This window comes from Ambystoma mexicanum, chromosome 6p (assembly GCF_040938575.1).
Source record: "Ambystoma mexicanum isolate Mex_15411 chromosome 6p, UKY_AmexF1_1, whole genome shotgun sequence".
NCBI classification, from domain to species: Eukaryota; Metazoa; Chordata; class Amphibia; order Caudata; family Ambystomatidae; genus Ambystoma; species Ambystoma mexicanum.
Window position 1 is genome coordinate 306,255,053 of NC_090935.1, and position 72,089 is coordinate 306,327,141.

Consider the following 72,089-nt stretch of genomic DNA (forward strand, 5'->3'; position numbering starts at 1 on the left):
GGGGGGGCTATCCCTTCAAATGTCAGGAGAGGCGCTAAGTTCATGGGCGGAGGGGGAGGGGCAAACCTATTTGTGTGGGGGCATCTAACTTCATTACGGATTCTAATGAGACTATTCTAGTGCAGTTATCTCTCTCCTTTAAGTCTGAAAGCACCCACTTATGGACTGTTTTGAGAATGAGTGGTCTCCTGTCCTCTGTCTACCCTTCCAATCACTCCCCTGGCATGCATGTACTAAACCCACATCACGATTTCAATTGCCTAACAAATTACTAACAATGAAATGCTTTATGTTAGTAATTGCCTGGCCTTTGTTAACGGTGAAACCCGGGCACCGTTTAACATCTGTGTCCTGTTCTGTCCGGCAACGGCTCTGTAATTCAGCCAGGTCGAGTCAACATAGCCCAAAATGTCAAGGGTGGGGGAGAGGGCTGAAGCCCAGTTAGATCACTGGTGTTGCATCACTGCTTGTGTTTAATGCCATGAATACATATTGGCAATCTTCACTACTCCTAGCCCTATTCTTCCTTGTCCCAGTACTTGTGTATGAAACACTTTGCCTCATACACAAGTACTGTGACATGAAGGTAATGCCTAGCTTAGTTACCTGTAAACTTCATTACTCTTAGTCCCCCTCTTCCACATCCCAGTACTTACCTCATACATAAGCACTGGGACAAGGAAGAGGGATGCGGAGGTAATTCTGGACAGAGCAGTTGAATTTGGGGTTAGGGCAGGGGTGGGAGGGAGAGGGAATGTGTGGGGGGGGTGGAGTGGGATGGGGATTGTGTGATGAATCATAATGGTCATCTATGTCCAGGCTAAGCAGGCATGATATGTGGTATTAGCGGCTAGCGAGGCATTTTGGTGCAGCCAGTCTAGCCATTTCTTATTTGGCTTGACTATTATTTAACTGGGCATCTCTGATAAAGCAGTCCTGCTACGTGTAATTACCTGGCTAGACTGGCATTTGGATGCTGGCAGTCTAGCCGTTTCTTTCTGTGGCATTGTATATTTTTCTAGGTATTTGTGATAAAAAATACCATGATAAGTGTTATTGATTCGACTGGCATTTTGGTGGAACCAGTCTAGTGCGGCCTGTCATGCTTTACCGTAATATGCTATTAGTGTTTGCACTGGTCTATATTGTGCAGGCAGTTGGACATGTTTTCATTGTGGCATGGCATTTTTAATAACAAAACATTACATTAATTAAAGCATTAATGTTCCTGTGCACTGTTGGTGTATGTATTGGATTTTTGGATTGGTGTTACTCTACAAAACAAATGCAAACCGTTTGGCTTTTTAGCACATTTTTCTCAGAAAGTGTTCTGTATAATGCATTAAAACACACATATATATATTTCTCCTAGTGCAGTGTGTGGCCTACCCGTGCAGGAGCATGTTCATGCGTTTTGTGCAAGCATGGTAATCTAGACTGGGCCAGAGTGTGGCGTGACCCGTGATTTGTTGCTGAGCTAGGAGCAGGGGGATATCAGCATGGCTTGCAGGGGGGCCCCCACATTTTTTGTTTTGCCACTGGGTTTAGTGCTCAATTAATTTGTCAAGCAAAGGACCACGTATTCCTATTTTGAAGCCCTTTGCTATTTGTATTGCTGACCCTTCTTTAATGTTTTTGTCATTCCACTGATTTATATCTGATATGACGGATTGCAGTCTCATGTCTGCCTCTCCATTCTGAAATTGAAGGGAATAAAATGGCAGACGAGGAGGCAAAAGCACAAGTGGAAAGATAATTGACATTAACATACCCCTAAGAGAAAGTGAGATAATGACCCACCATTGCGTGGTGGGACTGGGGGTGGGGGTCCAGCAGGGCCCTGACTCAGCCTCACCTTTTGGTGACTGCCATGGCTCAGCCCTGGCTGATCCCTGCCCACTTAAAATACTGCATATAGGACACAAACAAAGATGGCTGTATTTAAATATGTAGTCACAAGTTGGCACATAGTCATATTTGACGCAAAGTGTTCCAAGAAACATCAAACAAGAAGAAGAAAGAAAAAAAGTCTTCACTCTCGCGTATGAGGCTTGGGCAGCCCTTCATGAGCAGAGCACAACCTTTCATTTTCCGAAGAGCATTCCTTCCACAGCTTTTAAATGGATTGGTAGAGGCAGAGGCGAAATCACCTTGCGTGCCTATTAGTGGGGGGCAGAGGAAGCACCAGTAGGTGGTCCTCATCAGGAAGCCATTCTTACACTGGGGTGCAGCCCATCCCAAGGCCAATGCTACCATCCCACATTTCTTAAAGGGATACACTATCTCCTACATGAATCGCTAACATGGAATTTTCTGGGGGAATGATTTGTGCATCGTTTGTCCTAGAGCAAGGTCAGTGGCTTGGTGGACTAATGCATCAATTAGAGGTATCTGTGTCTGAGCTCATGACCACGGGTTCAAATCCTGGCATGACAACTCAGTCCGTTATCCTACAGAAGTCAATCAAATGCATACCATTGAGTTTGTGAACAATAACAAGGTGTTATCAGGCCAGGTGAATTTGTACTCTATAAATAAACATGTTATGTAGAGGGAAATAAATATTTACATGTGACCAGATTCTTAAATTAAATGCTCTATTGTGTGTAAACATCTCGTCTTAAGTCCAGCATGATCACTGTGATTAAAGTAGTTGGGGTCAGTGGCGGCTGGTGAAGTTTTTAATTGGATGGTATAAATATTTGGCACACATATGCAAGAGCAACAGAGCATAGTGTGGGAGCCCAAACCACCCAAAGGCAAGTATGAGGGGGGAGGGCTTCTCCCTGAGAGCATTTTTGGAATAATGGGTTAAAATGGTGCATTATAAAGCACACGTTCTGTAAAAAGTTGGGTAATGTAAGTGATTTCAATCCGGCATACACCCAAATCACGCCCAGTGTGTAGTGCGCAACCCTTATTTATTTTTATGTATAAGTTCAATATTCTGAACGATATACCACTCGTATCACACCCTTCTCCTGAAATCTTGAAAGCCCCCACACCCACCCTCGGTCACACGGAACCAGGAATCAGGCTAGTTTGCAAAGGTAAATATTATTTATGTATTTAAAATTTAATCACAATAGATTTTAATAGGTAAACAACAATCACCAATGGGGTGACAGAAGACTGAATGATATCTTTAATACACTATGAATCAAGTAATGAGCACAAAAACAAATGCAGCACAGAAAAGAATATGTTTGAACTGGTCTAGCACAGATGGCATTATGGTTAGGAGTTCCCCCTGCATCACCCCTTAATCCCCCCCAATAGGCAATTTGAAGAGATGGGAGGAGAGAGCAGGTATTCAGGAATAGCACAAATAAAACAGAATATCAGTCCCACCTTCCCCCTTCAAACACAAGAGAAAAATAGAATTGACTTTTCAGCTGTCAGTATGGCTTTGAAATTTTCTGTGTAATTGACTGAGCAAAAACACCAAATGTGGTCAAAAATACTTAAATTATTATAAATTGGTATGGGAGCCACTTTGAACAGTTGCAAACAATCACAAGCAATGATTTAGTCAGAAGAAAACTTTTGAAATCTCAAATCACACGTGTAAAATGTCTCAGAATGTAAAATTGTGGCAAACTTTTCCTTACGCGATATTCGCTATGACAGGAGAATCACACTGTTTTGCAATGCGGTTTTGGGTTCTATGGATGTTAGGTACAAGTAGGAGTTGAAATTTCATTTCTATCACAAAAACTGAGGGCGTTATAGAGGTTTTAGTAAAGGTCATTTTTATAAAATAGGCACGAGAATGGAAAACAGAAATGCACTTTGAAAATGACAGATGGGTTGATTACAATAGATTATAACTATGAAAAGCAAATGCCACAGATGGATCTTACAGTCACGTGATCAGCGTAACCTGCCTGTTGTGGATACTCTACTTCTTCAGATGAGAAAAGAGTCAGCGCAAAGATAGTTGTAGCAACACTATGGTTCTGAATTAAAATTGGGATGGGTTTGAGATAGGGATAAGACAATGCAAATATACTAGGGTCACAGTTCTTCCTATAAATACTCACAGGGTAAGTTATTAAATTGGACCGTCATTTCTGGTCATGGATTGGATCTGGTCTAGGAAGAACAGCACATCAGGCACGGGATCGGTTCAGCTAGGCAGGTCAACGGATTTGCACAGGATCAGCCCTCCTAGTCTGTGGATATTTCAATCAGCTGGATAGCAAGTTCCTTAGGCAAGCCTAGTAGTAGCACGCCAGAGAATTTCAGGATACTATTTCAAAAGGCTGCTTCACTGGGTTGCAAGAATAAGTTAGAATATTTAGGCCTTGCAGAAAGTCAATAGTTCTCTACTGCTTGCAAGAGTCTTGGCATCTGGATCTGGAAGGATGTTAAAGCTGGATGTAGATTGCTGGATCAGAGTGCTTTGCCGGAATCGGGAAAGTGAGTGGATCTGTGAGTCCCTTTGTGTTGTCAGCTATCTCTATTTATCCTTTAAAATTACATCACAAAATGGGTGTATGGGCTGGCTTAGCTAAGCTTGCCTCTTTGAGCTAGGATTGGATCAAAACTTCATCTCCACCTTGCATTTGCGTGATTGGATCAAGGCCGGATGATGTCACATTTTATGGTTTGCTTTACAGTTTTTAGAAACCTCCTTTTAGCTACTGGTCTCAAAATCAGATTTTATACTAAATACATATTTCTACATTGGTCACTTTTACACAAATCACGCACAAAGATGCCATATTTTATGTAGCATCTGTTCATCAAAATCTCGCAGCTGTGGGGTCTTGTTTCAACTTTCTACAGAATTTTGTCCTTTTTGCTATGAACACAATTTCCAAACTTTATGCAAATTTCCACAAATGTGTGTGTGTAACATAGGAATGTGTGTGTACATTTTCACAATTCTAGGATTAATACATTTCACATAAAACCACATATATTGCCATTCCTGTCCAAACATGTTACACGGTTCTGCGGCCTCTTAAACTGTGCAGCCAAAAACAGATATGTCCTTGGTATATTTTTCACCATTTTTAATCACAAGTTATGAGTATTTCAAAATTGTTCTTTGTTCATGCTTAACAGCAATTGGTACGCCTCTTTTTCTCTAACTGGAGTCTAGTTTCATCAGTAACTCATCTGAGAGCTGTCATTCAGGTATCCCTACTGCACCCAGATTCTGACAGGGGCTGTCAGTTGACAGACAATCCATTTTTCTGAAAAATGTTTTGCTCTTCACATTAGGACTTTGTATGTTTGCAATGCTTCATAAGATTACATGAATTTTAGCACCGAGCAAGATTTTGTATGTTGAGAAGTGTTGTGTTATAAACATTTTGGAGTTTTTAGCATAAAGCAATGCCATTTATAGGCACCTTTTGAAGTTTCATTTGTAAAGCACTGCTTCTCTTTCTGCACCCCGTTTGCTGGTCATTGAGCCCACTGGCACATTTGCTGCAGGGTGTACTCTATTCCACCACACATGCACCATGGGTAGCAGGTTCTGCATCCCTCCTTTTTGTGTGCTGAAGCACACGGTTTTTGTAGGTTTTTGGCACGCACCAGAGCTTTTCCGCCCTTGTTGCAGTTCCTTGCACCCTACTATCAGGGTGATGCCGCATAGCATAGTGGAGTGGGTCAAAACATCCCACAGTAAAAAGTTGAACAGTTTGCTATTGGTGTTGCAGGGTAACTTATGACAAAATCCAATAGGTGCAAGTCACCAACAGTGCGCAGAAGCATTTCCCAATGCATTCTCATAATGCCTTTCCCCCAGTATAAAAAATATGTTCACGCTAGCTGTGCCCCTATATTTACATGCTGGCTGCACCTATATATGCTAGCATTGCCATATAAGACCATACTCATGTTTGCTTTGCGCATAATGCCAGTAATGATACTCTCTGGCCGCACTAAGAAGAGAGCCCACATTCAAGCCCGTGTATCTGCGGCATCCAACAACTCAGCCAAACTCTTTAAAATCTGCAAGGAGCTTGCCAACCCTGCTGCTGTCTATACCCCTCCTCTTGCCTCCCAGGCTCTCTGCGATGCCCTTGCCTCGCACTTTATCTCTAAAACCCAGAACATCCCGTCCACCCTCTCCTCCCCTGCCCCTCGTATTCCCTCTCAGTCTGTGCTTGCTGCCCCCCTTTTAACCACCCCCCTCCCATCCTTCTCTTGCTTTCCTATTTCCTCCCTGACAAGGTTGCTAGACAAGTCCGATCTATGAAAGCCTCATCAAAACAGGTTCATCCCTGTTCCCCAAAACCATCAAGGACCACATTGACACTCTCGCTCCAACCCTTGCTGATTTTTGCAACCACTCCTTTGCCTCAGGATCCTTCCCCTCCCCTCTGAAGCACTCCCTTGTGCATCCTCTTCTCAAGAAACCCACAGCTGATCCTTCCTGTCCGGCTAACTATCACCCAATTTCCATTACCCCCTTTCTGGGCAAACTCCTGGAAAAGCTGGCCATCTCTCAGCTTAACCTTCATTCAGATTCTGTTGGTTGTCTCCATGACCACCAGTCTGGCTTCAGAGCAGCCAGAAGCACTGCAATTGCTCTCCTGAATATCTGTGAAGGTCCGCTCTCCAATCTGGTCGCTAACATTCCCTCTGTCCTCATCCTTCTTGATCTCTCTTCTGCCTTCGACACGGTCAACCACAGCATCCTGCTCAACTGTCTCCGTGATAACCTGGGTATCACTGATCAGCCTCTGGCCTGGCTGACCTCTTTCCTCTCTGATTGACCCTCCCAGATCCAACTAGGGTCCTTCCTATCATCTTTCTTCCTCTCTACCTGTGGGGTTATCCATGGGTCTAACCTCTCACCCTGGCTCTTCAACCAATACCTGGCAACTCTCGCTCACTGCATTGCCATTTTCTGCTCAAATTTCCAGTGTTACGCTGATGAGACTCAACTGATTTTCAAGCTGCCCTCGGCCACCTCCTCTCAATCTCTCATCTCTGACTGCCTAACTGCCATTCAAGATTGGTGTGCCGCCAATGATCTTTGTCTGAATGCCAGCAAGATGGAGATACTCCTCATCGGCACACCATCTCCATCCTTTTCCCTCACTCTCTGGTCGGCCTCCCTTGGCCCTCCTCCTACCCCTACCTGCGAGGCTAAGGACCTTGGGGTCATCTTTGACTCCACACTTTCCTTCTCTGCCCATATCTCTGAGGTCTCTAAAAAGTCAAACCTCCTACTGCACCTCCTCAGAGGTACTCTGCCTTTCCTCTCCTTCCCTCAGAAGCTCACTGTCTCCCAAGCTCTGGTTCTCTCTAGGTTGGACTATTGTAACAGCCTCTTTCTAAATCTACCTGCCTCTACTCTCCACCCTCTACAACTTATCCAGAACAGGACTGCAAGACTTGTCCTTAGCCTCAAGCCCTTGGATCGTATCTCTCCAGCTCTGAAATCTCTCCATTGGCTCCCAGGAGATGCAAGGATTAAATTCAAAACCCTCTGCATTGTCCAGAAGGTTTTCTGCGGCCTGGGTCCAAAATACGTTTAGCTATCCCTCTGCAAATACCTCTCTTCTCAAGCTCTTCACTCCTCTACCTCTAACTCCCTCCAGGTCAATAGTTTGTCAAAGAAACGAGCTGGGGGTAGATCTCTATCTTCGGCTGGGGCCTCCCTCTGGAACAGCCTCCCTGCCACTCTAAAACTTGAGGAGAACCATCTCGGGTTCCGGAAGCACCTCAAGACTTTCCTCTTTGCTTCTGCCTTCGCTCCCTTTCTCCCATGCTGATCTGCTCTCTCTTGACACTGTGCACCTGGCCACCCTCTGTCCCCTGGGCCCAGGTACCTGCTCACCCTGCCACCTTCCTGCACTGCCCCCTGGCCACCCCTTGCACTGGGATCTGTATCTGTACCCATACAGCCCCTCCACCCATTTTTCTTCTTTTTATGCACTTATCAGACTTACCCAGTCTGCTGCCTTAAACACAGCACTTGCCACTTGCTGGCTGCACTACCACTGTTTATTGCCTCAATTTCCTATATATTTTTATTTATCATTATTTATCGGCGCTCCTCTGCTCTGCACTCTCCCCCTTCCATGCACTTTTTCACTTTTCCCTTTCCCATGCACTTGCTCTTTCTCAATGTCACTGGGCCTAGTAAGATCGTTGTTGTGTTGTGCTGTGTTCTCCCCTGTTCCCCTCCCTTGCCTAGTTGCACTCTGAAACACTTGTGTACGAGTGTGATACGAATAAAAGATCATATCATATCATATAAGAAAACATGTCCAAGCTAGCTATGCCAACATATGCAAGTATCCGGCACCTAAGAACATACACCTGTTGGCTTCTCAATTAAACATGCCATGCCACAATAGGAAATCATGTCCAAACTGGTTGCTCCAATTAAGGCCAGTGTAGACATGTAATAACACTCATTATGCTTGCCCAGTAAAAAATAAATCCCCCTGCCGCCCAAATCAGTGTCCGGCTGGCATAAAACACTGCACCAACCCACGCACATTCAGTTGCTTATTCATTCACTCATTCAAACACACATTCAAAGCACAGAGTGCTTCCTGGTTCCTGCAGATGCACGCAGGAGCTGAAGCACGACTGGAGATCCACATTATCAGTGCTCCAATCCATTTCTATGTGCAGGGAGATGCATGAGTGCCCCTTCGCACATTGATGTGCAGTTCCCCAGCCTGCATCCACAAAGGGCCATGCAACGCTGGGGAAGCAAAACACCCCCAGCCTTGCATGGTCCATTGGACATGCATGCTGGTGAAGATAAACTGTCGCAAGGAAACCATGTTTCCCTTTGACAGTTGAAGCTGCAGCTCCTCCGCAATGGACAAGGGTATGGGCGGGATATGGAATTTACATTGGGACATACAGCTTGTGGGTTTTGTTTTCCTCTGTACATACCCATTGCTGGCCCATGACCATGTTAATCCTTATGGGCATTCTCATCCACCACCTGTGAATCCCTGCCCAAATCACACACTCCTGGGATCTTTTGGGGCTAGCTCTATCCCGTAGTAACATCAATCTTTGCGTTACGTAACGTCTGCTACTGTTATTTCTAAGTAATCTTCTAATAGTTAATTATTTAATAGCAGATAGATGTAAATGAGCTCCTGGTGTAATCTAAAATGCTTTACACAAGTGTGTCTTTGGCAATTTGATTTATAAGGAAGTTGTTCCTTCATTAGTTCCTTGCACTGAAGGGCTCATAGGGAAAACCAGCAGTTTTGACTAGTACATGGGTAATAGATGGGCGTTTGACAGGTTCTGACATCATATGCCTTGTTACTTGCAACATTTGCCAGCTTTTGTTGTCTTATGGCCAGGTAGTACCCACACTTCCTAGCAAGTCTCTATCACATGCCTGCACAAATGCCAATATTGTTGCCATTTGGCCAATGCTTGTGCCTATATAATATTGCCTGGTGTGGGTTTCTGTTGAACAGAATTAAGAGGTAGTTGTTTTTTTCCAAAATCATAAAGTAATTAATGCAACAACATAACCGCACTCATACCTATTAGCTAATACTTCACTGAGTCTCAGTTATGTGCCCAAATATGTGCCAGGAGTTAGTGATGTACTTTCTGATATAGGTTGGCCGTACCATCAGTGCTGTGGCTCCACACTGTAGATATGGGCAATTCTGGAGCTATATCTAAAGCATCTCAGTGGTGGGGGAGCGTGGGTCTTTTCCGACGGACAACGTGCGTATCGGACCGGAAGTTCACCTTCACTTCAGGGCCAGATTCGCAATGCATTGTGGATATGCAAATTAGCTCAAATGTCATACCTTTGCTCCAGGAAAAGGTCTTTGTCTGTAGAGCAGTGCTATTTTGGCATCTATGTGATTATGCGACGACCAAAATGTCGATTTGTTTATTTTGTAAATGCATTTCACCACATATATTTGCAGGGACGACCCCCACAGCCTGCCCCATGCCCCCCACATTTATCATTACTCTTACCTACAACTCACACATGAAATGCAGCCCTCGGTAGTTGGCATTTTTGTCCTCTGAATTTTTACATCCTTTATTTTGGCACGATACCCTATTGTATACATATATACGTCCCCCTCTTTTCTCGTTCTCTCCCTTTCTCTCTTCATAGGCCTGGACACTGCCCATAACAGGCCAAGGAGGTTCGGGAGTGTGGCAACCAGAGCCATGCGCTTCTGAGTCATGGCAGGTCCTCGTCTCTACATATCCATGTAAAGTGGGTTAGTATATCTCACCTCTGCCATTTTGGTGGCCTCTCTTCACTTTCTTCTGCAAGAAAAGTGAAAGGATTTAACAGGGAAAGGCAGAAGAGAATCCTATAGAGTCGATGCCATCTAGCCGGAAGTACCTGAATCCGGAGTGCCAGTGTGATTTTACCTGGGTAGTATCCTGGCAAAGGACCGTGGGCGTGGTGGCGAAGCTCTCCAGTTCTTGATTGGCAAACGGGATGTATATTCTTTACGTGGGTAGTTGCCTGGCAAAGGACCATGGGCGCGGTGGCAAGGCTCTCCAGTTCTGGATTGGCAAAAGGGATGTATATCCTTTACGTCGGTAGTGGCCTGGCAAAAGAGCATGGGCGCGGTGGCCCGGCTCTCCAGTTCTGGATTGGCATAGGGGATGTGTATCCTGACTTGAAACATTTCTGATGGGTATGTTCCTTTCAAAGATGCAGCTGTCGAAAATAATAGCAGTTTAAGAATCCATTTGGTCCCGCACCTTTTAGAACCATTTCTCGTATGTCCCGTTTGTAGAGGGTGCCTTGAGTAGAGTAACATGTCTAAATACAAAAGAGGTAGTGGCCTTTGCTTAATGGATGGAGTGGACTCCAGTGGGGGAGGCAGATTTTGGGTGCCAGGTGTGTGGGGAGCGGTATGTCTTTCCATCAAAAAAGTTTCCAGCGAATCTTTTTCGATCGAAACTTATCCATCGAAAAAATATGCATCGAATGCATATATGTGTGGGGTAAACGGTTAATTTTCGTTGGGGTGGGTTTTGAACTGTAAAATGTAAAAAACAGAGGGCTTGGTGGGACTCCCTCCCCACAAAAAAATATTTTAAAAATGAATTCGATGAAAAAAATGTCGATGGATAATTTTCGATGCAAAAACTTTGATTGGGAAGTTTTCAATGGAAAGACCATAAACCGCGGGGGCATGTAGCTCCTGAATGAGCACCAACATTGTAAACAATTCAGGGGGTGCCCTCATGGGGTGGTGGATGTTTCCAGTGAAGGGCCCTACATCTTTCCTCATATTAGTGCAAGCAGGGGAGCCCAGACTAATTAAGTGGAGACAATTGTTTTAAATAATGTGCTGACATGATGCATTTTGCAGCACAATTCATGAGTAAAAGTAAAAAGCCATACATCTCCTGGGCTTTGTCTGTGCCCATGGACGTCTGCCACTCAAGGATCCATGTTGCCTTTATTGCCATCTCAACTGAATAAAGTAGCAGTGCCATCATGAACCCTTGACATTGCTACATGCCCCAGTGACCTACCTCGTCCATCATCTGTGAATGAGGAACGGGCACCAACCCTGGTACTTCCAAGATAGACATCATGCAACTCTCTTAGGGAAGGTACAATTCCCCGTCATTTCAAACCGGTCTGGGTGCACCCTTGGCTAATACGTCATTGCTAGATTCAACCCTAGGCAAATTACACATATCCCTTCCTCTCAAACAGACAAGGCAGCCTCCAAGCAACTCCAAGCCTTTCCCGAAGGTCACTAGGGTTTCCAAGGCAGTCAATCCAGCTTCAGTCCTCTGAGAGGCACCGAGACAGACCTGCATGGGCACTGTCGCAGATAAGGGATGAGGGTTAGGCCGGCCTTTTGATCTTGCTCGACCTGTCAGCAGCATTCAACACCATTGACCACTGCATCCTGGAGTAATGGGGGCGTAGTCTGATGCTGGGAACTTGATGAAATAGTTTCTGAGGAGCAGAGAGTAGAGATTTATTCTGGCAGGGCTTATATCCTCTGCCTTCCTGGTGGTTTGCGGCACACCACAGCAATCTTCTCTGTCTCTGCTTTTGTGCATGACCCACCTCTCCAGGAGGCTGTACAGCTTCTGAGCTATGCAGGTGACACCCAGTAATCTTCAGACTTAACTGGACCCTGCTTCCCACCATGCAAATGTGATGGACCTGTTTTCCAGTCATTGAAGCATGGATGAATAACAACTGGCTCACCTGGAATCAGACCAATACTAAGTTCTTATTTCCCACCGACAGTCCAGCATTAAAGCCAAACTGTCATTTGACTCCTTCCTCATATTGAACAATGCCGTTGCTATCCTAGATGAAGCTAAAACCCTTTGGGCTACCATAGGGGATGGCCGGTCCAAGCTCCTGCATATCAGTACCCCTATCGGTAGCACTGACTACTACCTGGTGCTACTGCAATGCTTTGTTCTTGGGTGCCTCGCATAAGATCTAGAAACATTTACAGGTGACCGCTGCAGCCAGTCTCCAACCCCCCCAGATAGTCCTCTGCAGACTTGACTGGCTCCAGATAAATGACAGAGGTCGCTTTAAGGTGCTCACTCTAACTCACAATGCTGTCTATGGAAAGCCCTCCAATGTCTGGTGGACAAATCCAACTGCTCTGTTCCACAAGCGATGGAAGAGCTATGCTGTATCCGTGCCAGAGCCATGGGGGAGATCCTACCAGGTACAGACAGCCAGGCCCTGAACTCTCTTATAGACATGCATGGCTTCTGCATTGTTGTGGCAGCTGCTTGTGAACATCTTCTTTCATCCTCATGGCTGTCGATGCCTGCGTGGACGATAGTGCTATAATATAATTGAGAATACATTGAAATATATATGCACAGTGGACTCTGGTAGCAGGACATTGACTGGAGCACATCAAGTAGAGTTACCTTGACTCATTTCTGGACTGAGTACAGGGGCTGCTACAGACCAGAGTGGCATCCAAGCAATCCCAGATCAACCCAGTTTGCCCATTTCATGGCTGCTAGTGCACCCTATATGCCAGCCAAACCCCATCTCAGCTGTTGCTCTTACTCTCTTGGGGTGGATGGAAAATCCAGCATTTGAGCTCCTAATCTGAAGGAGGAGATGTTTCCTAGTAAAGATGTTTCTGGCTTTGGAATCTGGTGACCTGGGCTTTAATTACGGTTCTGCACTTCACCAAGAGTTGTGCAATTCCTGATACATCATAGCTGTGTCCTAATGTTAATACCTGTACAAACTGGGAGTGACTAAAACAGCAACAGGTTGAACACAATAATACAAAATCTTGCAATCTCCCTTGCTCTTGGAGGTGCCCAGAAATGATTACCTGTCAAGGAGTCTGCAACCTTTGGTTTGCCGGATTTGTTTTGGACTACAAATCCCTTTCGACCTTGCCAGAATATTCAATGGTAAGGGATCTTGGGAGTCCTAGTCTGAAACATTTGGAGAGGCACAGGTAGCCGACCATTGTATGATGAGTCTCTTCAATCGTTACTTACAAAATTATGAAAATGATAAAAAGGATACCAAAATGCTTTTTTTCTTAAGCTCATAACTTTGCATCCCAAATTTCCTTACATGTCACCCTTTCATGCAATTCATTTAAATGTCTGTTTTAAGCTGCTTTCAGGTGTGTTTTGTTGCATTTTGCCACAAGGGGCCTCATTACGACTCAGGCGGTAAGGGTTTTACGGCGGCGTAAACAGCGCCGACCCTTACCGCCTGATTCCGAGGTCCCTTAGCGCCATGGAGGTTTTAACACCTGCAGGTGTTAAAATCCATGGCGCTAAGGGACCTTGATGTTAATTACGCCACCGTAATTTACGGTGGCGTAATTAACGACTTCCCCACTCCCATTATGCCCTATGGGGCAAAATGGGAATGGGGAAGGGAAAATGGGAAAATGGGGATTTACCGCCCCGCCAAGGTTGGAATGGGGCGGTAAATCCGCCAACCACCATGGCGTAAACGTAGTTTACGCCATGGTGGTAAAGTCACGGCCCAGGCGGTAACTTACCGCCTGGGTCGTAATGAGGCCCAATGTGTTTGCGCATAAAACATTGCTAAGAGGCATAGAAAAAAAAGACTTCAGTCTAGCAGTCTGAACTGCAGTCTTTTGACTATTGTCTATTAGACATTGTTTATATGTTTACAAATAGTTTGCACACAGTTTTGGATCATTAGCAATAAAGACTACGGGCCTGATTCACAGACGTGTTTTATAATGTCTCAATCCCATAGGAAAAAGCTCTGTGAATCAGGCCCTATGTATGTAGGACCTACATAAGTAACTATGGTCACTATCATAGCACATTCACAAATGGTGTGTCAACGTTTCTGCTAACAAGCTGCAAAGGTCACCCCAATTAATAATATAGACTTTACATACCTAGTGATGGCTAATGACCCTAAAATACGTGCAATATATTCTTTACACTTATGGCAAAGCACTAATCAGTATAGTAAATGACTCGTATTCACTGAATAGAGAAAGTCCTTTTACTATGTCTATTAGTGTTAGGTACGGGCTTGTGCTCTGATCGTGTAAGTACAGAGCTGTCATCCCAGACTGAATGGACCGAGAGTAGCCAGACACAGCACATTTGTGTGTAAAGGTAAGTTTAAAAGTGTGTGTGTGTGTGTGTGCGCGCGCGTGTGCGTGCGTGCGTGGATGTTTTTGAATGTCATGCAATGTGTGTGGTGTTTGTACAAGCGTTTGCATGTGTGTGAGAAATAGTGACTGGGTGAGTGTGCAGGTGCAAGAGAGAGATTGGTGGGTGTGTTTGTTTTCGGGTAGGAGCACACTATCACGATATATGCTGACAGTGTGGCATATATTTTGGGTGCAGCTTCATGAAAGTGATTTACAGCATGAAGTTAGTCAGACGCTCCAAAGAAGTACTAACCTGACAATGATGGACTGAAACGTTCCTTTTTCCATATCAACATTTGTATATACTACACAAACCTGGACAAGATGGCACTGCCATGTCTAAACCAACCGCATACTGTAATGTGTACATCCACAGTCTCAGGAGGATAGCTCAGCGGCAACCTGCTCTCTTTGGAAGCAAGCAACACAGAGCAGCACAGGTTCAATCCCCGGGTCTGCGCTTAGAAACCTCTGGGTATTAAGAGCTTTATAAATAACCTATATCATACTAGCAAGATCGACTTTGAGAATAGATGTTAGAAGTACATCTGTGTCTCTGAATGCCATGAGCTGGCACACACTGTCAACAAGATATCTGTTGACAGCAAAGAGCAATGCAAAAGGCACAGGACAGAGCTAGGCCAGAGTAAATAGCAATGCTACAATGGTGGTGGATAAATGAGGACATGCACTCTGCGATGGAGACCCCCAAGGAAGGTTTCAATAAAGCCTCACATTTCGAACTTCCCCTGGTGCTCTTGACCTTACGACTGTGGCAACAAAAGATGGGAGGTTTCCATGAAATCAAATAATTCTATAATTGATACCCAGAGGTTTCTAAGCGCGGACCGGGGATCGAACGTTGCTCTGCTTCGTCTTGCTTCCAAAGTGTTGCCCCTGAGATATCCTCACGAGACTGATCTCTTTAAAATCACATCAACCAATAAATGCAAACATGACATTATTCCATGAGAGCACAGTTGTGGCAGATAACGATTTTGAAGAAAGTGAGATGAACTCCAATCCAGAAGTGGGTGGGACGAATATCCAAGTGCAAGTGGGGTACTTATCCATCACCGCTTCATCATAAAGTGTAGCACTTCTTCAGCTAGGCAGTTCCCTAATCATGTTCTCCTGTCCTTGGTCCATGTTTCCACCTTCTCTGCATAACTTGGTCTTCTATCCACATACGTTTAGCCACTGTTAAGGACACTAGTCTGCCGCTCTGTAAATCAGTGTGTATAAGATTGGTGACCTGTAAAAAACTGTCCTTGTGGGCAGTGGAGTAACGTTTCAGAAAATGTTAGGGGGACATGACATCTGAAGAAAAAGTGCCCCAGCCAAATGAATGGGGACAAAATGGTGTGCCATGAAAGTGGGGGGGGGCAAACAACCCTGCCCCCCCACCCTAAAATTACGCCCATGATTGTGGGAAATGTGCATTTATGAATCAGCTGCTTCCAAACTGTCACGGTAAACAAGTGTATCAGGTGAGTTTTTTCAGATGTGCACTAGTTTGTTATGTTTCTTTGTGGATGTCCAGCACAAGCATAACATGTTATGTGGTTTCCTGGGAAACAGGGAACTGTCCAGGGTTCCAAACAGATGTATATATATATATAAAGGCTTGGTGAGTGGTCAGATTGCCAGTTTACAATCCGGACCGGAGGGCCTCCTTGGGCGAATAAATACTTGTTCATCAAACTTACCCACCTCAGGTGGTTTCCTCGCATTCTTCAATCTTAAAGAGTTCTTGTCCGCATTTGTGTGCCAAAAATTAAACGTTTTCCCAATAATGTTGCTTAAATAAATAAATACATTGAAAAATAAGTTCCTCCACTCACAACAAATCATTGAGAAAACCTCCTAGCAAGACTTGCAAAATAAGTCGCCCAGAAGGCTTCAAAATCCCTCCGGGGATTCCCCTCTACTGAGAACTGTCTCAGGAGATTTCTGACAAAAGCATGAGGCATCTTAAGAAATCCAGGAGGCAAGGATTCATAAACTCTCAGGGAAACTGGTCCAGACAATGGCAGGGGACTTCACAATAGAGCTGTGGACGCGTTGAGAAACACATATTAATATCATGTTCACATGGCACGCCACGAACAGCAATTCCGGTCGTGTACCGCCAGAAAGTGGGATTCAAAGGTCAAGTTTCCATTTGGAAATATAGAGCTTGTTATCCTATGTGTCTTTAAATCTTTATTTAACAAATATAAATGTATAATCGTAACTCTCAATTTCTGAAAATTATTGACCATAACAACGATTTCTTATGTGTTTTCACTCTTGTCTCAATGTGTATTCACCCTTGAATAAATGATCAGATTTTTTTTATAAATTCAATTTCGGAGATGCATTTAGCAAGCACAATCAAATGCCTTAATAATGTGCGCGAGCAATGTGTCTGACAAGGGGATTTTGAAATCCATGTCATGGGAACATGTTATTCACACACATGCTCCACTGCCCAAGGGGACGGATAATTATAAGTCGCATAATTATAGCGAGTGAAATGAAATAAATACATCTAAATGTAAGAAATATAAAATATATGGCTTGGGGCGCTGAGCAGACTCTGTTAATAAGCAATTACGCACAAATAAGTGTTCATTTCTCCCCTGTCACCTGATTGCCAAAATGCACTCGAGAAAATAAACATTAATGTGACAGCGCCAGGGCGAACATTCAGAAAGCGATGGCGAGTAAAGGCGCTTAGAATGTGTTTATGTAATCAATCAGGCGCCCTAGAGAAATAACTATGTTCTCCAGTGTGCTTACTCTGCTCTCCCCCTCTGCGCCAGGCTGATCAAATGCGAACCTGCCTTCTCAGCAGGCAATTAAATGCGGCTCCATGGTCATTACTTAAGAGTGGCAGTGATTGAGGGAGGGAGTGGAATGAAGGAAATTGACCAAGAAACTGTCTAATGGATATTGACACGTAAATACTTTTTAAAAGTCTAATTAAGTGGCGTATATCATGACTGTCAGACTAAAAGCACTTTGTGTCCAATTTATGAAAATCTGGGAGCGCAGAGGTGAGGGCTCTGCGCCAGTAGATTTCACCTGTGGGATGCATTATAGGCCATAAACAGAAATCCCTGACACCTGAAAAGCTGCATTAAACATTGCCAGCAAAAATGGCTGAGCTTTGCTTCCCTGACACATGCGTGGCAAGCATTTGAACATTTCACCAAGAACGCCTCTGCGTTAGCTTTTCTTTCATTTGAATAACAAGAAGTTATGCCCTGCATTCAAAAACAGCCCTGCGTTTGTTTTTTTCGCATCTGAATAACACAAAGTTATGCACTGCATTCAAAACGTGTCTGCGTTTGCTTTTCTTACATGGGAATACCAAAAAGTTATGCACCACATCCAAAAACAGCCTTGTCTTACTGGTAATTCACCTGAGGGGCAAGGATTTCAACACTGCAACCCGACACAGCTTTTAGTTTCCCTTTCATGTGAACAGCAGCGCTCTAAAACACTGCAAATGGAAAAAAAGGCTTGGCTTTTTCTTTTATTCAGAGTCAACTCAAAGAACCCTGTGCAGGGGGCCTACCCCTCCATGTCAATGGACCAACAGCAGATGCAAACTCACTCAACAGGGACAAATTAAAGAATCCCATGACCTACAGAACTGCATTTCAAACGTTAGATGAAAAACAGCTTGCGCACGTGTGAAATAAAGGAAGTTGACTTTTAAAAGCCACTGTGAAAGGATAGCTTTACTCGCACAGAAAAGGTCAGTGAAATATGTAATGGGTGGGGTGTTGACTAAAGCCATGTACATTATGTTTTCCCCCACAAGACTTCAATCGCCTTGGAAGAGGCTCAGAATACCAGAAAAAACTGTTTTTGGGCTCAGGCACAAAACTCAATTGAAAGCCTTGCCTCCCACTGGAAGGCACACCTATAAGTGAACTATTCCACAATGACATGTGATGCGACTGAGGGCGTTATAATTCCCTGCTCTGCCAGACTTGAAGGCAGAACTACCAGGGAGGACAAAGCAAGCAGGTGTGGGTAGAGGTTGGCCAAGAAGTGTGGGTTCCTCCCGCTCCCACTACCAAGGACAAACTGACAAACTTCAAAGAGTGTAATACAAATCTCTGGGCACCACCTCAGCCAGGGGAACACCCTTGGCTGTGGGGGATGAAGCACCCCGCTCCCATATGTGACAGTTCCTCCAAATTGACATTAAAGGATTGATTCATTGTAGGCATTTTTCACAGCACTCAGAATAAGAAGTAATTTTGTTATGTGCTATTTTTCCATGTGATTTCCAGGTGGTTGTTTAGAGACTAAGTGCATGTTCTTAGGACTCTGCGGACTGAAATGGCCAGTAAAGACTGGTTTATGGCTGATTTAAAAAGGTGACAAGCATGAGATTTGATGGAAAGATGGAAAATGAGATCATGAACATGCCTAATCATTTGCAGAGTTATAAATATTATCTATTTTATGAAAAGGACAAAAACGTACCAAAGGGCCATGCTACCTCGTACGGAGTTGGCGATCGGCTTACCTAGTTCCCTACGACCAACTGAAACTGCATATCTATTTCTAATGGCAATGGCTACTATAAATATGAAGCTAGGAAACATAACTCAGTTTTGCTAAAAAGTTGACCTGAGAAACAAAGAACTGTAATAAATGCCAAACAGACAGATGGTGCTCCCTCCCCTGAACCAACAATGCCAAGGGGTGGGGAGAGGAATCGTAGATTGTCCTATCGCAGGGTAGGGCTAATCATAGAATACTCCCCCTAGATTGTAAAGTGAGTGATGTCATTTGGGCTATATAAGGGGGAACTAGGTTGGGAACACAGACAGACACACAAGAATCCGGGGAGACAGGAGAAGGAGGATGGAGTGTAGGCAGCTGAACCATACCCAGGAGAGTGCAGAGACCAGGCCCCTTGTCCTAGCTGTCCAGACTGTCCTGAGATCCAGCTGGCTGTCCAGAATCCCATCCAGGATAGTGCAGAGACGCACATGTGGAGTCCACGCTGAGACCCGCTTTGCCTTTGCCAGGACCACTGCTCGCTGGATGAAATTTCTCAATTACGCTTTTCTTCGTTCTACAACTACATTTCCCACAAGGTGCTGATCTCTTGTCTTCTGGAGTGGACTTATATGTATATCATATAGACTATATATACTTATATTATATTGCCTTTGCTTCACTCATAGGCTCCATTATGCTCAAGTGGGCGTGCTATATAAGCAGGAGCCTGCGCGCACACGTGGAGTCCACGCTGAGTCCCGCTTTGGCGCTTTGTCGCAGCGACCGGTCGCAGGTTGCGGGGGCTCCCTTTCTTAATTTTTCAGGTTATTTCTTGCTCTGTGTTTTTTTCTTAAATTTCTTTTCTGTTTTTTTAATTTTTTTTATGAGCATTTGATTTCTTCCTAAGTGGTGTTGTCGTCTGTGAAGTTGTATCAATTGGTGGCCGGAGTGTTTTGCCACTCCCTCCTTTTTTGTGTATGCCTCTTGTCCCTGGCAGTGTGTAAGAGGGTTAGCTGGTAGGTCCTGATGTCTAGTGTCTTGTACACGCTTCAATCGGACATGGCAAGAGTACCGGCCCAAAATCATTCTGACAATAATGTTATTGCTTCGCCGACCAGAAATGCAACGCCTAAGGTATCTTTATCAAATGACTCATACAAAACTCCAGTTAATGGGCAGATTCCCAAATCGAGTGATGAAAAAAAGAGATCTTCCTGAATTTCCAAGAAATCGATAACCCTTACTCCAGTTATCAAAACTCCCTCACAAAACCGGGACATTAGAAATTTCTATGGAAAAATAAATGACTCTTCAGCTGTGACTCAAGCTCCTGTCCAGTCTGAGAAAACTCCTCAGCCAGTTAAAAAACCTTCACTTGAGTATACAAATACATCGTACCTTGATTCTAATGTGTTAAATCCTTCTGTGATCATTTCTGATCAAACATTACTGACAATTCCTCAATCTCCTTACAAAATCTCACAGCGTAAAAGAAGGGTAACGGTAGTCGAGGAAGAAACCTTGAACTCCACGGTGACAGCTCTTAGTGCTGCATCAAACACTGATCGTGTTGTTGAAACAATGGTAGTACCTGAACACCAAAGTGTCAATATTTCTGTAGAAGGTACTGTTTGTGAAAAAATGATTGAAATTGTTGATGTGAATGCGAAAGAAACCGCTGTGGTTTATACTTCGTTACACCAGTGTAACAATGACTTGGAGAGCTCTAGACTGTCTGTTAGTACAGACTATAACCTTCCGTGTTCTATGGATTCTACGAGACATGTAATCGATGAATCCTTTATAGAGCCAATGCCACGGCGTTGCTTATCTGTTAAAACTCCTGGGGAGCCTCTTGCGAATCCTGCGCTCCTAGAAATTACTTTGGGGGCTGTGAACACAACCATATCAAGTCTCTTCAAACTTTTTGAAGAGATGGATTGCAAGCTAGCTCTCCAAACAACCAAAATTGACCAGATCGGCGAATGTATGCAACGTTGCTCCCATAAACCGACCTCTCCTGATACTATGAAGAACGTAATGCAAAGACTCACTGCTTTAGAAAATTTAAATTGCTATGGGCTGTTGTTTGCTGAACAGCAAAAATCAAATATCATGCAGAGATTGTCAGGGTTAGAACAAAATTATACTGCTTATCCACAGAGCTCAGTCACCCCCAAGACAGTTTTGCCCGCCTTCACGAAAATGATACGCTCTGTGGAGTGTGCAGATGGCTTAAGTGATAAGAAAAATGACTCGTGGATCAGTGTTGATTCACCTCAAAGACCTGATCACACTGTCCCTAACAAAACTATTATGAATGAAGAGAGTGCTGTTCCAACCCAAATAAATGGCAAGAAAACCCTAGTTCTAAAAAGAACCAAAACATCGACATTTAAAATGTCTGCGGTGAGAAAGACTAGTAAAGAAAACACTAAAAGTACTCAAAGTAAAAATTCCTCTATTGTGACCACCAATCTGTCTACCTCTCCCTTAGCCAATCCTATTCATAGTTTGAGAGACGCTAAAGACATCGTCTCTCCACAAAACCCGCCTGTGGCCATAGAGTCTTCCGTTATTCCCCCATTGGTCCCCCGGTTGCAAGCATGTCTCAAGCCTTGCCCGGTAGATATGCTCCACTGAATGATCTCGTTGAACTCCTTGATCATGACTCAGCGCTGGTCCTGCCCCAACAGCCCCATACCTCGGTTGAAGCTTCTACCTTACTCTCGACCCAAGCTACTGTTGTGAGTTCCAGTCGACACATAGTCCCCGCAGCTCCAGCAGGTTTTGAAGATCGTTTGTCTGCCCTGAAATCAGCGGTAGACACATATCTTGTTAGAAGGCTGGCCGAAGTGATCCCGGAGGCTAGCCAAAACAGCATTAAATCTGTTTCCACTGGAATAACCCGTTCAGCAATGTTGCAAGATGATTGTCTCTTTAGAGATCATTCCATGGCCTGCTCAAAGATTTTTCCCCCAGAGAAAGCGCATAATAATCATCTTCTTCCATGTCAAAACAGGATGAACTCTAATGTGAATCCTGTGAACTCTGCTTTAAATCCCAAAACTCAGGTACATAACCAAAAAGACCCCAAAACACAACGATTCAACTCCTTTCACACCTTGATTTTAAAGTGTCGTGATAGTCCTTTTGCTAAATATGATTTGTGTCGTTCAAGTGTTTTGAACATTTTTGCTGACATTCAGTCGTTGGTAGACCTGACCTTGAGTGATTTTGACCAAATTGAGTTCCTCTGTGAAAAAAACTTATCAATTGTTAGGTTATGGATCAAATCGGGGCTGGTCAGAAATACATTATGGAAAGCGAAAATTGACCTTTTCAGAATGGGCTTTTTGCTTGCTTTAGATCCAGCCCATCAACATTTTCAAAAGACTAAAAAACAGACTGAAAAAGCAGTCCAGATGTCGGTCACAGAGTGCGCATGTCCATTTTGCACTGTTGACAGTTGTTCTCAGAATATGCTGAGTGCAAAAAGCCAATCATAACCACCAATAACTAAGAAAAGCGAAACCATCTCGCTGGCAAGCTGGAATACAAGAGGCTTCTCACACCTACAATGGGCCTCCAATGATCAATTGAATAGCTTTGCTATCGTATCTCTGCAAGACACATGGATGCTACAAGCACCCATTTGGGATGACCATGCTCTTAGCCTGCTGCCTGCAGTTACGTCAGGCAAAGGTAGACCCACGGTCGCCTTATTAGTTGCAGTAAAATCCAGTAGGAACTTCCAAATTGAGGAGTGGTTTTCTCTGAACAGATTTATTCAATTGGTCAAGATCACTCATGGAACACAAGTATATGCACTCATTAATCGTTATCGTAATCCTGCTGGTATTACTGATGCTGCTTTCTATTGTGCCTTATCACTGGTTTTTGAAACAATTGCCCAGCATGAGATCTCAGGCACTATGTTGGTAGGCGACTTGAATCTTGTGTGTCTTCCAACATATAACAGGGGAGTGTGTAATGCAAGTCGGAGGTGGAACATGTTTATAAAAGATCTAAACCTAAGAATGACGAATGGAGCTATCTTGGTGACATTCCGCCCCAGCAAACGTGGGAGAGGGGAGTCTCAAGATCTACTATTGATTATGTTTATGTGAGTGAGAGTATATTTGCAAATACCACCAAATTTGAGATTATAAAGCAAACATATAGTGACCATCATTTACTCTCACTCCAATGGTCTTCCTCATGCCAAACTGATACCTTTTCTCAAAAGTGGTCCAAACAAATTCTGACAGTTAACAACGGCAAAAATCGTTTTCATTGGTCCCATGATAAGCTATTTTCTTGAAATACGGCCATCTTAAAAAATCAAAGTACAAATGCTGTTGCATCATATGTAGATATGTTGGACACATTCAGAAACATTTTACCTCTAAATAACAGACAACCTCGCTCTCATATTCATGGCTTTGATCTGGCGTTACAAGAACGTAAAACCTTGTTAAGAAAAGAAATACTCAATCTTCGCAAAATGCCGCCAGTTGACCAGCTCAAAGCCATCAAAACAGCGAAATGTTCATATTGAAATTGGACCCGCTCCAGAAAAACCCTTCTTTTCCAAAATGACAGTGAAAAATTCCTGTCTGCTTGCTACACGAAAAATTCTGCACAAGTGTGGCAATTGTTGAACAAGTGTAATTCCTCCTCTCAAGTGGAGCACCAATTGAATGGTGTTTCAGAAGCACAATGGGTAATGCACTTTTCTCAATTATATGCTGACAACAAAATGATTGAGTATGAATACACTTATAGAACATCTTCATGTTGGTACTTGGATTGCACCACAGACATTGTGCATGATTTCATAAATAAGTCATCTTCCTCAAGAACCGCCGGGCCTGATGGCCTGACGAATTACATGCTCAAACAAAACCCAAAAGAATGGGCGACTATATTAAACAACACCTTTCAACACATCTTACTAACTAAAACAATTCCAAAATCATGGCGCACATCCTTAATTGTTCCAATTTATAAAAAGGGTGATCGTAAGGATCCCAAATGCTATCGCCCGATTGCTCTTTTGGATGCGCCTGGCAAGATTTTTTCTCATTTGGTTCTAAAAGAGTTCAATCATTGGACCACTAAAGTAAATCAGCGTGATCCCGCACAGACTGTCTTTGTAGCAGGATTGGGGACTGCAGTGAATTTAATCACTCTTCATGCCATCAAACATCGAGCTCAAAGGACTAAACAACCCATCTATTTTGCGTTTGTAGATCTGCATTCTGCCTTTGATTCAGTCTCTATTATTTATGGATAAATTGATAAAGGCAGACTGCCCGTCGACCCTAAGTGATATCATCTTTGCATTGCATTCAAACACCTCAGTTTCCATAAGATTGAACTTAAAGGGACTACTGTCATCAGCAGTGCTCACCGAACGGGGACTCAAGCAGGGATGCATCCTTGCCTCAGCGTTGTTTAATTTCTTTATTAATGATGTCAGAAGGGTCTTAGATGAGGTTTGTGCGGATGCTCCAAAATTGCATAACATCGAGGTGAAAGCACTTTGGTATGCTGATGACTTGGTGTTAATTTCTAAAACGCCCATTGGTCTTCAAAACCTCTTAACAGCACTGTGCTTGTACTTTCGTACTAATGAGTTGATAGTAAATAGCAAGAAAACTCAAGTTGTTGTATATGCACCGAAAGGCAAGCGCAGTCACAGATGGACTGGAAAATTGAACACATAAGTCTAGAGGTGGTCCCTAATTATTATTATCTAGGCCTCATATTTGATGGTCCTGCATCATTTCAGTCCCAGCTAACCAAAGATCGAATTCAAATTAACTGCTGCAATACGTCAGACAAGACTCATCATGTTCAAGTATGGCAAATTTTCTATTAAATCTGCTCTTATATTTTGGACTCAAAATGTCATTCCCACCATTTTATATGGTTTAGAAACATACAATGTAATTCAACCAGCGTTTTTGAATGTATTGGAAGCAAGATTTTGGCATGCGACACTCCATCTTCTGCAATGTACCCCTGGTGCGATGATTCGTTATGAATTAGGACTTACTTCTCTAATGGCTATGTATAATTGGCGTTTATGTGGCTTATTTAGAAAATGTTTGATGTCCGCTCTGAATAAGTCTACCCTAGCCACAGTATCCAGTTATTTGCTTTCATCTCCTCATGAGTTCCCTAAAACATGGTCCAAAAACATCTTGTCCACAATGCTAAATGCTGAAATTTCAATTAAAACTCTTGTCTCTAACCCGGACAGAGCGAAGAAAAAGCTTTACATGATGGACTGGATCGATACCAGATCCTCCTGTCTGAGGTACAAAGATTTTGGGGGTAATTCATGGATTATTTGCGCTGAAAAAAACAGGATTTGTGCGCCATTCTGGCCGCAAATCCCTGTTTAACAAATGGGGATTTGCGGGCAGAATTGCGCAGAAATCCAGTTTTTTTCGGCGCAAATAATCCATGAATTACCCCCTTTGACTCGTCTGTGTTTGCCCCTAAATGTTACAGAGAAATGGCTCCCTATCTGTGTAAAGCTCCTTCTTCTGCCATCAGAAATGCAATATTGCGCATTCGTTTCAACCTATGCCCCACCCGTGAAATCCAAGCACGCAGGAAAGAGATTATTCCTGAAATCACAGGGTGTCTGTCGCTTCTGTAAAAATGCAATAATTGTAGAAACCTTAGAGCGTGTTATAGTAGACTGTCCAGATCTTATGAATTTAAGACAAATTCATTTCATAAAACAATTGGCTTATTTTAGTCAAATGAGGCATGAACATAGATGGCTTGCAATCTCCGCCACTAATTGTATGAGTTTAAGATTGGCAACAGTTAACTTTTTGCGTGCACTAAACTTGGTATAATGGTCTGAATTCTAGTGAGAAATGCCTTATGAAGTCTGTGCGAACTATATATGCTGCCCTTTCAATCAACTTCTGGAATTTATTCAATCAAATTGACATTTATGTAGTTCTGATTTATGAATTGCAATTGTGGTCCTTAAAAAGGAAAAAAACTACTGTAAATGTAATCAACTAGTAGTTGTGACGATTGTTATGTTTGCTCCTATATTTTATTGTGCTCCAGAAAGGATTTTTAATTTTTTGAATTGATTACTAAACAGTCCGAGGGCGTCCTTGTGCAAAGTGTATAGGGCTTGAATGTTAAATGTCTTTTTCCCTATGCTTAGCATTTGTGCTGTTTGACATTTCTGTTCCTATATTTTATTGTGTTTCAGAAAAGATTTTTAACTCTGCTTGTGTTGTTAATTAAGTTGAGGACGCCCTCTTGTAAATTGTGAAAGGAAGTGAATGTTAATTGTTTTTTTGTTTTGTTTTGTCATTATGCTCTGTAACTTTTTGATAAATTGTCTTTTCATAATTGAAAAAGTTGATTAAATTCAGCTAAATTCAATAAAACATTAAAAATAAAAAATATAGTGCAGAGACCAGACCCCTAGCATAGCTGTTCAGAGTGTCCTGAGATCCAGCTGGCTTTCCAGAATCCCAAACCAAGGCTTACTTTGTATGTAGCTAATAACCCCAGCCCTAAATTGCATAAACCTTTCCTTTTTGTAACATTGAAAATCCCATTGAAAATACCATTGAAAGTCATAATTGCCAGTATAATTCATTCACCTTTCCCTAGAAGAATCTGTATTAGCCTGTGTATGTTAGCGTATTCCTTTGATAAATGTTTCAGTTGTCTGTATAAGTACTTAGGGCCTCATTACACGGTAGACGGAGGACCAAGGTGCTGTTAGCACCTTGGTCCATGCCGGTAAAATACCGGCACCGCCTTGGAGGAAAGCGGAATTACCACCCTATTCCAAGGTTGGCGGGGCGGTAATTCCACCTTCCCCCATTGCCCTTCCCCATTCCCATTTTTGCCCCATAGGGCTCTATGGGAATGGGGAAGGCGCTAATTACGGTGCCGCAAATTGCGGTACCGTAATTAGCACGCTGGTCCCTTTACGGGTTGGTTTTTAATGCCTGCTAAAAAGCAGGCGTTAAAGTACCAACCCGCAAAGGGACCTCGTAGTAAGGCGGTAAGGGTTTACCGGTACCGGTGCCCTTACCGGTACCGGTAAACCCTTACCGCCGTCTGTGTAATGAGGCCCTTAGTATCATTTTGAAATAAAACAATTCGCCCATTGAAATTCATATTCAAAATTGTTGCCATTTGAAATCAACAATCTTCGAGTGTTTTTATTAACTATAGTCATTAAAGTATAGCCTCAACAGAATAAGTCTCCATGTAGCTGAAAATAGAATTTGCCCGTGTATTGTGTGCATTACCCCACAAACTCCTAAATTGCTCTGTCCTATTGAAAACCCCACGCCATAGTCCTATTGAGAGCAATCCCTTTTGCCTAGAATCCTATGTTATGTGCCTCTGTCCTTGTCTTTGAAAACCGATTTCCGATTTTGAAAGCTAAACCCTTTCCTTAGCTACCAACCGTCATTGTAAATCCTGTGTAAAACGAATTTCCATTTTCCATTTGTATTTGTTCCGTTTGCATTTGCTTTCTCCCCAAAATCGTTTTTTCCTACCTCATTTCCACATTGTTCAGTGTACTGATTAGTAGCCTCTAAGCTTTCCTATCTCCTCAAGTTTAGTAACACGAATTTCCTTTCTCGCTGTCCCATAGCAGTTGTGAGTAGCTCTGCGAGTAATAATCAAAGTCCAATTCTGCTGTTTTTCTCCAAAAATGGGGTTTCAGTTTCTTTACTGGCCTCCCATCCTGGGTTGGGACGCTTTATTCCAAATCTGATTTTTCTCTTTCTATCCTTACTCCTTGCCACTGCCTTCCATTCAAAGGAAATAAGTTAGCTGATGTTTGGGGGTGAGTGTTGCAGGGGGGAGTCCTAAACCTTGATGCTATCACTTGATTAAAAACTGTTCTTTTTCCTGTTTTGCCATTAAAGATCTGTGTAAACTGTGATAGTACATCTGAAACGAATTGTTTTGTAGGAATCATTGCATTTGTGTTGCCACATATTAGTGGCTGTTGTATTTTGAATATTTTTTCCTTTTTCATTAAATAATAAATTAATAAATATGTTATTGATAGACACCGGCCTCATTCCTAGTCCATTGTGACACAGGGTGTTTGTGAAGGTTGGGTGCGAGACGTGTTGGAGGCCTACTCAAATAATAGAACCTGTGGTTTATTAAACATAAAAAAGTGTTTTTATTGTGCACCACATTCATTGTCTTGGAAGGAGTCCCTGGCTGGAATGTGCAGTGTAATAAAACCATGACATAGTGGGGGCCTGTGCTGTGATTGAGATTAGAGTTTTCACCCGTGACAGTCCAACACAGCAGACTAACCTATTGAAGGTAGTGTTACTTTTAGTGGCTAGAAAGCTGTGTTACACTGTAAAGGCGCCATCCAAAAAGTTGTGCACTAGATATCAGGCATGTGTCTCAAAATAAAATATTGTAACCCTAAACTGGGCAAGAGCAGGGTAGATATTTTGTCCTTCCATAGATAACCAAAGGAAGAACACTCTTCATAATGAGCACCATGGAAATTCACATGGCTAAGCAGCACCTTCTGTCCAAATTATTCATTAGAGGGGAATGGGCAGAGCAGGGGCAGGAGGCCTGGCTATCAAGTATGATGTAACAGGTGACCTCTATAAACATGTATGTGTGGAAGGACAGGGGCCTGTTACATCAAGCTCTGACTGAGTCATATATGACTCAGAACATCAAAGATGAACAAATTAAAGTGGTCCAACTCACTGCGCACATGTAATTCCACATGATAGTCATGGAAGAAAGGTACCAAGAAAGTATAACCTTTGTGCAAAATCAGTTTAAGCTTTGAAATCAAACACAGAGTGAGTTAAGGCATGTAGAGGAGAAAATGCGGGAGAGACACAATTCTGAGTTAGAATCAGGAAACCTCATCACGCAGCTCAAGGAGGAGTTGGCAGTACAACAACAAAATAATTTAGAACAGGATTCCCAATTGTCTGCACTAAAAGAAGAGTGTCAAGAAAGGGTTGATTCCCTGAAACAGTCAACTAAAACTGAACCAACAAGTGGTATACATTAGAAGCTGCTTAGAGGATATGATTGCATAACAAAATCAGATCAAGAAATTAGAAGAGGAGAATAGTAAGTTAATCATGAAAGAGGTCAATTCCCAAACAGATTTTGACCAGGAACTCCAGAAGTTAGGTGCTATAAAAAAACAGAGCGATGACCTGTGTGAACAGAATTGCGCACTGTATCAGGAAAAAGATGCCCTGTGCCAGGAAGTGTGCAAATTAAAAACAGACCTGGAGAGAAGTGAGTCATGTTTTCAGGAACTGACTAACCTAAAAGTAGAGAATGAAAAGTTAATGGGGCACATAAGGCAAATAGAACATGATCTAGAGCAGACAATACCGACCAAAAATACACAGAGTGAGGAGGTGAATCTCCTGCAACAGAAGTGGTCTGAGTCTGAGTACTCCCAGACAATACAAGAGGCCCAGAAAGAAAATGAGGCCATTGGTGATGTGAACAGGGGACTCCAGAGCCAAGTAGTAGAACAAGGGCAGGTCATAGTGGCCAGTCAAGCCCTGATAGCAGAGCACAAGGCTCAGACCTTTGCATACTATCAAGAAATAGGGGCTGGGAAACAGAAAAATGAGAGGTTAGAAAAAGTGTGTGCTATATTTAATAAGGACTTGAGAAATCCCAAACGGTTAGTGAGTGGCTGGGCAACCCCTGATCACAGTGTGATGCTCTCTGTACCAAGGGCCTCAAGCCAGCTTACCACCCTATATGTGCAAGGCACTGCTAACCTCATGTCCACAGGTTCACAAGAACCAGGAACCATGAGGCAGACAGATTTAATTAGGCTCAACATGATTGAGCCTGGAGGCCAGCGTCCATCAGAGATTGATGGACGTGCATCCCTGTTTAGGTACAAAAATATTTTGGCCAATGTATCTGACCAAGAAGACTCCTATGAAGAGAAAATCAGGGAGTTAAACTGGCAGAAACATCAGCTACAAAGGAACCACTTGGTCCACTTTGCAGATAAAAAGGAGTCTGAGTTGAGGCCCCAAAAGGGTATTCTGAAAACCTCCACCCAATCAGGGAGGTTGGGGGAGTTCTCCACCAACCCCAGGAAGAAGGGAGGAGTCCGATGAGTACTCCCCTGTGTGGAAGAGAGAGTCCGAGGGAAGTGACCCAGAGAGCCCACAATACAACAGGGGAGAAGAGACTAAGCCCCATCATTTTGGAAGAAGCACCCAGGCTCATAGAATCAGGGAGCACCTAGAGGATAGGGATGGGACCTCAAATAGCAGCAGCTCTGAGTCTGGGGCCGAATAGACTCAGGTGCAGCGGAAAAAGAAGGCTGCTAAACAAAAAAGAACTTTAGTAAAAGACCCCATTAAACAGATAAAAGCCATTAGAAGTTTCATGACCCTCTACCACAAAAATGCCAAGTACTCAGTCTGGGAGCATCTGGAGCTTTATGATCAGATGATGACGTCATTTGGCATTAAAAATTATCATAATTCTATGGAGCTTGCCAAATGGACATTCACCACAGAATACTCCAGCTTCTTCACTGGGCTGGAGGATCAAAACCATTCAAGGTGGTCTACCTACAAAGAGGCCATCTTGAAGCACTTCTCCATACACAGAAACCCACAGGAGGCTAGCAAGGTGGCTTACAACCTGCAGTGCGGAGAGGATGGGGCCCTGAGAGAATTTGTTCAGGAATTGAAGCAGGCATTTGCACAAACCACTAGGCGGGTGCGCACGAACAGTAGGGAATTCATTAACACCTATTTCCATGTACTCCCTTAGTATATTATGACGCAGTTGGTTAAGGACTTCCACGATGAAAGGACCTTGGACTGGCTAATGGAGCAAGCTACCTGGGTCTATGAGGTCTGAAAGGCAATAGAAACTAAGAATCCCCACAAAACCCCAAACAAACCAACACCCCCGCTGCTGACAAGGTGGCGGAGGTAAAGGTACCTCCATTTTGGACCTAGAAAGGGGGGGAGCCTAAAAAGACACCTCACCTTAACCAACCAGACCAGAGGCAGAGAAGAACCTCTGACCAGTCCCAAATAGGTGGTAGTCAGGCAGGGTACCCCACAATTGTGTCACCTGACTCTGCCACCTACCCCAGGTACAAGGGGAATAGACACATCTTGGGGTACGTATGGACACTCCCGGCTCAGGGGGGATCCAATCAGGTGAGTACAGCCCCAGGAAACGTCCCTCCAACTTCCCTCAGGAGGGCAGTAATCTTCCACCCTCTAGTTTAAGTTTCTTTCCCAGGTATCCTCAAAACCCCAACATTTAAAACAACCCTCCTTTTTCTCCCCGCTTTCAGGAGTCTAGACCACCAAATCAGGGAGAAGGAAGGCCAAGAATGGATGGCTACCAGGGAAACATTCCATATAAAGGCTACTCGGGGAGAAGGGACAGTTACCCTACCTGAGAGCAGCAAAGAGTTGACTGAAGACCCCAGTATCAGCCAGAGAGGGTGTCACAACTGGAGCGCCAGGTCCGGAGCTTGACCCAAGACCTGAGTCGCATGTTGAGGGCTCAGCAGAACCCTCAGATGAACATGGCTGCTCAGAACAGCTCGAATCCAGGGTCTGGCACCCTGGAAGAATGACAGGGAGAGAACCCCAACAACTAGCAGGTTCCAGAAGAGGAGGCTCTGGAGGAAGCGGGATGTAAAGCCCTAGAGGAAGTTTCCTTCCTCACCCGTGAACATCCCCTAGAAGCCTCTGAACCCAAATCTCCTACCCCCGAAAAGCTGCAACCTAGGGAACAGAGGGTAAGTAGGAGAAACCAAGGGACAAAGAAGACCAATTTTGTGGAGGAGGTCAGCGTCCTCCAGTTTAAAGTGGAAGAATCCTTGGAGGATTCTGGGAAGAAAGCATTCTCTTTCAAGGATCGGGGGATTCCTCCCAAAGAAAAATGGGTCCCAAAAGACCAAAACGCAGACTGGGTAGGTATGGGGACTGACCTAGAATCACCTATCATTGAACCCCAGAAATGTCATCCTGAGAACTCAGAGGTGAAAGAGGGATCCTCCCCCAAACCAGTTCAAGTGACTGTCTCAGGGGAAAAGGTGGACAGCACAGAATCAGTGAAAAAAGGGGATTCCCAAATTTCCCAAACCAATTCAAGTGTCTGTCTTCAGGAAAAGGGAACAGCACAGAATCAGAGGAAAAAGGGGATTCTCAAATCCCCATATCAATTCAAGTGACTGTCTCCAGGAAAAGGGGGACACCACAGAATCAAGAGAGAAAGGGGATTGCAAAACTCCCCAAATCTCAGAATGCCACATTTTATTCACAGATTCCCAAACTCGACACAGAAAACTGTCCAAGACCCCATGGTGTTGGAGTCCAAAATAAAGAGTTCACTGCCCAGCTGGCCCAAAATGCCCATTTTCTTTCCTTTGCACCCTAGAGAAGAAAGAAGGTAGATTTTATGCACCTGTCCGGGTGCAAGGGCAGTGTGCAATTTCAACGCTGGTGGACACAGGATCCCAAGCAACTCTTCTGTCCTAAAGGGCATTTGAGCAACTTAATTCAGGAAGGGGGGAGAGTCACCAAATTCCCCTCATACCTCTTCCTGGACAACTCAAGAATAGGGGATTGCGGATCTGGAGATCAAAATTGGGCGACACAAGGTGAAACACCCGGTTATAGTCGTTACTCCAGAGAGGACCCCTGTCTCTTAGGGAATGACCACCTTCAGAGGTTTTCAACCCTAATAGACTGTTTATTTATTTTATTTATTTATTTATTCACATTTGTTGAGCGCACATGCAGCCCAGAGGGCATCGTGGCGCTTGTTACAGATATGAAAATGACTTGTTGTACATACAGTGAAGTCATTACTTAGTTGCAAGAGAAGAGTAGTAGCTACAGGAGAGGAGGAGAAAAGAGTAAACGACACAAAGGAAGAGGAATTAGTTAAACAAGGTGGTTTTCAATTTTTTTCGGAAGGCAGTGAGAGAGGTTTCTGCTCTGAGCGTGCTAGGTAGTGCGTTCCATAGCTTAGGGGCAATGTAGGGGAAACTTATTCCACCTGCTCTAGCTCGTTTGATGCGTGGGACCCTAAGTTGGTTGGTGTGGCATTGCCTAGTTGGTCTGGTGGAGTGAGATCTGGCTAGCGTATCAGACAGGTATGAGGGTGCAGACAGGTTGATACATTTGTGGTAAATATTTTGAATGTAATGCGCTCTTTGACAGGTAGCCAGTGTGCTGCCTTTCTGGCTTGCACGATGTGGTCCCTTTTTGGTATATTGAGAACTGCTATTAGTGCATTATTCTGTGTTGTTTGGAGTTTATTGAGATTGGAGTTGGAGGTGCCAGCCAATAGCGCATTACAATAATCTAGTTTGGCTCCAAAGGTGGTTCTGGCAATAGAAAGGCAGTTATCTTTGGTTAGGAAAGGTTTGATGGTATTAATGAGCTTAGTGCTCAGGGCGGAGGCAGAAACAATGGAGTTGACTTGCTTGTCCATGGAGAGTGAGGCGTCAATGTGGACTCCTAGTGTTTTAACAGATGGTAGAACTGGGATGACACAATTGTCTAGGCAGAAGTTGGTGTAGAGTGGGTCGAGGTTCGTGACAGTGGATTTTTGACCAAGGATGAGAATTTCAGTCTTATCTCCGTTAAGATATAGGCCGTTCCTGGCCATCCATGCTTGGATGGTGCCATATATATTCTGGAGGGTGGCTGCGTCTTGATGGTAGAGTCCTGTGAGCGGGAGGAGCACTTGGTGTATGTGATCCCAAGTGCGTCCAATTTATCGAAGAGAGGTTTGGTAAAAAGATTATAGAGGGTAGGAGCCGTACATGACCCCTGAGGGACTCCATACCTGATGGTGGTAGCAAGGAACAAGGTCCTCTGGACTCAGGCTAACCGGCCGATAAAATTAAAAGAGAGCACCAACTATGGTTGAGCAGTGTTCTGACAAAATTGAGTTCTGTTTTCAGAACAATCAAGTCCCTGACATCACAGTCTTTGCTGTAGGATAAACTGGTGATGAGAACTCTTCTCCATTCCTGAAAATCAACCTTCTTTCCGGTTCTAAGTGGCATTCCACACTGGAAGGAAATACCCTGACATTTCATACTGATCCACAATTTGAAAACCCAAATCCCATGATAAAAAGTGATAAGAAACCAGCTCAAAGCTTGGCTGATATTCAGAAAAAAGGTGAACTGCTGTTCCTCCCCATTCAGGTAAATGTGGAGGGGAGCCTGTTCTCGCCACAGTAGGCCTGAATAGTGAGGAAAGCTTCATCAGCAAAGCGTTATTCAGGAAACTCCCAAAAGATCAGACCATTCCCACTGTTGAGTCGGTTTATCAGTAAGTATGGGGTCTGGAAATTCCCTATTCTAAACATCTCCAGCTTAGCAGGTACATGCTAAAAATTTCTATTTCTGGTAAAAGCATAGAGCAAAATTGTTGGGTCATGCGAGATGTCCCCACTAGGCAATGACATTCTCAATCGTTTTGCAATTCATTTGGACCTCATTAATTGCCAAGCCTGGTCCTAACTGGAGGGTAACCCCAGGGGCTTTGTCAATCCTAAAAAAGCCTTCCGGTCAGCTCCATTGCTGCCGTAGGCAGCTGAAGTTCAAAAATGGAGGAGTCACCATCGCAGGCCTGAGCCGACAATTCACAGCCTCCTAAAAATCAAGAGAGCAGGACTTTTGGCTGATTGAAGAGTCCCGTGAAGGGTAGTGCCCAGGAATCTTCCAAAGGATACAGGTTAGGAACTGGAACCCGGATGAAAGAAAATCCTATATATATATATATATGTATATATATATACACACATAGGTAAGCTAAGCCACCATAACTCGTGCCACCACCGTGCACTGCTAAGACTAAAAGCCTGGACATCAAAGATGACATCACAAATGTCATTGATGACATCACTGATGACATCACGTCTGGCTCACTCTTTTTTCTTTTGCTGACATATCTAGGCCACATGGTTTTCTTCAGTAACAGTCAGAAACTAAACATTTTATTTTATTTGTAGACGTATCCTTCAAGTAGGTTCTTACAGTAATTCCCTTAGAGTCCAGTCACATCATATGAAACATATACATATGGGAAGACACAAGCTTGAAAGACAGCAATCCTTTTTGTGCATAAAGATAATCAATAGACTTATGAGCACTTTCTGATAGTTCTGTTGTTTTTTTTTATGGCTGTACTTTCCCTGTATATGGTCATATTTGTATACATTGTACTCACACTACTTTCCTTAGGGTCCAATCACATCAAGTGATACATATACATAGGGTAAATAGCAGCTTTGAAACAGAGCAGTCATTTATTTGCATGAAAATAATCAGTTAAGTTATGAATTGTTTCTGCTACTACTTGTGCTTTTTTGCTAACTTCACTTTCCCTGTATATACCTATATTGGTATGTGTTCTTGTGTGTTTGTGTTTTGTCTATAGTAATGCAATTATGTAATACATGTGTTTTATTAGCTAATTACATATTTCACAGTACACACAAATCTATTAAGAAAACAATTAACATTTCATTATTCAATATATTAACATTGCGAATATTATACCTTCATCTTGTACACTGCACACAATGTTATGTTTCTGTATGAGTAGCTTAGTATACTAGATAGAACCCCAAAATAGAATGCTATTTATATCAATGCATCGTTCAATGCACTAATTAGGGTATGATATTTATTGCAATGATCCCTGACACTTTTTTCGCAACATTATAATAAGAATCCCTTGTACGCATATTTCATGAAAAGTACATACACATGTGATGTCATCAGTGATGTCATCAATGACATTTGTGATGTCATCTTTGATGTCCTGGGTGTTAGTCTTAGCAGTGCACGGTGGTGGCGCGAGTTATGGTTGCTTAGCTTACCATAACTGGCGAATTTCAAGGGTTTTCCGGTTTTACTTGGAACCATAACGTCCCTTTGACAAAGTTTTTTCACTGAATTTCATAGGTTTTTAGCAGCGCAACTTAACCATAACTTTCCTTTAACAAAGTTTTTTCACTGAATTTGAAAGGTTTTTAGCAGCGCAACTTAACCATAACGTCCCTTTAACAAAGTTTTTTCACTGAATTTCATTGGTTTTTAGCAGCGCAACTTAACCATAACATCCCTTTAACAAAGTTTTTTCACTGAATTTCTTAGGTTTTTAGTAGTGCAACTTAACCATAACGTCAATTTAACAAAGTTTTTTCACTGAATTTCATAGGTTTTTAGTAGCGCATTTGCTTTCTCCCCAAAATCGTTTTTTCCTACCTCATTTCCACATTGTTCAGTGTACTGATTAGTAGCCTCTAAGCTTTCCTATCTCCTCAAGTTTAGTAACACGAATTTCCTTTCTCGCTGTCCCATAGCAGTTGTGAGTAGCTCTGCGAGTAATAATCAAAGTCCAATTCTGCTGTTTTTCTCCAAAAATGGGGTTTCAGTTTCTTTACTGGCCTCCCATCCTGGGTTGGGACGCTTTATTCCAAATCTGATTTTTCTCTCTCTATCCTTACTCCTTTCCACTGCCTTCCATTCAAAGCAATTAAGTTAGCTGATGTTTGGGGGCTAGTGTTGCACGGGGGAGTGCTAAACCTTGATGCTATTACTTGATTAAAAACTGTTCTTTTTCCTGTTTTGCCATTAAAGATCTGTGTAAACTGTGATAGGACATCTGAAACGAATTGTTTTGTAGGAATCATTGCATTTGTGTTGCCACATACTAGTGGCTGTTGTATTTTGAATATGTTTTCCTTTTTCATTAAATAATAAATCAATAAATATCTCATTGATATACACCGGCCTGGCTGTCCATTGTGACATGGGTGTTTGTGAAGGTTGGGTGCGAGACGGGTTGGACGCGTTTTTATTGTGCGCCACATTCATTGTTGGGGAACGAGTCCCTGGATGGAGTGTGCTGTGTAATAAAACCGTGACACACCACACATGCCACAGTGTTCTGCGCCCGCAGACAAATATTTAGGCAGTGCAAGGACCAAGGGTCTCATTGTGTGGCCCCATGTGACCAGGTGGCGGTAACAGTAACCAATTTTTGAGGTAATTCACCAAACTCCGAATGAGGCCCTTGGATATGTGGGTTTACCACTTGATTACCAGTGGTGGTGGGACCAGTGTTCGACCCCAATTTCTGAAGCCCAGAGCACTCCATGGGCTATTTGGCGGAATTACCTCGAGCAGTAATTCTGCCATGGTAATTCTGCAAATTTTTGGCTTTCAAGCAGAGGATTTACTACCAGCAAGGTGCTGGAGGTAAATCCTCTACTTCAGGGCCAAACTCAGGATTTGGTAGAGTAATAAAAACAACGGTAATTCCGTTAATGCTAAAAAGAAGTGGCAGTATTGGAATTCAAACTTTGAATGAGGCCCAAAGTACTCTGCAACTATAGATTTGGCCTCAAAAATATCAAGTTTGATTTTAAGGATTGAAATCTGTAGGAACAGGGGTGCAGGGAAAAAATACTCTGCGACTATATATTTAACCTAAGAAGTCCCTTGCTTACACAGGGCACCTGCAGGGTGAGGACTGGCCTGGCTGCAGCTGAAAAAGATCCGCAGCCAGCCGCTCAAAGCATATGAGCTCAGCCCTGCATTGATCTGGGGTCAGTGAGGGCATTTTCAGGGATAGACCTTGAATATCTGAATGCAAATGTATTCACCGTTTTGGAAGTACAGATGAGGGTAGGATGGCTCAGGTGCAACATGCTCGCCTTGAAAGCAAGACGACTGGTGCATCACAGGTTCGATCCCCAGGTCCGCGCTTAGACATCTGGGTATTAAGCGTGTTATAAATATCATATCATGTAAAACAAAACAGAGCATGCGCATTTCTATTTTGGGCAGCTCATTGCTATCCAAGGACCACTGGCAGTCTTGTATTTTCCTCTGCACCTATGGCAGGAGTGACTGAGGTGCAGGGAAAAGAGGTGCAGGTCCGAAACAGACCAATGCCCACCCTTTTGTGAATCAGGTTGCGCTTTGATCTGTGGCAGACCCGCCCACGCCTACCTTTCAGTTGATTCACAAAAATAAAACTGCCCTTGTAAAAACATTTGATATTGGCAGATTCACTTATGCAAATCATTCCAAGCGCAGAATACTTGTGTTTGGTCCACAAAAGTAGAAGCCACTTTCTGTGAATATGCCCTGAATTCTGTTCTCATTCTTTATGAACCAGCCATCAGTTACATAAGCAATCATCTGTGACTCACCAAATTTAGCTGTTTTTAAAAATCCCCTGCGCAATGTTGCAGACAGTTTTTTTGTCAATAAATGCAAAGACACCTTTATTATTTAATTCTTTTTTGCATTTGTTAAGCTCATTAAGCCCGGAGGCATCAAGGCACTGGTTACATATCACAAGGAACAAGAATGGCTAGTCATGAAAGGGATACGTGCAAAATGGAGTAGGATAGAGTCAGCAAGGTCATATATCAAGGGTGTTCAGCGAGAAGAGTTTTAAGTTGTTTCCGGAATGCCAGCATGATTGTTTCTGATCTCAGTGTCAAAGGAAACGGGGAATAGTACATTGATGCGAATACGAGGGGCGTGTAGGTCTGGAAGATTGGGCTTTGGAAAGTTTTTGTGAGAGGTATTTTGTCTGCGACTTTGAGATGCATCTATGCGTGATTTGAAAGTGATGTGCTCACGGATTGGAAACCATTGTGCTTTTTTTCTTGCTGTGGAAATTTGTTCACACTTAGGGATGTTGAGAGCGGCTCTGAGGGCATTGTTTTGAATGATTTGCAGTTTGTTAATGTTGCGAGAGGAAGTACCTGCAAATAGGACATTGTAATAATCCTGTTTGGAGCCAATAAAGGCTGTGGCAATGGTGAAGCAGTTGTCAGGGGTCAGAAAGAGTCTGCAAGCACTAATAAGTTTAGAGGTGTGCACCGCAGAAGAGGTGATCGCATTGACCTGCCTGGATAAGGACAGGGTGGCATCAAGGTATACGCCCATAGTCTTGACATTGGAGGACACCTGGATGATGTTGCCCTCTATAGTAAATGATTTGTGTGATGGGTCGAGCTTGCTGAGTGATGTTTAGGAACCCACCAGGAGCAGTTCAGTCTTGTCATTGAGCCACAGAAGGTGGGAAGCCATCCATGCCTGAATGGTGTGGTAGATTGACAGCAGATTGTTATTATCAGTGGTGTAGTCCCCAGAGAGAGGGGGAGAAGGATCTGTGTGTCATCCGCATAGTTAGTGTAGGAGACTCCTTTATCGTCAAGAAGGTCAAATAAAGGACTGCTGAATATGTTGTATAAGGTCGGGGAGACACAGAAACCTTGAGGGACACCACATGTGACCAGGGCTGGCGTGGCTGCCGCGTTAGCTGAAAACAATCTGATGGACCTATCAGATAGGCAGGAGGCAATCCAAGAGATTGCTCCAGGTGAGAAGTGCATTGTGGTCCCCAAGTGGCTACATAAGATTTGGTGTTCTACCAAGTCAAAGGCGGCAGACAGATTGAGTAGCAGAAGTAGGGCTTTGCTGGTGTCTTTGATATCGCCGAATTGATTCTTTAAATCCAGCAAAGCAGATTCTGTGCCAAAACCAGGTCAGAAACCAGATTGGCACCGTCCCAGAGGTTGTTGGATTCCAAGTAGGCCTGGATCTGACGGTAAGCTGCGCAATCCCGAATTTTAAGTAGAAAGGGCACAGCGGTGATGGGATATTAGTTTGTGCGGATGACAGGATCAAGGGTCGATTTTTTTAGAAGTTGAAGGACCCAAGCATCCTTGGGATCCTAGGCATCGAGAAAGAGTCGAAGGACGCGTTAATGAGGGTAGTCAAGAATGGAGAGAGATTCGGCACACTCCTTGATGACTGTTGCGGGGCATTAGTCTTCCTGGCAGTGCAAGGGTTTAAGCTGTTGGATGAGTTGCGTGACTTCGAGTTCAGTGACTGGTGTGAAGACAAAGGGTGCTAAGTCTGGTAGGGATACTTCAGGCCTAAGACTAAGAATAGCAGGGGAGGTGCAGGCCATAGTGTCTCTTTTAGAAATTATCTTTTTCTGGAGCGAGTCAATTTTATGCAATAGGGCATCTTGTATGTTGACACACCAGGTGCTGTCCTGAGTGCAATTAGTCGGGGTGGGCGCAGAGGTTTGAAGCTCACGCAATATAGTGAAGAGCTCTCTGGTGCTGGAATTTGATTTGGCAATTCTGGTATTAAAGGTAGAACTCTTTTCTAAGATAATGGCTTTTTAATATTCTTTTGCTGCCTGGATGAAACAGGCTTTGTTGTGCTTGGTGGGGTTTTTATTCCACAGTATTTCAGCCTTGCATCATCATTGAGGCCCAGGTTCAAATCACATAAGAGTATGGCTTTGGAAGTCGGTTTGACATTGGTGAGGAGGTGCAGGATAGGCTCTTTGAAAGAGAGGAGAGGGCCAGGAGCACACTGGACCACATGCATGTGGAGATGTGTAGGAGGCTCGGTTTAGTTCTTTCTCCTAAATCTGTTGTTGCCAAAAGATGATCCCAGTGCACTCAACCAGGGACAATCCTCTTTAGAACATTCTTATAACTTGTACACACTCACAAAACGTAATACCTACATTGACAAAAAGATACATGAAAACGTTTTTTCTTTTCAAAACATAAACATTTTTTGATTTTTTCATTTCTCCACACTTCTTGTGTGGATGTAAGTTTTAGATTTCAACTTACAATTCCAAACATTTAACATTCAGTAAGAGTAAACAAATATTTCCAGCCCTGTTCAAAACTTAGAGCTCAACATTTACTACTTTCAAAACATATCTCTTTTTATATACATGTCACATTGTCCACATCAAACATTGGTTCACAACAGCGATAAACAAAGTGTTGTTATATCCAATTGTTCTTTTTACTGACGTGTTTTGGATATCTTGACTATACTTCTTCATGGGCTAATTTGATGTGGTTTCCTACCTTCTCTTCATATTAATTTGTATTCCATAAGAAAGTACAATATACCAGAATCAGTACTCATTCTCACTAATAGTAGTTTGAAGTAAACTAATATATATATATCATTATGTGCTCAGTCTAGTTGTCGGGAGTTCACAAGCAGAGAAAGTAGTGGTATGTATTTCTCTGGTGCTTAATGAGGCCCTAGCTATGATAGCGGCCCTGCTGCCTCTGGAATCGAGTCTGTCTTCACGATAGATGGCATATTTAGGTGGAATGGCGAGGGACAATGAAGGGCCGGTGGTGATGTGGAGACATGTTTCTGATATAGCTAAGATATCAAGGCTGTTGTTTGTGATGAGGCCCGAGATGTCGAGAGCGTGGGCTGGTATAGACCTAGCATTCACTAAGGCCGCTTTAAGGGGAGGCGGCATATGTTTAGCGATGAGTTTATCAGATTTAACATTCGTGTGAGGATGAGGGAGGATCGTATAATTATTATTAAATGTGGCTTTTATTTGCAATTGTAGATATCTCATTTAGGTGCTCTTTAAATCTGTAATAAATCATTATTAATAAGTAGGATGTTGATAAAATACACCACCAAGAAATAAACAAGGGGCAGTATTACTGAATGAGTTTGAAGTCTTTTGGGGTGTACTCTAAGGTGCAAAGCTTGTGCTTGATGGATTTGATGTATGTACCGACTGCAAGACAAATTGTTGTGATATGCTTGGCGTTAATGCAAGTGCATGTTGATGAAGAGAGAATGATGGTGTGCTGTGACAGAATGTGTGGATGTGAATGCTGTGTGAGGGTTCTAAGAAGGGGCAGTTGGAGGAAGTCAGCCTGGGTAATGGGACCCAGTGGTTCGCTGTAACATCTTGTAATGTAACTACAATAAAGCTTAAATGAAGAACCTTACCAGAGTGTCCAGGAAACAGCTTTTCTACACTGCGACAAGGCGGTCTTCAAAGTAGGGAAAAAGGAACCTACTTGTTCAAAGAGAAAGAAAAGATGACCAGTCTGCTGAGGGGGGAGCAGAAGAGAAGGAGAGCAACCACTGCCCCACATGAAAAGTAAGTCCCATCACCCAGGGGAAAAAGAAAGGGAAGATAAAGAAGCTTGGAAGTAATGACGCTCTGTCCCAGGGGAGCACCCTATGAAGAAGAAAGTGAGAGATAGATCCGGACCCAACAGGTTGTAGAGGGTCAAGGATCCAAGAAGTATTTACACAGGGCAATAAGAGGGAATACCTGTGCCCCATAGAAGCATACAAGAAGGGGCCCCATGGAGCGGTATCATGTAGACGTCTCCTGCCCAAGAGCCAGGGCGATATCGAAGGGAGATCTTTGGCCTCGCATTACTCCAAAGAGAGGGGGAGATGAACTCCATTGAAGACTTCAGGGAAAATGGAGAAGGGGAGCGCATCATCAGTAGAAGACCCGTGTTTATGACCCAGGGCTAGAAGAAAGAACGTTTCAGGAGGCCATAAGCTAAAAAAAAGGGGACCAGGGGGGCGAGGACCAAAAGCGCTAGGTGAAGATGAATGACGGATGTCTACCGAATAGCGGTAGAGCTATAGCATTGTGAAACTGTGAGCAGCGAGTAATTGGGAGCTGCTCTCCAGCTAGGAAACAGCGGCACAACCCCTAGGCATCTTTGGGACAGAGCGAAATCAGATGCATATGCAGACATTATTGTGCCCTCCGGCGCGGCCTCATGCCAATGATGACTTTGGTGTGCTGGCTGGGGGAGATGGACAATGAAAGCGCAGCACAACACAGGGTTCGGAGGCGTAATGCAGCTCCAATGAAGAAGAAAGTAAAAGACTGTGCGCATGCGTGCCGTTATGAGTGGCGAAAGGGAATGCGCGTTAAGGAAAACGGAAGACTGGTGTGGAAAGGGTACTCTATGAGGGTATTCCCTGCTGATCGACTGGGCAATCGTGAAGTGCAGCATCTTTCTGAAGTGAAATTGGCATGAACGAGAGGATGGGGTTGATGTCCCACAAAGTTGGAGGGTCGCGCCTTCTGTAAAAGTGTCAGTGTGAATGGGAGGGGTGCGCCTTCAGTGGTGTGTGTATTTGTGGGAATGAAATGCCACAAGGTAGGAGAGTCGCTCATTCCATAATAGGGTGTGTGTGATATGGTGTCCAACAAAGTAGGAGGGTCACGCCCTCCGTAAAAAGTGTTTGTGGGCATTGTGTCCCACAAGGTCGGAGGGTTGCCCCTTTAGTTGTGTGTGCATTTGTGGGAATGAAATCCCACAAAGTAGGAGGCTCGCACCTTCCGTAAAAGGGTGTGTGTGGTATGGTGTCCCACAAGGTAGGAAGGTTGTGCTTTCCGTAAAAGGGTGTGTGGTTATGGTGTCCCACAAGGTCAGAGGGTCATGCCTCCCATAAAAGTGTGTGTGGGAAAAGAATCCCTCAAGGTAGGAGGGTTGCACCTTCTGTAAAAGGGTGTGTGTGGGTATGGTGTCCCACAAGGTAGGAGTGTTGCGCCTTCCGTAAAAGAAGTGAGGTTGAGCAGAGTGAATCCATACTAAGTTAGGGATGTGTGCAAAATGTTTGAAGAGTGCTGCAAAATCCAGCAAGTGTAGAAAGGGGGGACGCAGTCCTTGTACGGATAAAGAGTATGTTGGGGGGGTCACTCCGCACTATTTTCAGAGGGCATCTCTCCTACTAAAAGATGCAGTGTGTGTGTCCCCTGTGTGTGTTTCCTCTCATGGTTTTGTGTGTGTGAGTGTAAAGGAGGGAGGTGTGTTGTGATGTGCTTGGAGTGAATCCAGGTGCATTTTGATGATGAGAGAATGTTGGTGTGCTGTGACAGAATGTTTGGGTGTGAATGCTGTGTGAAGGTTTTAAGAAGGGGCAGTTGCAGGAAGTCATCTTGAGTGATGGGACCCAGTGATTCGCTGTAACATCTCATAATGTAACTTCAATAAAGCTTACTTGAAGAATCTTACCAGAGTGTCCAGAAAACAGCTTTTCTACACAAATAAACAAGCTTTACAGCTTGGTGTACCATGTTATCTAAAATTCACACGACATGTCACATGGATCACCCATGTGGCTGTTTACAAGAGATTTGGACTTAACGTATAGCAAGACTGGAACCAATGTTGTACTTGTCCCACTGTCCTGTGCCAGCTATAAGTTGTTTCTGTTCCATTCCTCTTCAAAATCTGGAGGGGTTGAACGGCAAAGGGCCTAATTTGCAAAAATAGCGTAACACCCTAGTGCCTCTGCTAGTATTGCGCAGTGGAAAAATATTGCACAGCTAGCGACAAAATAAACCCTGTGCAAAACCCAATTGGACAAAGGAAAAACTGTAGGCCGTGGGCTAATATTAAGTTTCAGCGGAGGCACCTTGGACCCACATTACACAGCATTGGAGGTGTTAAACAGGTGATTGCAGTAAGTGAGTGGCACAATACTAAATAAGGTCTCAAATAACTGACTCCCGAAGCTCCAGGCAAATGCAGTCAGTGAGGGGCCTTATCATGTAAGTGAACATGAAGTACACCAGACAAAAGGACTGGCAAGTGTGAGTCATGCCAACAGACTGCACCATGATGGCAAATCCAATTATGTTGCAAACAGGCCATAATACAGTACTGATGGTAGCAGCTTCTGTGCAGCATCAGGCTCTGAGCGATGTTGATGTCCTCTGTCTACTGCATCCACAAGGAGAAAACTTAGGATTGCTAACTTGATGATGGGCCGGTATTTGATGAGCCATTTGGGGCAGAAGAGCTGACAATAGGCAGATTTTTGGGACATCCCATTGAAGGTATAGCGACTTTCAGTGCAGTTGCTTTTCCCAGGGGATGCACGGCCCTGAGCACCCGTGTATTCGGCGTCCCAGATTTTGGGTGCACTTTTGCTAATCCTAAATCTAAAGATGGGAGCAAGCTATGACCATCAAGTAATAATAACTCAGTCCTAGTGGTGTCCTGTCAAAGTAAAAGGGCTTATACTATTACACCTACTGCCAATCCTTACTTCTAAATACAAATAGTGTGGGAAACAATGTTATGCAAAAGAAAAATGTTCAAGAAATGGTATGTCAGGATATTCAAGCCATTGTCTTCCCTTCCCCACTTTTTCAGCACAGGATAAGGCGGCACACTCAAGCTTAGCACAGTCACTGGCTTCTCTAGCACGAGGGTGCAGTTAAAAACTTCAACATCATGGCCTTTAGGTCCAAAGTCTCTTTGCCATTCAAAGTATCTTCTTTCAGAGGGACTGATGCAACAAACAAACAATAAAGTTCCTTTCCTTTTCAGGATTCTCCTATCTTAGGTGATTTTCTGTTCACCTCGGGTCCCCCTCCGCCGTGCTCAGATCCGCTTTAACACAAAAATCTTCAATCAGCCTCCCTCTGCCGGGCTCGGACCAATTTATCTATTGTAACACAAACTCGCATTAACACAAAGCTTTCAAACCATCTCCCTCTGCCGGGCTCGGCCCAACTTTATCTACTTTGCCATGAACTTTCTTTACTGTATCAACATCGAAGACTTTCGATTATGCACAGGATTTTGCTTCACCCATTGCGGGACCACTTCGATTCATAATCCTTTGCCACTCTTTCACTTTGTCAACTCTCAGCTGGATACCTTACAGAGACATTCCATTGAGTACACATGCAATGCTGGACCACTCCATCAAAGGTATCGTATCTTGGTTTAAAATTTCAATCACTCACCTGCAGCTCAACTTTACTTGCGTTGGTTATCACATGTGTTTCATATAATGTTCGTTCCAGTGCTCCCCATACAATGTTGCTGCTTGCAAGCTTGGCTTTAACACAGACCGATCTTGTATCAGTGTCCCCAACTCACCACCTGTGTTCATTTCACTGATGCTGCTTTGTTGTTGGAGCCACGGACAGTACCACGGCAGCTGGCGATTATCAACGCGGGAGGGCCCCGGGTACCTCCGGCACACACTGCAGGATTCCTCAGCCAGGTTTCCTGGTCTTACGCTTTCTATTTTTGAGGCATTGTGAATGTAACGGTTCCTTGACAAAAAGGTCAGGGTAACTTCCCTCTGTGTGATCCCCTTCTGTTTAGACGTCTTTCATCTCGTGTTAAACTGCCATCTGGGAAATTGCTGTTTCCTCGTGTGCTTGGTCTCGCTCAGAGTGTGCTCTCGTGCTCCACCTTTTATCCATGGGGGGGAAGTGTAATGGAAGTCAGGTGTGTGTGATGGTCCGTAATTGTCTGACCTTGCCTGACCATTGTATTGGGACACGTCAGGTATACAGCTCGGGTGTTAGTACATTTTCTCTCATCGTGGACTGTTTGTGAAAAAGTGTTCGTGTTGAAAAAGAGGGGGTGGGGATTTTGAGTTCCTAAATATCCTACCTGGTAGGATGGGGTAAAGGTTTTACAGGAAAGGGGAGGATACCGCATTTCAAAATCCGGTGTCCCAATCCTCGAAGACCCCTCTGCGCACTGGTCCACGGCCAGGAATTGGATCCAAAATCAATGGCTGCGTCCTGGCCACCTGGATCCACGGGGACTAGTGGGTGAGACACCTTCTGGATTCTCACAGTCCTCATTCAAACTTTGCTGATATCCTGGCGATAATTCCACCAGGATACCAGCAAATGGTAATTCTGTTACCTGCACTCAGTCCCACAGTATTACTGCAAGATTATGAGTGCCGGTGACAGTGGTAAATCCCCAATCCATGGAGTTCCATTGGACTCCATGGAGGGGATTTGTCGGTATTACCGACCTCAGTAACATTGGGGTGGGTAATACTGGCTATTGTTTGCTGGTCAGGCACCTCACCAGCAAACATGTAGTTGACCGGTGTGGAAACGTGGCAGTATATAGTAATACCAGCACGTTAATTCTGCACCGCCCAATTCATAATGGGGGTCATTGACTGTACGTGGGTGAGAGTCGTGCAATGTTTAAGCTGACTGTATCTGTTAATGAAAGCCTGAAGTAGCCAGACAGTACTAACAAACAGCCACACGTGCATGAAACATAGTGAATGATGGCGACGCCTCTCACTGTCTTCTATGGAAAGTCTCTTCATAGTTAGCAATAGGCATTGAGCAGGAGGGTCTCTGGCCCGCGGGAGTAGAAGCATGATGTAGATGTCAAAAAAGTTGAAACGTGGATGGCCGCTCACTCCTTATGCCTGAACGATGAAAAAATGGAGCTCGACTTGGGTGGGTACCCTCGCCCGGCTTGCCAAACTGGCCCCTCCTTACAACTCCTTCACCATTGATGACCATGCCATCACAGTTGCCTCTGCTGTCAAAACACTGGGGGTATACTTGGATGCCACCCTTAATATGTCAAGGCAAGTCAACCACTTTGCCTCCGCTTAAACCACCAAGCTCATTTATGGGAGCAAACTCTTGGATATGATATGATATGATATGGCATTTATAACGTGCCTATACACAAGTGTTTTTCTCCCTGATGACAATCGCATCATAGTCGCTCGGGCCCCTATTGGCTTGACTTGCCAATGCCCTCCCTTTTACTGCAATGCCCTCCCTTTTGAAACCTCTAAAAAGAACCTGCATAAGTTACAAATTGTACAAAACAATGCTATCCGAGCTGCAGTAGATGGAAGGAAACATGACTACATCTCTGACGCCAGAAGAGCTGCCCACTGGCTCCCTTTCAGGGAAAGGTTCCAATTTAAAGTTCTTTCAATCTCACAGCACTGCCTCTCCAACGATGAACCCTCCTGCCTTGCCCAGATGCTAAAAAGATACTCACCGGCCAAACCACTACGTTCGTCAAACAGGCACATTTTAGCCTTATCCAAGGTTCGCCAGAAGAAAGCAGGTGGATCCAGCTTCCCCACCTGTGCAGCCGCCCTTTGGAAAAATCTACCCCTAATCTTGCAAGCCGACCTCTACTACCTCTTATTCAGAAGGAACCTCAAGACTCACCTGTTTTGCTAATCTGTTTTTACCCTCCCTCACTGACTCCTGTACTTTACCTGATGCTCTCTTCCTGTAACTAACACCTAGATGCCTGCAGCCTTTGTGCGCTACTATAACTACAAAAATATATAAATAAATACATATCTCATCCATTAATAAGTGAACAAGTTATATGTGGCGTTCATTTCGGCAAAGTCTGATGCCTTTTAGGTAGTTGAGTGCATGCAGAGGAACATCATGCAGTGGTAGCAGTTTTTGTGGTGATGAGTCCTATGGTTACTTGTGTGAGTTAGCCACGATGCCAGGTCAATGATGTTTTCTGTGAACAGCAACAATTTCAATGACTTGAGATTGTGTGTGTGTGGCCTGGAGCGAGAGAGGTCTGCAGGGAGCACCCTTGACGTGCAAGGAGCAGGTGCTTTGATTGTGCTATTTCCTGGTCCAAACAGCTCCACACAGAAAGGATGCTGGGAGTGGGATGGGCAGTGCCATAACTGTGAATAAAAGGAAAGCACGGTACATGGTAGCACATGTGGTTATGGCAGAGGTCAAATCACCTACAACCACTTGCACCAGCTATCCACCTATTCAAGGGCACTTGTCTCCCACATCAACAAACACCTCTCCTTCCAGGTGAACCAGGAAAAGAATGACTGCCAACATGCAACCATAATGAAACACAATTCCCTCGTCCCTGGTAAATGATGTATTTATATTTATTTGTAAAGCATAAGCACAGGCCTGCAGGCATACTAGCGCAGACATGACAGACAAAACACCAACACGAATTCATAAGCAAAAAAGCAGACCCGAATCAAGAGGAGTCAGAAGTCAATCATACAAATAAAAGTGCTTTCAGGGTTTTTTGCAAACTTGGGGAGCGAATGTCATAGCCTCAGATCTGGTGGGAGGGCATTTCAGTTTTATAACAAAAAGACCCCTGCGCTACCATTTCTAGCTTAGCTAGATCTTAATCTGCAGTAGACCCACATTGTTGGATCTCAGTGACCTGCATGCTGGTAACCAAGTCATACGATTACATAGGTATCCTGGACAAGTGCTGTATAGGCATGTATGCGTGATAGCATGTGGAAGGAGATCCTGCTTGCTATTGGGAGCCAATGGAATGCTCGCCTAGCCGCTGAGCTCTGATCCTTCTTTTGCAGACCTTCCATCACTCTAAAGGCATTGTTTTGAACCATCTGCAGTCGCCTTATTTCTCCCTTGTTAGCTCCCTGCAGCAAGCTCGAGGTGTAATCCAATTTGGCTCCCACCACTGCCCTGGTGATCATCGCACAGATCTCTCATGACAGACACAGTCTCAACTGTAGCAGGAGCTTCAAATAGTAAGAAGTGGTTTTCACAAGACCACTCACATGTGTCCTCATGCTCACATGTGTCCTCATGCTCACATGTGTCCTCATGCTTATCTCCTGGTCAAACACTAGCCCCAGTGTCTTAACTTTCAGAAGGGCAACGATAATGCAACCTGCTATCTGAAACATCTGATAGTCCGGCTGAGTTTCTTCAAGCGTGCTGCTGTGCCAATGATCATCAGCTCTGTTCAGCTCCGTTTTAGCATCATTAAGTGCCAAATCATGGTTTAGGTCTACTTGATCGAAAATATTTGACCTTTTCCAATTTCACCAGATTTATTTTGGTGTTTTATTTGGTTGGAAGTGTGGGGGAGACCCCCCACAAACCCCCTTCCATTCCCCCCACCTTAACCTATTCCCTTACCCCTCCCCATATATTGATTTAATTTAATTTGACTGAAAAAACTATCAAAACAAAAAGAAATTCGGTCAAATGGAAAAGGTCAAATGTTTTTCGATCAAGTATATCAATACCCCAAATCATTCTCCATCATCCAAGTTTGTATGGTGGAGTAAACAGAGTGTATAGCCTAGTGTCCCTGATGTAATCTCCTGTAAGTGGGAAGAGGCACTGAGTATCATCTGCATAGTTTGTCCATAGCACTCCCTTATTATCCAACAGTTCCAAAAGTGACATGATGAAAATGTTGAACAAGATGAGCGACAGACAGGAGCCCTGTGGAACTCTGCAAGATACCACAAAGTCATCCAAATTGTGGCAATCAGCAAAGTCTGTCAAACGATTTCACCCAGATAGCAGCTGAGGTTGAAAAGGGAGCAGATTGTACGAGCCTGGCGATCAACTTAACGTGATCCACCAGGTTGAAGGCTGCTGAGAGGTTAACAAGCATGAGAAGGGTTGAGCCTCCTTTCTCTAAGATGTCTAGCATATTCATCTTAAGGTCCAATAGGGCTGATTCCGTACTATGAGCTTTACAGAAGCCAGATTGCCTCTGCCCTAATATTTGACGACTGTCCAAAAAACGTTGTTTCTGTAAATAGGCTGCTTGATCCAGCTTTTTAAGCAAAAAAGGCATGTTAGAAATTGGCCTATATTTGGATGGTACATTGGGGTCCAGGGAAGGCTTCTTTATTAGTGGAGGGATCCACATTTGCTTGTTGCTGGTTGTTACCACACATTCCTGAAATTATGAGTCTATGAGTTTTGTAATCATCAGGCTTGCTTGCCGAGCACATGTCTTAACCATGTTTGAGGGGCACCCATCACCTTTGCAAAAAATCGGTTGAGCCTGTCTATTAAGGTGAGTACTTCACATTCCATAACAGGTGAGAACTCAAAAGGCCAAAAAACTGCTAACCGGGTAATTTTCTTGACATTGGGCAAACTCTCATAATTGATAGCCCTTCATAGCATTAGCCTTTTACTTTGAATATCTTCCTGTATCTTTTTCACTTTATTATTCCTAGCGTCCTGAATAGCAATACACCAGTTTTTGTCTTTAAATATGTCAGGCTTGGGGGGACCTGGGTCCTCCAGTTCTCTTAGCAGTTTAAAATAATAATCACTCCTGCCGTCAAAACATTTGTCCCCTCTCACCTGGATGCAGGCTCGGACTGGCCTATAGGGCAATAGGACCATGGCCGAGCCAAAAACACAAAATGCTGGTGTGGGCCAGTTTTTTGGGTCAAAGTGGGGCACTCTTTTGGCCAGTGTGGGCCAGGTTGATGAGTTACTTCACTATGTGGCTAATATACGTGACTAGTGTTGCTGAATAAATATTCATTTAAATGTACAATCTGCATTACATTTTTTCAAAAACGTCCCCCTTGGGTACTATAAAAACAGCATCACAAAAGGAATGAATTCCCATTTGCAACTGTGGGCCACTTTTATGTTGGTGCCCGAGACAATTGTATGCCCTAGTCCAACCCTGCCTGGATGTGGTGCATGCTCCTTTGCAAGGCCCCCTGGACACCACTGTGACACATATGAAAAATATCATGCATGTATCGGCATCATTCAGCAGAGGACCGCTAAATGTAACACAGCTAAACGACCCTCATTGAACACCATTGATTCTCAACTCAAACACACTTACAAAAGAGCATGTACCATCTACGAGGCTGTCTCCCTTGAGTCAACAAACCAGTTTAGTGATGATCTATGCAACTCTTCAGCCCCGCAATTAGCCAGAAGCAAGGACTTCAGAATTCCACTCTACTGGGCATGGAATGAAGGAATGTGAACAGATCATTCTTTGCCCATGCCCACAGACCCTTCTACACCCTTCCCATCAACATCTTACTCCGTACCACATTCCCATCTGTCAGGGATGAACCCTATACACAAGCAATGCCTCCTACATAACACCTACCTCCAGATACCCTCCATACCCCCACCAAAACTGACATTTGACCTTCCCACCGCAAATCATCTGGTTGCATTTACATCCCTAACTGCATATTACACTGCACTCCTCCATGGTAATGTCCCACACCCAACCATTGATCCCATGTCAACTGCTGCCTTCTATGTGCATTTCCTCCATGTGACAAGTACAGTATACCACAGCTTTCTGAAGCAAGGTCCCCATTATTATACACAATATTTACATCTATATGAATCCTCCTTCAGTCCTGCCAGTGCCTGGGCCAATGCCAACTCTGCCAGTAGTTCACTTGCCTCCTGCAGTCGGCTTCCCTCTCAATTTGAAGGGTCTTTAGGGCCTGCCTTATCCTTGCCTCAATGTCTTGGACAGTCCTCTGAGACTCCTCCATGATTGAAGCCTGAGCACGGCCCATGGTCTCCGCTGCCACTGCCCTAGCCCTAGCAATAGCAGCTGCACATTCTGTAGCTCATTGTTCTGTTGCCTCATTTGTTCCAGCACGGCTTTAACCTGTGTGCACAACTTAGCCTGGCCCCCTGCCTTGCATTGGTGATGTTGCAGATCTGTTGCTCCCTCCTATCTGCCTTGATGCAATTTCACACCTTCTCTGACACCACCACTCCTGCTGCCTGGAAATTGCTCTCAGCTGCTGCATCCCCCTCCGCAAAGATTATTGGCCGCGGAGAGAGGAACCCATGCTGGCATTGTCCTGGAATGACTCTTTGGCCACTACAGCCTCTCCTCCACTAGGCGCCATGGCCGTGCCAGAGACCTGCACCTCCACCTGCAGTCTATTCATGGACGGCAACTTATATGCATAAGTACGAACGTCCACCTCCACCTCCACCAAGAACAAAGGCACATCTAAAATGACCGATGGCGGGACAGTAATCGAGGAGCCAGAGCGGATATTAGGCATGGAGGCTCCACTTGAGGTAGTCAGGGGCACAGATGCTGAGTAGAGGAGGGGGCGTTGAAGTGGCCTGCTTAAAGAGGCCACCCCTGCTCAGTGCTATCACTAGGTGAGTGAAGAGCATAACTACCTCTCTGTGATGTTGTGCGCCCTAGTTTGAGTAGCAATCACAGCATCACAGAGAGCATTTGTCCGATACAATCCACCTACCAGCAGTGGTAGCACAGTGGCCTGGAAGATCTTTTCTGCCAAAGAACTGGCCATTGTCTGGGGGGAGGCATCGGAGAAGGTAGGCTGATCAGCAGCTGATAAACCTGGGACACAGTGTCCTGCACAGCCTTCTGTCCCAGGCCCCTGGCTGCATATGAGGTCTTCAGGCTACATGGCTCATCTGTTTCCTGGAAGACACTTCCATGTATCTCTGCTACCATGGTGTCCACACAAATAAGATCACCTACTTCCTCAGAAGTTGTGCCATTGGAGGACACCATAACCCCAGGGACATGCCTCTTGGTTAAGCAGATGTCCTGAAGAGTGTCTGGGGTTTACATTGCCCTCTGGATGCCTTGTCACTGGCATTCAGCTCCTCCTCAGGTGCGGATCCCTCTTCTGACCCTTCAGATACTTGAAAAGGACAGCAGGAAAACATCACCATAAGAATGTGTTTATGCATGTCATGGGGTCCAAATATAAAGTTTCAAGCTACTAGCCAGCTACAATAAGTCACTTGTCAGCTCAATTGCACATATACACACATTTGGGAAGTGCTTTTGGCAAGTGTTTTTGCCTGCTGTCTCGCTGTGGGCTGCTGCTCGTTTGGGAGTGTGCTGGAGCAACTTTTCTGCAGTGAATTCGCCTGGACTTGGAGCAAGTTTACTGCTGTGATTCCAGCTTGCGGATTGGTTTGTGCTGATCCCACCCTCCTACCCGGAAATAGACATAAGCACTGTGCACGCAAATTTGCGCGCGCGGATTTGGGAAGTGCTTTTGGCAAGTGTTTTTGCTTGCTGTCTCACTGTGGGCTGCTGCTCGTTTGGGAGTGTGCTCAAGCAACTTTTCTGCCGTGAATTCGCCTGGACTTGGAGAAACTTTACTGCCGTGATTCCAGCTTGCGGATTGGTTTGGTACGCCTCCTCTGGATTGCCATTGGCCCATAGGGCAAAATAAGCTCACAACATAGACTTTTACATAGACTTTTACAAGCCCGTTATGGCTGTTTCCCTTAAGTAATGCCATTTTGTTTGTCTTTGTCATAGCGCTGATCCTGCCCTCCTACCCGGAAATAGACATAAGCACTGTGCACGCGCATTTGTGCGCGCGTGCATTTGGGAAGTGCTTTTGGCAAGTGTTTTTGCCTGCTGTCTCGCTGTCTAGCTGGATAGCTAGGAGCGTGGAGCTAATTCTATTTTTGAGTAATAAATAAGGATAATGTGTAAGGGGAAAAAAAAGAGGTCCCTGTTGTGGGCTCCTATACTTTAATTAGTAATAGGAAAAGAAAACAAAAAATCAGGTGATTGAGCACTGACTAGGACCCCAAGTATAAGGGTAAGAGATATTTGATACTGCTGCTTTACTCTTTTATTGTATGCAAAGTAATAGGAAAGCAGATTTTGAAAACGCCCCTTGAAAGCACACATTGCTAAGTAACGCAAAGCCCCTGGTATAAAGCTAAACTTGGTACCAAATCATCCTTTTACAGTGAAAAAGGCTGCTTGGTGGTGTATATAAGTGTGTAGCAGGTTCTTAACCGTGCTAAAATGGAGAAGGGTACATATACGTTGAAATCTGGTATACCTGTTGTATATGTTGCACTATTTAAAAAGGAACTACTTTGAACCCAAAAGACACTGTGGAAAACATTGCTGTAAACCCGCACACGCCAATGCACCAACAGCTAAAATAAAAGGTTATAACTCGCTTAGGTGACAAGAAAATGGTGAATAAAAACAGGAATCGTTTGACTTCGAAAGGGTCTGATATTTGCTTATATTATAACCAGAGTGCGGATGAAACCCGCCAAGTACATCAAACGAAAAACAGACCTGTAAATCAAGACAAACTATTACGACCCAGGCGGTAAGGGGTTAACGGCAGCGTTAACAGCGCCGACCCTTACCGCCTGAGTACGAGGTCCCTTAGCGCCATGGCGCTTTTAACACCTGCTTTTAGCAGGTGTTAAAATCCATGGCGCTAAGGGACCATGGAGTTAATTACGCCACCGTAATTTACGGTGGCCTAATTAACGCCTTCCCCACTCCCATTATACCCTATGGGGCAAAAATGGGAATGGGGAAGGGTAAATGGGGATTGGGGACTTACCGCCCCGCCAAGGTCGGAATGGGGCGGTAAGTCCGCCAACCACCATGGCGTAAGCATAGTTTACGCCATGGTGGTAAAGTCACGGCCCAGGCGGTAACTTACCGCCTGGGTCGTAATGAGGCCCCTTGAGTTAAATACCCATCTCGACATTGAAGTAGCCACAATTAAAGCCAATGGGCCAGCGATATTAAGTTCGGGAGCTGGTAGCACGATATCAGATACCACTATGGAGCACGAAAGTAAACGATGTGAGGATGATAAAATATTGACACACACAACTCTTGAAAAGATCATTGAAAGGCCTCCCAAACTCTGTTCTGTGGAGTCACAACAGAGGCTAAGAAAAGCATACCAAAATTTGCATGTTACGGGTCGTGGACGAGGAAGCGCTCAACTTTATGAACTTGAGCGCTGCCTCTGTCAATGAGGAGGAAGTTGTCTTTATTCACTCCAACACAGGGGACCTAATGCAGGGAGATAACCTGTCCCTTATTCAAAGGCAAAATCCCAGCGACTCTATTATGCAGAGATTTGAGGTGGAGAATGTCACGGAAACTCCAGTAAGTCGAAAGACTAAAACCTCCTCAGACTTGTGTGAATGCTCAGAAGAAGAAGCCTTTGTAAATTCACTCTCTTTTGTTCCCACAACTCCTAGGCAGCCGCAAACATTTTTTTTTTTGTGACGGTGCTCCATCATCATGGTCTGCTGAAAAACATGCAGAGGAGGCCATAAAACAGCCTGATATGAGCACGACTCTATTGGTAATGAATACAGCTCTGTTATCCTTAGCCAAGTTGTACGAAGCTATGGATCAAAAGTTAAATTACCAGACGATTCTATTAACCAAATTGACAAATCAAAGTAATGGCGGCCAGGCAATGGGTGAAACTGGAGAGTGTCAACCTCAATATGAGATATTTAGACACTGCGAGTCAAAAGACTCAGAGACTCAGACCGAATTCCTACATTACCAAAGAAATAGGACCCTGCTCCAGTTAAAACAGTTCAACTTCAGTGGGGTAACGGTCCCTAAAGAATCTGTGGAAGTGCCAAAATCACAGATACAGAATGGTGCAAATGGTGATATTGGTGGGCAGCTCAAGAAAAATAATACAAATTCAGTGATAATTGTTGAGGTTAGGACAAGTGAGAAAATACAAAATGATGTGTCCAGTGCGCCTCTAAAAATGGCCACAGAGCATAACAACCACACCAAGGAGAGGCAACAACCAAAAAACAAGACAAAAAGGGCAATTGCCACTGAAAAGGTCTGTAAAGCAAGGGCAAAAAACAGATGAATTCTGAAGATAACAAGTGCTGCAAAAGTAACTTTTGAAAAGTAAAAAGTGGGTAATGAAAGTTGTGGTCAATTGCTACTACCGGTTGTAAGTAATACAGATAAAGTCACACCTAGCTTGTTCTACAAACCATTAAATGACCTAGTGGCTGAAGAAGCTGTCATGAGAGAGGAAGAAAGATCTAACTCTTAGATACCCCCTGTTGTTGAACCTGCCGAGCCAAGGCTAAGTGGGTTAACTGAGGACCAAATGAGAGATGAAATAAATAAAACTGTAGAACGGTACATGGCCAATAGGCTAAATGAAAATACTCAAATTGCAATGGATAAGGAGGCTCAAAATGATTCGGCACACCATTCTTCAATAGATGCTAACTTGCCGACTCCAACGAGAAAGCCATTGGGCTCCGACAATACGAGGCAATCCTTGCAATGGAAAAAAAACATGAACACAATTAAAGATCATAAATACACACAGAGAGCAGTTGTACAAAATAACAACCATTGCTTCATTTTGGAATGTAGAAACCATCCTTTTCAGCAGTTTGATCTGAATCGATCAAGCGTCATAAATATCTGTAAGGAAATACCCCAACTAAGGATTATAAGATCGTCAGATATCGACAGAGTGGAGTTTCTGGATGATCAAGAGCTTTCTCGATCCTGAATTACCATCCATTCGACTATCTTGGCAGACATAATGTGGAATGCAAGGGACGTTCTCTTCCAAATGGGCTTTAATTTATACCAAGAAGATCTGCAAACAACAGAAGGAGGAATGAGGGGATCTGTGAAATGGACCCCGCGTATTTATGGCTCCAATACTAATCGACACAATTATGTAAGTAGCCACCAGTTAGCCCATGCATAACAATCCACAACAACAGAAAAAATCCAGCTTATATGTTGGAATACACTTGGATTTACGCACTTCACGTATGCACAAACTAAAGAGCTTGATGGTTTTGATATAGTGGTTTTGCAAGAAACCTGGCTGATGGAGGCTCCCATTTGGGATAGCTATGAGATATTTCTAGAACCAGCTTTGTGCCTGCCGTGTGGCAGACCTATGGCTGGACTCATGATAGCAGCCAAGAAATCAAGGGGATTTAAAGTTTCTATGTATGACTCAATTACTCTCTTCATTCAAACCATCAAGCTGAGAAGCAATACACACTTGTTTATAATTGTTAACATCTACTAGGGTAGGTCGCATCTATCAGCAGATTTCTTTTTTGACCTACTCCAAGAGGTTTTTGTTAGGATGGCCTCTGAAAAAATGTTGATTATGTGTTGGTCTTGGGCGATCTTAATCTTCACCTCTTGACTAAAGGCAAAAGGAAAATAACAATGGAAGAGCAAAGATGGCCTAAACTTATGAAAGACATGCAGTTACTCATGGTAAACGGCACTGTGGAGGGTGACATCCCAGCTGCCAGTACGTGGCATAATGGCCCCTTTGAAGCCACATTAGATTATATATTTGTGAATGGAGCGATGATGAACACAGTCCAATCCCTGACTATAAGATTGAATGGCAAAAGTGATCATAGCCAACTCTGTCTAGTGTGGGAACTGGAGGAAAGCCAGTTAGAAGGAGTACATGGCATCTATAAAGGGAATATAATCTCCAATAATATGAGAAATCGAATTAAATGGACCAGCACTTCATTGTGTGACTTTGAGAAAAATCTTTCTGTACGTCCTGGATTGGACTATGTTACATCGATGCAAAAATATGTGCAAGTAAAGAACAGTGTTCAAGGACAAAGCTATAAACACACCCATGTCTTCGACATTGATGTTAAAACTAAAAAAGCCGACATGAGAAGGCAGATGCGCCTGTTAAATTATTCAACAATAGAAGAGAAACTGGTACAATAAAGCATATACGTACAGTATACAGAAATTGGTTAAGAGGAAGGAAGGCGACATGCTACCAGAGGGACAGCGAAGACATGTTGAAAAAGATTGCATCCAAGTCCTCTGCTGAAATCTGGAATGTTTTGAATAAGGCCACATATAAAGACCAGTCCTCGGTTCAGGTTAACTCTATTTCAGCTAAAACATGGTGCAATTACTTTCAGAAAATATATCAGACTCCAATATTGAATGACCATGTGCCCATTAAGAGGGAAAACTGGGGTCACAGGATAGAATTTGATCAAGAAGACCTGCTATTTTACATCTCAAAATTGAGCTCTTCAAGGGCCCCAGGCCCGGATGGCCTTGATAACAGAATGCTCAAGGAAAATGCAGGTGTCTGGGCGTCTATCTTAATGAAAATATTTGAGGAAGTAATGCGTGCAGGAGAGTTACCTGAATCATGGAAAAAGTCTATACTGATCCTGCTTTTTAAGAAAGGGAACAGACACGATCCTGCCTCCTACAGGCCGATTGCCCTTCTTGACTGCCCGGGGAAGATGTTTGCCTGACTGCTCCTCTGTGAGTTTAATGCATGGCTGGATAGAGAGAGCTTGAGGGATCCCTGGCAGACCGGTTTTCTTAAAGGCCTAGGCACAGGCATTAACTTGTTGACGATAAATGCTATTATTGAGAATCAATCTAGCAAGAAAATGCCTTTGTATGTCGCATTTGTCGACTTCAAGACTGCCTTCGATTCCATCCTAAGAGAACTACTCTTCATGAAACTAATGAGAAACAATTGTCCCTGGAACATCTTAAAGTGTATCATTGAGTTTCATAAAGATACTTCCCTGCAGATAAGGCTGGATAGTGATGGTTCGTTGTCTGACCCCATTGTTACATCGAGGGGACTTAAACAGGATGCATACTAGCCTCAGCAATTTTAATCTTTTTTATTTTTGACATGGACAAGGAATTTCATGATGTAATAACTGATTCACCTAAACTTGGGCATCATGAGATTAAATGGCTATTATATGCAGACGACCTCCTCTTGCTATCTAAAACACCTATGGGGTTGCGTAATATGCTTCAAGTATTGCAGAATTATGCAAAGCTTAATCGTATGACCATAAACATCAAGAAAACAAAGGTGTTTCAGTTTGGAAATTGTTGTCAAAGAAATAAAAAAACGGGTGGCTACTTAACCACCATCAGCTAGAATCAGCATGTGAGTACACCTATTTGGGTGTAAATATTAACAATAATCCAAAAGACATACCGTATGAGACCACTACAATGCTGAAATGGAATGGTTTAACATCACAATCTAGAATTATTAGTGGTAAATATTGTAAGTTCACCATTGCACCTTTGTTGACATATTACAAGCAAAAGGCTCTTCCTATATTGCTATGCAGAGTTGAAACAAGAGCATGCAAACCAAGTAGTTATTGGGATAAAAAAGAAGGGACCTATTAGAAAATCCTTCTGAAACTCCCTAAATCTACTCCAGTGGCCCTCATAAGGCAAGAACTAGGGCTTAAATCAATATATTCCACTTATAAATGGAAACTATGCATGCTGTTCAGGAAATGTGCTCTGGAAAACCATCAGAATGGTCTAGTTATGCAGCTTGCAAAGAACATGAGAGAGTCAAGGGATAGCTTCATCAAGCAATGGAAGTCGCAGGCGCAGGAGTTCATGACCTGTTGTTACAAAATCCAGACAAGGCGAAGCAAATAATATTGGAAATGGACTGGACCAGGGAATTGTGTCATCGTTATAAGTGTTTTAAACAAAATCCCTTTGGATTAAAGTCCTTTGGAATCCCTGAAGCGTATCTCTTAAAATCTCCAAACGTTTTGCATCGGGCAGGACTCCTGCGCTTGAGGCTAAATCAGTGGAAGACTAGAGAAGTTACATCGAAATGGGTTGTTGGTAATGAAGGAAATGTTATTTGTCGGTTCTGTAATGTACACAATGAGTCCTTGGAACATATTATTACTGTTTGCCCGGAGGTGGAGCCCTTAAGAATCAAATACTTTAAACATCTTTTTCAACATCTAACACACATGGGGCCGAAAGTTCTATGGAAACATGTATTTCATGTGTATTTGCGAACAGTAGGTTATGCAACTATGAATTTTTTGAATGAACTAAAACTTGAAAACGACGATAATCATGAGGGAAAAAGCTGAAATTGTAATGGTACAGTTACGGTGTGAGGTGCCTTTGTGCTAGGCTTGTGGTTCTTTTATTTTATTATTCATGCTTCGTGTTGATTACATTTGTCATTTGCTTGTTATCTTCACCTTCAAGGCTGTCTTCCTATTGATTTTAGTTAGTTAGTATTTTAGTTCTTTGTTATTATTGTTTTTTAGGCATGCAAATGTTGCCAATTGATTTAAAAAAATATGAAATGTCTGTTTTAAAATCTTTTTGGTTCATACATGTTTATATACGTTTTACATGTGTATATAACTATAGAAATCAAGTAAATGTATTTTGTATTGAAAGGTTGAATTTTTCAGCCAAATCAAATAAAAAAATAATTTAAAAAAACATATACACACACAACACACCATTGCTTACTCATCAAGAGTCATTTGTCATTGGACAGTGGCTACTGGAAAGTGGCAAATATGAGCTGTGCATATGTCTATAGAATACTGTGATGTGTGAACATGCAAGGAATGCACCAACAGGTGTAAACCTCTATGGACGCAGATGCATTTCTGAAATAAGGGCACGGCTACCGCCAGAGTTGTAATGAGGCCCAATGTCAAATTAGCAAAACAGCCTGGTTTCCAGTTTCCGTTTGAAAGCCGGTAGCGATGAACATTCTCGCAGATACGGTGGACGGGAATTCCACAGTACAGGAGCCGAATGTGGAAAAAAAACCTGCACAACTAAGGAAAGTTTAGCGCTTGGAGTTACCATCAAGCAGGTTTTGTTAGACCGTAGTGTTCTGCGGGCAGGAAGCCAAGTAAGATATTAGGCCAAATATTCAGGTAATGCCCATAGATGTAGCGATGGGAGATGCATTGTACATGAAACAGTATACGATTACCCACAAGAAGCCAATGTAGGGCTCTGCGTGCAGCAGACACATGGTCTGTTCTGAGCAGTCCCTCCACTATTCGGAAAAGGAGGGGGTCTGGTAAACTCTCTACCAGCACGAACACAGCCCATTGACTTGTTCTTGGGTGGATGGCCCCTGGAGGAGTCTCAACCAAGTCTTTAGCTCACTGTTCTTTTCACAGACAAGAGATTTCCCCACATATCAGTCTTTGTCCTCCCTGGGGCAGTCCACCACCGAAATGCTAGGCAATTCTCCTCTGAACAAGAGTACCACAGCAACCCCATACACGTGTTTCAGCCTAGTTGGGCATCATCAATGAGGTGAAGCTGAGTCTCTCTAAGAGCAGTGAGCAAGGGGTCCACGTCTGGGAGTCCCCTGGTAACTTAGGGTGAGATCCAAAGTCACTTGGTCTGCAAAACAGGGGGGGGTCTGAGAAACTCTCTACCAGCATGAACACAGCCCATTGACTTGTTCTTGGGTGGATGGGCCCTGGGAGAGTCTCAACCAAGTCTTTAGCTCACTTTTCTTCTCACAGTGAAGTCATTTCCCGACATATCAGTCTTTACCCTGCCCTGGGGCAGTCTAGCACCGAAATGCTAGGCAATTTTCCTCTGAACAAGAGTACCACAGCAACCCCATACACATGTTTCAGCCTAGTTGAGCATCATCAGTGAGGTGAAGCTGGGTCTCTCTGAGAGCAGTGAGCAAGGGGTCCACGTCTGGAGTCCCCTGGTAACTTAGGGTGAGACCCAAAGTTACTTGCTATGCAAAACAGGGGCGGGGGGTCTGGGAAACTCTCTACCAGAACGAACACAGCCCATTGACTTGTTCTTGGGTGGATGGCCCCTGGGAGAGTCTCAACCAAGTCTTTAGCTCACTGTTCTTTTCACAGAGAAGAAATGTCCCCACATATCAGTCTTTGTCCTGCCCTGGGGCAGTCCAGCACCGAAATTCTAGGCAATTCTCCACTGAACAAGAGTACCACAGCAACCCCATACACGTGTTTCAGCCTAGTTGGGCATCATCAGTGAGGTGAAGCTGAGTCTCTCTAAAAGCAGTGAGCAACGGGTCCACGTCTGGTGTCCCCTGGTAACTTAGAGTGAGACCCAAAGTTACTTGGTATACAAAACAGGCGGGGTCTGGGAAACTCTCTACCAGCACGAACACAGCCCATTGACTTGTTCTTGGGTGGATGGCCCCTGGGAAAGTCTCAACCAAGTCTTTAGCTCACTGTTCTTTTCACAGAGAAGAAATGTCCCCACATATCAGTCTTTGTCCTGCTCTGGGGCAGTCCAGCACCGAAATGCTAGGCAATTCTCCTCTGAACAAGAGTACCACAGCAACCCCATACACGTGTTTCAGCCTAGTTGGGCATCATCAGTGAGGTGAAGTTGAGTCTCTCTAAGAGCAGTGAGCAAGGGGTCCACGTCTGGAGTCCCCTGGTAACTTAGAGTGAGACCCAAAGTTACTTGGTATACAAAACAGGCGGGGTCTGGGAAACTCTCTACCAGCACAAACACAGCCCATTGACTTGTTCTTGGGTGGATGGCCCCTGGGAAAGTCTCAACCAAGTCTTTAGCTCACTGTTCTTTTCACAGAGAAGACATTTCCCCACATATCAGTTTTTGTCCTGCCGTGGGGCAGTCCAGCACCGAAATGCTAGGCAATTCTCCCCTGAACAAGAGTACCACAGCAACCCCATACACGTGTTTCAGCCTAGTTGGGCATCATCAGTGAGGGGAAGCTGAGTCTCTCTAAGAGCAGTGAGCAAGGGGTTCACGTCTGGAGTCCCCTGGTAACTTAGGGTGAGACCCAAAGTTACTTGGTATGCAAAACAGGGGGGGGACTGGGAAACTCTCTACCACCACGAACACAGCCCATTGACTTGTTCTTGGGTGGATGGCCCCTGGGAGAGTCTCAACCAAGTCTTTATCTCACTGTTCTTTTCACAGAGAAGACATTTCCCCACATATCAGTCTTTGTCCTGCCCGGGGGCAGTCCAGCACCGAAATGCTAGGCAATTCTCCTCTGAACAAGAGTACCACAGCAACCCCATACACGTGTTTCAGCCTAGTTGGGCATCATCAGTGAGGTGAAGCTGAGTCTCTCTAAGAGCAGTGAGCAAGGGGTCCACGTCTGGAGTCCCCTGGTAACTTATGGTGAGACCCAAAGTTACTTGCTATGCAAAACGGGAGGGGTCTGGGAAACTCTCTACCATCACGAACACAGCCCATTGACTTGTTCTTGGGTGGGTGGCCCCTGGGAGAGTCTTAACCAAGTCTTTAGCTCACTGTTCTTTTCACAGAGAAGAAATTTCCCCACATATCAGTTTTTGTCCTGCCCTGGGGCAGTCCAGCACCGAAATGCTAGGCAATTCTCCTCTGAACAAGAGTACCACAGCAACCCCATACACGTGTTTCAGCCTAGTTGGGCATCATCATTGAGGTGAAGCTGAGTCTCTCTAAGAGCAGTGAGCAAGGGGTTCACGTCTGGAGTCCCCTGGTAACTTAGGGTGAGACCCAAAGTTACCTGGTATGCTAAACAGGGGGGGGGGGGCTGGGAAACTCTCTACCAGCACGAACACAGCCCATTGACTTGTTCTTGGGTGGATGGCCCCTGGGAGAGTCTCAACCAAGTCTTTAGCTCACTGTTCTTTTCACAGAGAAGAAATGTCCCCATATATCAGTCTTTGTCCAGTCCAGGGGCAGTCCAGCACCGAAATGCTAGGCAATTCTCCTCTGAACAAGAGTACCACACCAACCCCATACGTGTTTCAGCCTAGGTGGGCATCATCAGTGAGGTGAAGCTGAGTCTCTCTAAGAGCAGTGAGCAAGGGGTCCACTATTCGGACCTCATTATTCTGGATGATCTGGAGCTGGGATAGATCCTCCTTAGTCTTGCCTAGCAGTAGACTGGCCCAATAGTCCAGTTTGCCCCAATAATGGCACGCGAAACCACAGTACAATTGTTGGCATTCACAAACGGTCATACTTGTGCAAGCAACTTCAGATGATACAAGGTGTCCGCAACCACACAGTTCACCTGTGCCTTCATGAACAGATTCTGACCCAGGATGACTCATTGAGTTTTAATTAAACAGCCGGCGATATCAAATTGCTGGTATTCCTGGCCTAGCTTCCGCAGTTGGGGCACAGTACCGACAACCATGCACTCCATCTTGTAGTCATTTAGCGCTAACTTATTAGTCAACATCCAAACTTAAATCAAGCTATAGGTAAATAGGTAAGATTAAGAGAAGAGTCTACATTGTAATCACCTGACAGTGGCACAAGACACTGTGTGTCATCAGCATAATTTGCATAAATTGTCCCAGCAGCATCCAATTGATTGAAAAGTGGGAGCGTAAAGATGTTGAATAAAGTAGGAGACACGCAGGAGCCCTGAGTCCTGCCACAAGAGAAGAGGAACTCCTCTGTCGAAAACAGTCCTGAAAGAAGACTCTAGCCTTGCGCTCAAATAAGAATAAGCATACCAAGCTTGCTCCTGCAGCTGAGAAGTGCGCTGTGCTACGAAATCTGTCAGTGAGATTGATGTGATCAACAATATCAAACACAGCAGAAAGATCAAGCAGCACCAACAGGGCTGTGCTCCCCTTTTTAAAGATGTTAAAGATGTTAGATTTAAGGTCCAAAAGAGTAGACTCAGGGCCTCATTACACGGTAGGCGGTGAGCCATGGCGCTATTAGCGCCATGGCTCATGCCGGTAAAATACCGGCACCGCCTTGGCGGAAAGGGGATTTACCGCCCCATTCCAAGGTTGGAGGGGCGGTAAATCCCCCTTCCGCCATTGCCCTTCCCCATTCCCATTTCTGCCCCATAGGGCTCTATGGGAATGGGGAAGGCGCTAATTACGGCACCGCAATTTTGCGGTGCCGTAATTAGCTCCGAGGTCCCTTAGCGGGTTGGATTTTAACGCCTGCAAAAAGCAGGCGTTAAATCCCCCAACCCGCAAAGGGACCTCGTAGTAAGGCGGTAGGGATTTACCGGTACCGGTAAATCCCTAACGCCATCTGTGTAATGAGGCCCTCAGTGCTGTGGGCTCAGCGAAAGCCAGATTGTTTTTGTCCCAAGATGTTATGTTGGCATAGCAATGCTTCAATTTGTTGTTGTGCCACCTTATCCAGTATCTTAAGTAGATATGGGATGTTAGTAATTGGCTGGTAGTTCCCTGGTACATTAGCATCCAAAGTGGATTTTTTAATCAACGGCGAGATCGAGACCTGTTCAATATTCGCCAGAACAGAGCTTTCCATGAACAAAGCATTTATAAATGTTGTGAACACCAGAACAAGTTGCAGGCAGCACTCCTTAATGGTCAAGGCAGGACAGATATCTCCGTTGCATGTTTTTGGTTTTAGCTGCCTCAGGATGTTTGCCAGGTGTTGCTTGCTAGTTGGCTGAAAATCAAATTTCGGATGGTCCGCACTGGAGCCTGGAGAAGGAGAGGTCAAATGGGCTCCCTGTGCCTGCTTGGTTTTAGTAGAGATGTCCTTTTGGATTTTCTTCAATTTATTATTGATCATGGTGTCTTGGATGGTTCAACACCAATTAGAGTCCTTTGTGACCTGCAATGGAGTAGGGCAATGGTCTTCCAACTTTTTGAGTGTCCTAAACAGTTCTTTCGAGTTCGAAGCTGCCCCTGCAATCCTCAGGTTATAGAAAAATAATGTTGCTGTCAATATGGCTTTTATATTCTCTTTAGCTGCAGCAACATAGCTGTTTTTATCTTCAACCGCCTGGGTTTTTTGCCATTGCTTCAAGGCTCTAATTGATGTAGTGTCCGCAGATGATAATATGAAATGCCCTTCAAGATGACACTTGTGAGAGCTTAACACCAATTCATGTGAATATCACTGAGGAACAGCACATGGACACAGGTATTTTTAAAGCAGCCAGAGTTTGCTTCCACTCATCACCAGATTTACCTAAGCCCAATGTGGGCACACTGGGCCTATGTGTCCTTTACCATTATTATAGTGTGCAGTGAGCCACCACGCAACAAATATTTTAGACACCACCGAGTTAGTAGTAGACTTGCTCTCTCCCTCCCATCATGTCATGTCATTCATAACATTGTTACAATGCAGGAGCCAATTCGTTTTGTATACCAGCAGCTTGTACACAGCTTGCAAGTGAAGGAGCTGGGTTCACCTTCTCCGGACTTGTAGTAGTGTTATATAATAGCGGCCATGAGGATGTACCTTGACACTGAGTCCTGCTTCAAAGGCCACCCTCAACTTCCTCTGGCTCGAGATAATCTTGTTATCCCAGTGCCTCTTCTCATTCTCCACAGTATAGACTGCCACCCCCACCCACCACGTTTATGGCAGCCGTAATGTTGTCCCAGATCATTTTGATGGGCAGAGGCCCCAGGCTGCTTGCAAGCACTGAAGAGGGACTTGTAATGACTCAGGATCTGGACCTGGTGACCCAGGATACCAACATCACTGGCCAGTATGATGGCAGTCTTTAGCCTCACCCCCTTGGTGGTGTGAAATGATGGAGTAGCCATTTCGGAGGTGAGGCTGCTGCGGGTGACAGTGGATCCTGAGAGAACCGGAACAGAGGAACTGTGATGGTACAATGGAGGTGCAGGTATCCAGAAGAGGTAGAGGAGTTGGTCAGGGAGAGTGTGGATGGTGCACAGAGCTCCAGTAGGAGATCACAGGCTGTTGTGGTCAAACAGACAATGTAAGTAGCCAAATGACAGACAACCAGGCAGCATTTGTTGTAATGCAACTTATCGGGCAAGGCAGGAGGACAAGAAAGGTAGATGTGGGATCAGGAGTACTACAAGGTAGTAGACGGAGAAATGTGGTGGAAAGGCCCTAAGTCCACAAGACACGCTATATGTGCTATGCATTCACAGTGTAATTGTGTACAAATATGAAAAGGGGGTTAATGTATAGGTTGCTATTCTGTTTCACTATTGCAGGGAGTTCATACACGGATTGCATTTCCATCGCTCAATTCCTGGGGCTCCATCACGCAATCGCAGGGGGAGCATGCACATATTAGGTCTGCACTACTTGGACCAATCGCAGCACCATGAAAGCAAAGAGAAGGGACCATGGAATGCGAAGGGCCCATCTATAGAGAAGGGGCCAACAAAAGAGAAGGGGACAACAAAAGTGAAGTGGGCAACCAAAGAGAAGGGGCCACCATGGAAAAAAGGATCGACGAGCTGCCCCAAATTGAAGAGGTGGTCAGTGACCTCATTACAAGTGAGCAGGTCGTTGGAGGCATGTACAAATATACTGCCACATTAGGTGAGTGTCATGTGTGCATTATGTACAAGCTTTCCTGTTTTCAGTGAAATCTGATAAACACCAGAAAAACACCCCCAGAAGAAAAAGTGCTCCTAGGTTTAAACTGAAAAACACTGTTTCCCCTATCCCAGTAGTGCTTTAGTGTGAGCAAGGAGGAGAGGGGGTTTGGCATACAATGGGAAAAGGGCCCTACACCTCCCATGTATGCTTGTTTGATTCTCCCATTGCTTTGCCACCTGTCCCCTGACCTTATTAAAAAAAACACTGCATATTCAATGTTATATCGGTTTTTATATGTGTATTCATATGTTGTCAGAGTTATTTTGAGGAATTGCAGAAACACATTTGACCCATTTTTGTGGTTGCCGCTTCACATCTTAAAATTGGCTAAATTCCTCAAAATAGCCCTTGACTACTGACAAATATTTGTATTTGTTTAACATGGAATTTTCAGTGTCTGTTTGTGGCCACAGACCCTCTGTGTATGTGTATCTGTCTTGAGAAGTGCTGAAAAATGTCAGCTGCCTCTCAGCTTTAAAAGGAAAACTAATCACTGCAAATGGTACAATGATGAAATAAACGAATTGAAACAAGAGAAACGTGCCAAAGAAAGAACATGGCTTCGGAACCAATCACTAGAGAATAGAATTGACTGGAAACGCAAGGACCTAGAGTACAGAAAAGCAGTCAAAGAAGCCAAACTCAATTACTACAACAGAGAAATAGAGTCAGCCGCTAACTCAACGAGTAAACTCTTCGAAATCCTCAAGTCAATTGAAAAGCCAAAGGCACTCTCAGTACCGCATAACCCATCTAAAGAAGATTGCGAGAAGGTACAAGAAGCTTTTGCAGCTAAAATTTTAAAAGCCAGAACTAATATAATTCAGGCAAGGGAATCCGCTAGTATCGAAACTTGCACCACAGTAGAGCCCAAACCAGGTAATTGGGACAGTTTTCAGTTCAAAGCCATAACAGAGGAAGATTTCTGCCAGGTACTAGCTAAAATGAAACCAACATCCTGTGCTGAGAACATCCTGCCCAAAAAAATTATTCTGGATAATAAAGAGCTCTTTGCACCAACTCTCACCAAAATAATTAACACCTCGTTTTCCGAAGGGAAAATTCCCAACATCATCAAAAGAGTTACAATAACCCCTCTGGTCAAAAAGCCGGGCTTAGATCCAAAAGATCCTAGCAACTTACGGCCTATAACAAACTCCAATTTTGTATTGAAGATTCTGGACAAAATTGCCACAAATCAGCTACAACACCACGTGGAAGCACAGGAGATGCTACACACACAGCAATCGGGCTTTAGAGCAGCCCATAGTACAGAGTCAGCTATGCTTGACCTACAAACCCACATGTGAGAGCTGATAGAACAGGGCAAGTCCGGGATGCTCATGCTGCTAGATCTTAGTGCAGCATTCGACCTAGTGGACCATCAACTACTACAAGAGGCTCTAGATAAAACTATAGGTTGCTCCCAAACAGCACTGGCCTGGATAGCTTCCTTCTTAAGTGATAGGAGGGCACGCATTCACTGGGGAGACACTTTCTCAGAAGCAGCTCTCATCCTATTTGGAGTACCGCAGGGAGCCAGTCTGTCCCCTCTGCTTTTCAACATCTACATGCGTAGCTTGTGTGAATTATTGGAAAGCATTGGTGTGTTTTTCACCAACTATGCCGATGATATGCAGCTGGTTTTTGAAATGACGGGAGACTATACACTAGATAGTGCGAAAGTAGAAGAAGTATATAAAATCATTGATATCTGGATGCAGAAGCATTGGATGTGCCTCAACAATAGCAAGACTGAGCTCATGATTTGTGGAGCTCAGCATGCAAGAACCAAATTAGGCGACCAATATGAGGTTTTTAGAATAAAAGATGCCAAAAATCCCAGTCTTACCCCAAGTTAAAACACTTGGGATGTTGGTAGAAGCCTCAGTGGGGGCCGAAGCACAAGTAAACTACACAAAAACAACACATACTACTTGCGCTTGTTGAGAGCCATTAGACCTTACATAAGTGAAGCAAACGCGGCAAATATCGCAAGAGCGATTATACTATCCCGTCTCGACTATGGCAATGCACTATTAGTGGGGGCCACTAAGAAAGAGCTGCATCGTTGCCAGGTCATGCAAAATGAGGCAGTTCACATTGTTAAGAAAATTAAATTTGGAAACCACGTATCGGCTGCAAGGAAAGATCTTCATTGGCTCAGAATTGATGAAAGAGTCTACTTTAAGGCCATGACGATCGTTCACAGATGCCTATATGGCACGGTGCCAGGATACTTCAAAGATAAATTTGCACTCTACACACCTAGCAGAAACCTGAGATCAGCCGACACATGCCTCTTGGTTATCCCCAGGGTGAAACGAGCAGCAGGGGGGGGCTGAGCCTTTCCATTCAAAGCAGCCAAATTTTGGAACAACCTCCCAGGGAATCTTAGATTAGAAGGAAACTATGGTAACTTCAGGAAACTACTGAAAACACACCTTTTCCAATAACTTCCGGACTTTTCAGGATCTCCCACTGGTTTTCATATGATTACCAGTTCTTTTCCTGTACTGTTTTCAGTTCTTACTGTTTTCTACAAGACTCTTTTCTCAGATGTTCTCCGCGCCCTGATGCCCGTGGGCTGTCGGCGCGTTATAAACACATAGACATAGACATAGACATCTGAGTCTTTTGGGATGAACAACATCCCCAAAGAGATAAGAAACACAGAAGATCTCCAAAAATTCAGGAAATTACTAAAAACCTGGCTCTTCAAGACCACAGACCCAAACTGAAATCCGAAACAGAGAAAAAGGATGACTAAACTGATAAGGACACAAACAGCCCCAGAACCGACAGGGAAGCTACCGCAGTACCGGGACGGATGACACCAGATAGGCAGGTGACAGCCATGGAGACGGAGTCAACCACCCCAGACAATCCCACCAACAACCTCACCCCCCCACCCCCCCCGTTGTTGCCACCAGGTACCAAATGTCAATTGAATTGTCAAGATACTGACAATCACCACACTAGCTGAGTGGTGGACATTGGCAGGCGCTCTGGCCACAGGAGTAGGAAGGGAGGACCAGTGGGGTTGGGAGGGAGGTTAGTTGAGGTGGGGGACAGATGTGAAAGGGACATTGAATGCAAGATGGGCCTAGATCAGATCAGTGGCCATCAGGAGAGACTACACAAGCCCAGCACCTCAATTCAGGATAAGAGATGCCAACTAACCAATTCCACTAACAATTTCCCCCTCTGCACACACCTCTCAAACTCCAAACCAAACACAACCACAAATCTACAGCACAACAAACTGCACAAACTTCACTACATTGCAACAACACAACAAAAAAACACACATAGACTTCCACAACAGTACACAACGACTACCGGCCGCAAACACCCCAGGCCCAGCCAACGGACCACCGGGCTGAGGCCGCCAACAGCACATCACTGCTCTCTTGCACTTTTCCTACTATCTTTCACTAACTCGCCCTCCCTCCCTTTTTCAGAGCCGCCTGGGGACCACTCCGGTGGTGATAGTGCGCCGTACAAATGTCCTTTAACATTAACATTCCATGTACAAGGCTCACGTGAGGCCACAGTGTCACGGTCACCCCCCCACCCTCCCGCGGCTCTCTAGAGCACCTGCACCCAGCAGCCAATCAGAAGCTGAAGGGCCCCTTAATTACTGTTTAGGACTTTATTTCCTCAAGGAGAGTTTTTAAATTGGGAGCGATTTATAAATGATGGCTCATTTAAGGGACCATTGTTTTGGACAAGACACTCGTAAACTTTCCATGTGAAGAAATGCAAATGGCCATTTAATTCTGAAAACACACAGAAAGCAGAAGTTAGTTCCCTAAATCTATGGCGTCCTCTAGGCCAATGTAACAAGAAACAGTTTTAAACTAACTAATTGCATTATTTTCAGATATTTAACACCACAAAGAGCCTGATCACGGGTCTGGGGGTATCCCAGTGGTAATACTGCCGGGATACCACCAGGGCAAAAAGCATTAACGCTACTCAGTCTGGGGTTATTTGCGCTGAATAACGAGTAGTGGGGTAATGGTTATTGCCCATTCCTCACTGGCTCCATTGGATCCAATGGGGCTGGGGGAACTGGGGGTATTAGCTAATAGCGCTAAAAATGCCCATTCTGCCGGTGCATTTACCTCCAGTTCTGAGCTGGTGGTAAATGTGGCCATACTCTGGTTTGGGCAGACCCTTAAACGTGGTGGTAATAGCGTTACCGCAGCATTTAAAGGCTACCACCCAACCCGTGATCAGGATCAAAGTGTTTATTGTTGGTAGAATGTAATTTTTTCATCACATCATAGATGAACCCTGCATTTGTCAAACACAAACAGGTAACCGTTTCACACATTACATTTTGTTGTAAGCCTTTAAAAGCCCAAAGGTCATTTTTTGCCTTTTGCTGAATTGAATTTGAGTATGTATTTGTAGTCTCCCAGTCAAGATTGGGGACTAATGCCACAATTGTACTCTTTTTCCCTACCATAGTTCTGTAAGTATTTATTATTTGTGTGAGCACCT